Below are 72,089 nucleotides of genomic sequence, written 5' to 3'. Positions count from 1 at the left end.
TAGAAGTAGGATAATTCTCTTAAACCATAAAATAATATTTCAGTTTCTGAGGAAAATCAATAATCGCCCAATTTTGAGTAAGTAGATTCTCACTGGCCAGCAAAACCTAAATAATTTCAGCAGCAAACTGCTCTTTCCACCACTCAATAATATTCCCAGTCCAGGTCTTGCTACAGGGAAAAAAAATAAGCTGTCACTGCTTCTAATAACACAGGGGTTTCCTAGTAATACAAATATATTTCATCACATCAGAGGTGTGTGTGTGTGTGTGTGTGTCCAGTGTGTTGGCCAGTAGCCAGTTAGATTGACAGGTCTAAGCTGCAGTGATGAAAAAGGTGAAGGTGGTGTATTAAAGAGCACCGACGAGTATCCATAAGCAATCGATAGGGGTAGGAACCGTGTTGCTTTTGGTATCATCACAGGGGATGGTGCTGAGTGTGGGTGTGGGTGTAAGTGGATGCTGCTCTTCAGGGTTTGCACAATGTTTTTAGATGGTTAGCATGTGTCAGATGTTTAAAAAATAATCCCTTTTGGAGAAACCTAAAGGGCTATCAATCCGTCACTTTATTGCAGCCCCAACACTGGTGAGCAGAGATTAATTGTGAATTCCTAACCTTTAAATCAACAAAACTGTCAAGTAGATGGGATGCTGGAAAAATAGTAAATGAGGATGAGTCAGAAAAGACAGAACAAGGGAAGGGTTGTGCATTCGTGTGTGTGTGAATCTGTTCAATGACATCACTGGCGATGCCGGTTCGAATGGAGTGTCGATGTTTAATTATTCTGCAAACAGGATAATAAACAAGAAGAGCAGAGGGATGTCATGCTTAATTCTGTCTGTTGGCTGCTATTCAGACTGACTGACCACATTAACGGACCTTCGTCATTTGATAGATGGTTAGAAAACTCAATGAATTCCCACTAATGAAGACCAGTGCATTAGAACAGTGGTTCTCAACCTTTTTTCAGTGATGTACCCCCTGTGAAAAATGTTTTCAGCCAAGTACCCCCTAACCAGCGCAAATAATTTTTGGTTAAAAAAAGGAAGAACAAATACACAGCGCATCAACACATCAGTGTCTGATTTATTGAACTGTAGAAACTGAAGATTGCATTAAACTGAGTGCTTTTGCACTTACATTTTAGTGAGAAACTTGTGCTTGTGCTTGTCAGTCTTGGTGGCAGGGAGGCGACTGCTGTGATCAAGCTCTTCTCCAGGCACAGTCTGTTGCTTTGCTTCGTTTTGATCAGTCATTGCAGAGGAGGAGGCAAAGGGTAGCAGCTCCATAGCTTTATGTCCCAGGTCAGGGTGCTCCTGCTTCACACGCACACACAAACATGTGTGAGTGTGGATGTGGCAAACGTCATCTGGAGGCCACTTTCAGATGACACATCCAGGAGTTTTTCCTGATAAGTGACAGGAAGCTTGCTTCCACTAGCTTGCTTCCACTTGCTTCGGACAGAATAAATGGGTTCCTCACACAATCCAGCTCTGCAGATTCATCCTCCACGTCAGGAAAGTACAAATGAAAATCTTGAATCAAGTCGGTCAAATGTCCCACTATGACCGACTTGACTGGAGCTTTGTCCACATCCTCACTAGAGAGAAAATCCTCCACCTGAGGAAAGCAGGTGAACTCCCCCTGTGCAGAGGACCTTCTCCACAGCTCGGCATTCTTCAGGAAGCCACCCTCCTTGTCATACGAGACACATTTAGACACATTTATTTCCTTCAGTTTGCTGAATATATTTGCCAGATAGCGCCAGCTTTGCAAGCCAGTCTGTGTCCTGGAACAAGGTGGCATGGGGAGATCTGTGCTTGATCAAAATGGCGTGTACTTCAGTTAAAAAAGTCATGTAACACAGGGTTCATTTTCTTGCACGTCATTGCCTCCCTTTGTATAACACAGTGAGTCCACTTCACGTCGGGGTTTTCGGTTTTATGAGTCCTTTCGCGCTCCCCGTTATTGATGCGGCTGCATCTGTGCAAATGCTGATGCAGGATTTCCAGCTCATGCCGTTTTCACAGAAGGTGTTGACAACATAAAAAATGTCCTCTCTTGTTTTTCCCTCCAACTGTTTGCAAAAAAGCATGTGCTCATAAATGTCGGCAAAATCGATAAATCTCACAAAAGCAAGATGTTGTGCATTTCCCCTGACATCTGTGGATTCATCCAGCTGGAGTGAAAAACACAACATGCTTGACAATGTCTGGTCCCATTGCATCTACTCTGCAGCACACAGAGTCCTTCCACGAAGGCGCAGTCTTAAATTTCTCCGCTGTGTTTTTGTCCAGCATGGTCTCCGCCAGCACAACAGCGGCTGGAAGGAGCAGGTCTTTGGCTACAGTGAAGGTTTTTTTGGCTTTAGCTATGAGCAATGACACAGCATAAGAGGCCTCCAGTGCTTTTACTGATGTCGTGGAGACTTTACGCATCGTGTCTTGAGATGACGAGTGATTTGCAGGTGATGACAGGTGGCGTGTGCCAGGTTGGGTCAAACCATTCTGATATGGGAGGGACGCAGAGTTTTTAGGATAATTACTTTAAATAGCCTACTTAATATCCAATTAGGTTTATGAACTTACACTTGTGTTTTATTGATTATTACTTAAAATACTATTTTCTAAGGATTTTTGAATGGATGCTAATTTAAAATATAGATATTTTTAAAACTCACGTACCCCCCATTTGAGAACCACTGCATTAGAACAACGGGTCTGTTTTGTGTCGGACTCTCATTTTGAAGATAATGTATGTGTGTTGTTCAAACAATAAATAGCATCAGAGAGCTTCCAAACATGGGTGTGTAAGCATGAGCATTTTCACTTAGAAACTGGTGATTTATTATCAGCAAAAGGACATTTATTGGCAACAAAAAGAGAATAGTGCTGCGAGGATATAAAGAAATCTGCTGCCTTATTAGTAATGTTGATAGAAGTTGTTTCAAGTTGAATAAGAGATCTTGAACTCACTGTGGATACGATAAGGGGGAACCTCCTCAGTCTGGTCTGTGTCAAGGAAAAAGTCCAATCTGTCAATCACAGCCCGTAAAACAGTGCCTCACCTCTGAAAACAGATATTTATGTCTACGTTGAACCTCAATGTTGGAATTATTGTACATGATGCTCTACAGTATGTGTGTGTATATATATACATATATATATATATATATATTTATGCGTGTGTATGCACGTGAACTGGTATCGAGGAACGTGACATTTCTATTAGTTGTGACTCACTAATATGTTTTGTTTCCTGTGGGGTGAGCTTCTAAAAACAAACTCTGGGTCAAAAAAGAAGACAAAAAATACAGCTGTATGAGACATAACATGAACCTTGTTGACTATGAGTGAATGGAAGACATGCTTTTGGAATTGACCTTTTTTTGCTTTTCCTTACTATTTGACAGCAAAAGATGGTCACACATTGGACCATGTGTGGTTGAAATAAACACTGGCATGAATGAATGCACCACTGCTTGCACACATAGACAGAGAGAAAGCAGGGAGGCGTGTGATACTTTATACGGGCTCAACTGTTAATTTACATTTAAAACAAATATCTTATCATGAGATTACAAAGGTTTGGTTGATTGAAAAGTTGTGTGAATCCACACTAACTGAAAATACTAAAAGAAACATTCAAAAGAAGACTTAAAAAACTGCATTGGTTTCTGTTTCTGTAGTGTGGGAGGTTGTGTCTACTGTCTGGAAAACAATTTGAGAATGAATACATTGATATCTGTTTTATGTGATGTATTGGGTCTGTGGTTACAGTACTCGGAGGAAGGAGTTGAGACTCTTTTTGAGTGCGAGACAGTTATTTGGCTGTAGTTTGGGGCTGGAAAGTTTAAAGGCATTGTACTGGTGTCCAGGTTATGATACTACGACATTGGGGATGGGAGGAACAGGCCTGAGTGTGGCCTCTGGGGATAATTACAGCTTTAAGTGATCCTGAGTGGGATTTTAAGGTGGGCGAGTACAGAGGATAAAGGTAGTGTAGTATATGTTTCTCAGACTGGCTCTGTGTTAAACTACTCAGCAGTTTCATCTGTCTGGTATTGGGAAAGAGTCTTTGCTGGAACATTATAATAACAAAACGTCTACATGCTGGCAGCATTGTGAGGCTATGATTTGAGCTAAATGCTAACATTAGCATGCAAACATTCCCATAAAGACAGAGCTAAGAGGCAAGTATTATTATCAGCAGGTATAATGCTTATACCACAATCACCAGCTTAGTTTATTATGATAGCATGCTAACATTAATTACATTAATGACAGGACAGCTGAAGCTGATGGGAATGTGATTACAGTTTTTTTTAAGTATTTGGTATAAACCAAAGTATTGATTGCCATTTTGACCAGGTAGTGGTGCTAGATGAAAAGTTAGGGGTTATTAACAAAGTGACCCAAAGTGCCACTGTTGTGTAATGAAATTCATCCTGACGGGCGCTTGAATGTGTGTAGCAAATTTATTGACAGACAGTCTCAGTTATTGAGATATTTCACTCAAAACCACAAATATCAACCTCATGGGGGCTTCTTTAAATGTATTTTAGTCATATTAACTCTCCAGCTGAGCCAAGTACCTTCGTCATTACTTACATGAGTTGACATATGTTGATAAACAATAAGTTTATTTAACTTTTAAAAACACCACAATGTAAGATAGCCCCATGCTTTGCTGCCTAGTGTGGGGTAGTTAGTGGTGGTGGTTTTGGTGTGTGTGTGTGTGGTGATGTCATGAGTTGATTTCTCCCCTGCTTACACAACGCTGTGACCTTAACCCTTTCCCTGTGTATGGATATTTACAAACGACTCTCCAGTATAGAGAGCCAAAGGAAGTTACGGATATCTTTGAACCAGGTGTGACTGAACTATTCAATGCTCTGCACGAGGTCCTCCTACCTAAACACACAGGCCTGTTTCATGCAAAAAGCATTTCACTATAACTTTGGATTTTGTAAACTGACCTGAGCCTCTCTGGTGCCTTCTTTCTCATACACAACATATATGATATTTTTCCGGTTAATGGGTTATAGAGATTCCCATGACACAAAGTCTTAAGGGTTGTTTGGACTGTTTCCAAAATGGTTGTTTATGGAGCTATGAATGTGTCTCTCTGTGTATGCTACATGCAGTAAACAAAATACAATCAGTCTTTCTTCAGACTGGAAGCACAGGGAATGGATATCAGGTATCCTTTTGTATGCCCTCTCACATACTCTGTGTTGAACTCTGAACCATTCAGAGTTTGTTATGTCATACGAAAAACATCCAGAGAGCTTATGCAGCACATTCAAATCCCATAAATAGAATATTGGCATATGGTTTGAGGCATAAGGACAGCTTCACAATGATCCCTATCCTCAAGCACAGGGAAAAAATAGCAGAATGCACAGCAATCAGTGGTGCAACAATCCATGTGGCTTACTGTTGTGTAATGCAACGTTTAGGGTTTGATCTCATCTGACAGCTGGAGAGCTGCAGAGTTTCAAATTTGGCCATCGGTATTTTCTAAAAGTTAAGTGATCAAAGTGTTTCAACAAAGTGGAAATTTACCACAAAGAGAAAAAGTTTTCCCATGTGGAATGACTCAGGGCGGACATGCCCTTTCCTCTTCATGTGTTGCTCTTTGCTTGTGTTGGTCCAAAATAACAACATGCAGAGATTCCTTTTCTTTGAATGGGCTTGTGAGGGCCGTTTGTCGGATCAACTTTCAAGTTTTTGGTACTTTACAATAAACTTGTTGTTTGCTAAGACTGAAGCTTTAACTCCAGCCACACCTGGAGACATACTTTTTTGCATAAGGGACTTTAGGACTGCTCCTTAACAAAGACGTTAATCCACCTTTAAAGATTTACTATTTTGTGCCGTTGTCTTATCAGCAATATATTTAAATAAGTGATGTATTTGTGTCTGCTAAGTAGGGAAAATGCAGGATATGTGAAAACCAGTGAAAACCAGTATGTGTTGATTTTATACTGTGAGGTCCATCCAGCCACCATACACGTAAATGATTGTTTTATCAAATGTGGTTACTCTTATGAACACTATTCTTCCAGTGTTGCCTCTTAACACTCTCTCTCAAGTAAGAGATCTGGACTCCACCAGTAAAAAGTTATTGACCCAAAGAACTACCGTCCAACTATCTTCCTAGAAAAGAGCCCCGTTGGATTACAAGAATCCAATATCGGAAATTGTAATGAATAATGACCAATCCTCCCAATCATCATTACTGTGTGTATGTGTGTCACATGTACGTGTGCATTTGAATGCACACGTCAGGTCGACAGTTACGTTCTCCATGTCCAGAATGGAAGACAGGTTGAGTTTTAAGGGGGAAAAATAAACACAGCGTTCACACGTGTGTGAAACTTTGCGTCTGTGAGCACACGTGCAGAGGCCGGCAAGGGGTCGCTCGCTGACTCATGTCGTGGAGATGGTGAAATAGAATGAAATCATGAACCGTGAGGAGTTTTTGATCTCTCCCAGATGACTGAACTGACATGGTGCAGACAATAAAGGCGAGCATTGTTAAAAGCTGCTACACTTGGGACCTTGATGAGAATGTTATGCATTTGCAGACAGCGTTATCTGCAAATGCATAACATTCTCAACAATAGCTGCTGCTTTTACATTCAGGTGTTTATTTATCTTTTTATTGATTCATATTTCTATGGATTTCTGCAATTAAAACACATTTAAGACTCATCAGTCAAATGTGCTGTATGTCTGAGGCAGTATTCAGCGATACAGAAGCAACACAGTTAAATTAAACTATAGCTAGTTGTGAATTTTTGAATTGTTCAGGCATGAAATGAAACAAATGATCAATTAAAAGATGCAATTGATGCTACTCTATTTATAGTGAATGTTGCATATCACAAGCAAAGGTATGATCTTCTACAGAACAAATGTGCAATTGTTATTTGACTTGAAATGGCAACAAAGTATTGCATATTAAAGAGCATTAAAGAGCAAGTCTTTGCTACGCGCCTCATTGTAAAACTTTTTTAAACTTTCTAAATTGTTTGTTTATGCATCCAGTGAGAGGTGCCATTAAATCCCTGTGGTGAGCTGGGATGATGCTATGTTACTTCATCATAAAACAGGCTTGTGTTATCTATAAAGTTAGCATGCAAGGTATAATTGAAATAAGTACCTCAAAGAAAGAGGTCAAATCAAAGGCAATTGTAAGACGAGGCCTGTAATCAGCTATATATTTTGAATCTGTCCTCTAATTCAAGATGTGTAGAGGAAGCTAGAAAAATGAAAGGTCAGTTTGCTTGTGTGTGTATTTGTATGACGAACAAACTAAGTGATCCACGCGTAACCAAACCAAGGTTAGTCTCTACTTCTGAAGAGATGTGTTGCTCACAAAGTACAAATAATTTGATATTTTTTTCTGAGACTGTATCCATCACTGAAACATCATAGCACTACTCTACGTTTCTTCCTCGAGCAGGTTGGCACATGAAAGAGAAACTTCATCGGTGTATCTTGCAGTTGTGTTTTTTTGAAGGCTTTCATCTGTCAGCTGCAGGATTCTGCTAAAACGCGAGATCATTATCATCATCATCTCCACCCCAGGGAAACTTGAACAGCTCTATTTTAAACAAACACACACACACACACACACACAAACACACACACACGCACACACACACACACACACACACACACTCAATGTCACCATAACGATAGAGTGATTTGGCAAGTGTATACCTGCTCTCTCTCGCTCTGAAAATGGAAAAAGCAAACAGGGGAATGTGTGTCTGTTGAACAGAGGTAACATTGGGTTCCACTTCGTTTGAAGTGTTAATATTGAGCACTTTAAACAGACACCGCATGGTTTTCCAATGGAATTCCCTGAAAGATATTTCCCCACTCATGATAACCGTGACGATTCATGTTGTATAGTACATTTACTTTAGTTTGTGGTCTTTAAAAGACAAAACCTTGACACTGTTGAGACTGAGTTCACCATGTTTTATGACACCATCTGTGCGCTTTGTTTCAGCCACATTCCTGAGGACATAGAAGACACACACAATCGTAATAAACAAACCTAAAGAGACTTTTACTTGATATGCTAATCTTAGTATTAGTAACCCCTGTATTGTGTGTATATATATATATAAACATTTGTTAGTTAAGTTCATGATAGCCAACTCTGTTTACAAGTTCTTTAGTTTCCTGCCATATAAACTGGATTTCATTTACTGCACGTTTTCCCTCCACAGCATAAGGTGTTAACTATTTTCATCTTTTTCGCATGAATACAGTTTGATCAAAAACAGACATGAGTCTATATCACTGATGTTTGAGTCTTGAGTAATGTTACAAAACCCTTTTAAGTCCAACATGCAGACCAGGCACCGGGGTGGAAATGACTGAGGAGGCTGTTAAAAAGTCTGAGGGGGGGAATTGTTTTCATGCCATCAAATTTATTGATCCAAACATGCAATAGCAACAGCAACATTATGCCACTGCTTAATATTTTATTAATCAGAGCATTCACATGTAAAATTAATATATTTGATCTGATCAACTTATGAATGATTCTCTGTCAAAGTCAACAGAGGGAGGCATGTCGAAACAGCTATTTGCACAAACTGGGTCACTCTCTCTCTCTCTTTCTCTCTTTCTATCTCCCTCTCTCACTCTCACTCTCTCTCTCTCTCTCTCTCTCTCTCTCTCTCTTTACAACCATGGATCAATTCAAATCTCCTATGCTCCTTTTCAAGGTCAAGGTACTGACATAAGAGCACATGCCTCGGATCAACTGAGTTCAGTTCTGAGACCTGCAACCTACATTCAACTGGCAGCCGCATTTGGCACAAATTGTACAAAACAAACCTCAATAACTTGCAGGTAATAACTACATGACTAACTGATTAAAGCACAATAGCTCATACATGAATCCAGGAAACCATTTAATATTTGTTTGTCGATATGCATGTAACTCATGTGGATAAATATTACACAAGTCACTCTAACGCTCTTATGAATGAGGTCACAGGTTCTTCTGATGCAAGTTTGCATGAAGAGGAGAAAAGCTAAACCAGACTTTACGAGACACTACCAGCAGTTCAACAACTTTATTCAAAGAAGTAATGATGCTATGATGACAAAACAAAGAAGAAACCATCACTTTGCATGTAATCTGCAGAATACGCATGGTCATTGCTTCACATGGACACATGCCACATTCCAGTAAGTAACTCATTTACCTATGAGGACCGAACATCTCTGAGACTGGAGTTTGACCTCAAATATATAAGGAATCCCTCCGATGAATTGTCAAACTGTCTGCAGGCAAGTAGCATTACTGTTCCCACTCTTGAACATGGGTAAGTGGATTTCAGGAACATTATCAAGTTATGGTTTGTACTATGTCTAAAAAAATAAAATAAATGTAGATTCTCAATCTGTTACACCAGAATAAACTGTATCTTTTTTTTTTTTAAATTACCTGATGCAATTCCATATTGTTTAGCACAATTCCTCGCTTGCTGAAACTAAAGAGGTTTCTCATGTTGATCCCTTTCTTACTTTTTAGGAGCGATGCCATTGCATTGTGTGTGTGGTATAGTTGTATTCCTCAGTGCATGTCTGATTTCCTTCACACCACCTTGTGATGGAGGGAACATTCTGGTGTTCCCTGTGGACGGCAGCCACTGGATCAATATGAAGATCCTGCTGGAAGAGCTTCATGCCAGGGGACACAGCATCACTGTGATGAGGGCATCCACCAGCTGGTACATCCCAGAAAAGTCTCCTCTCTATACATCCATTACCATGGAAATGAACGAAGGTTTAGAGGACTTTTTTGAAGTATACCTAAAGGAGAATATGAGGGTATGTCATTATGGCTTATGTATTTTGCCCCCCAAGTGCCATCTTGTCATTGAAGGATTAAGATGATCACTTTTTCATCATTTAAAAAAACAAAAATCCTTTTTCAGGCGCAGAGAGAAGGGGCTTCAGCACTTACGTTCTTCAAACTCACCAAGGACTTCCTCTCTATGATTTCTCTGGCTCATTCATTGTGGGCTGATGCCCTCGCTCAAATCTTTGAAGATGAACATCTGGTCAAAAGCTTAAAGGATGCCCAATATGATCTTGTTCTCACTGACCCAGCTATAGCGCCAGGGGTCCTACTGGCCAAGTTTCTTAAACTGCCCATGGTGCTCAATGTTCGCTGGATAACCAGTGGAGAGGGCCACTTTGCGATAGCCCCCTCACCAGTCTCTTATATCCCAGTGCCAGGTTCAGGCTTAACGGACAAAATGAATTTCATCCAGAGGGTCAAGAACATGTTTTTCTATGGCATTATAGTGTTCCAGCAGAGATTCATGGTGGGGCCGTACTATGATGCCATCTGCAATAAATACATAGAGGGTGGATGTGACGTCATCTCGCTTCTTCAAGAAGCAGACATTTGGCTATTCAGGTCAGATTTTATGTTTGATTTCCCTCGGCCCACAATGCCAAATGTCATCTACATAGGAGGGTTCCAGTGCAAACCTGCTCAACCTCTGCCAGCAGACCTGGAGGAGTTTGTTCAGAGTGCTGGGGAGCACGGAGTCATCATCATGACTCTGGGAACTTTGGTGAACGCTTTGCCCAAAGAGGTTGCAGATGGAATCGCCAGCGTCTTTGCCAAGATGCCTCAGAAGGTAACACATGCTCATTTATTGACATTTGCAATGTTAAAAAGACTGAAATGTGCATTTTAAAATGCTACTTGTTTGATCCAGAGAGTCTTACAGATATGTATGCAGTAATATATCCATCATTAAATCCATTACATTAAAAGCAATATTAATTATGAAACAGACCGAGGCATTAATAAAAGATTTGTCTGCAAGAAATATGTCAAAAAAGGAATTTAGAGCCTCTAACAGACAGGCCCATGGAGTCTAATCAGGTGTTCTGGAAAATTAGATGGATTGACTAAAATAATATAACTTTACACTGCACTATGCAATGTTCAAGAAGTTACTCACCTTTTAAAACCTTTATGTCCTACACTACTTTGAATTTGCATTGTTACACAGTTCTTTTATTCAAAGTGTATTTGAGTGTATTGACAAGTGCTCCTAATATAACATGTATTAATAATAATAATAATAATAATAATAATAATAATACATACCAACATTCTCATATTGCATATCAGCTGGTGTACAGGTATGCAGTAAATTCATAATGATTACATTTTCTTTTTAGGTGATATGGAGGCACAAAGGGGAGCTCCCCTCTACCTTGGGCAACAACACCTTGATCGTGGACTGGATGCCACAGAAGGACCTCCTGGGCCACCCGCAGACTAAAGTGTTTGTCGCTCACGGAGGAACAAACGGAGTCCAGGAAGCCATTTACCACGGGGTCCCTGTGCTTGGTATACCCTTGTTCTTTGACCAGTATGACAACCTTCTACGTCTGCAGGAGCGACGGGCTGGGAAGATCATTCAGCTGGCTGATGTTAATGGCCACAGTTTTGAGGAAGGTATTCATGAAGTGCTCCATCATGACAGCTACAGACAGAACATGCAACGATTGTCCCGTTTGCACAGAGATCAGCCGATGGCACCCATGGATGAGGCCATCTTCTGGTTGGAATATGTGATGCGCCATAAAGGGGCTCCTCATCTGCGAACAGAGGCCTATAAGATGCCCTGGTACTCATACTATTGTTTGGATGTACTGCTACTATTGATGACTGCTGTGACGGTACTGCTGCTCTCTACTTTGGCTATTTTCAGGTTCCTGTGCTGCAGAGCTAGAAGGACGACCAAAACCAAAGAACACTGATTAAGGTCAAATTGGTTAAAGAATATGCTACAATGTGTTCACTCAAGTGTTTTTTTTAATCTAGAAAACATATATCTGTCTAATTTGTTCTATTCATTATTTATGGAGTCAAATTAGAATTAGTCAAATGATTTAGCCATAACACATATAGATTAAGTTTAGTAACAATTGTCTACTGTTTCAGAATGAACTGTCAAATATATATTTAAAGACAGATTCTCATTCTCATTTGTGATAGTCTGATCTTTGGAGAGTCATTTTACAAGTATATACCTGCTCTCTCTTATTCTGAAAATGAAAAAAAGAAAACAGAGGAATATGTGTCTGTTGAACAAAGGTGACATTGACGGAGGTTCCACTTATCTGATGTGTTTATATTGGGCGGCTATGTGGTTTTCCAATGGAGTTCCCCCAAAGGTCTTTCCCCACTCAGTCCATCCTGTGATGATTAATTTTGTTAAAATTTTTTTTGGTGTTAGTGATCTTTCCGACAGATAATAAAAACATGTGTTTGGCAATTTAATCAATATTTAACCACATTTTATTCTGTTGTTCTTCAACTTTTGTCTTCTTTAGGTCATATATGATATAGTATATAAAGGTTTCATCCTCCAGACTTACAAGCCTTCACTTTTAGTAAGCTGTATGGTGAAATAGATTGTCTAATGGTGTGACAAGCCCAATGTAACTGGAATGAAGCAATTGCATTTGCCAACATCTGTATGGGTGATCAAAGGCAGGACATAATTATTTCCATTTGACAGATGTTGCTTCTTTATGAATGTGTTATGTCCTGTTATGCACGTGGCATAGCCATTTCTCACTATTCCCATCCCAACCCTTGAAACTGCACTTTCACCACAGAACGGATCGATGTTTAGATGGACAATATCGAGAAAAAAACGTCTTTGCCGCCAATACAATAAATCCAATAATCATTAGGTCCCATCAACATGCTAGGAAATGTTTATTGGTGGAGCACCAGACTGCCAGATGAACTCCTACTGCACCTCATGAGGAGATTCATTGTGAAAATGTGGTTTCCACCAACTGAACATGCACATGCTGCTCCAATGGCTTCATATAGAGATTGATGACACTTTTAGATATCTTAAACTTTGAGAAACTTTTTTGTGGTGGAGGTTACTTTGCTCGTGCTATGAGAGAAACTAGAAAAAGAGGCAGGCTAAAGGACCACTCAGCCTCCTCAACGTGACCGTGAAGATACTAACTCAACCTACCAGAAATACTATCAGAGGAAAACCCTGATTTTCCATACATTTTAATCACCTTCCTACTTACCTTCTTATTTAACATTTAAGCTAGATATACCTCTGCAATCCGAGGACAGAAAGACGTTACACATAATTTATATTTAAAGAATAATCAATTGCCTAAATACACGTAATTCGGCAATGCTGTATCAAGACAGAGAGCAAAACTAAAACATGAGCTCTGAACTGAAAGTGGAGGCGACCAAGTCCAGGTGTGAAACTTCTGCTCGTTCATTTGTCTATCTGCTCTTGAATTCCGAGTGCTTTCTGGTTTGAGCCATTTTCTCATTCACCATGTGGAATGCTGCCGAGATCCCTCACTGATGCATGAGTCAGACATCATGGGTTTCCACATGATCATTATTCTGTCCAGAGACCTGCTGAAAAATGGAAATGGTTTGTGCAGACTGTAACACAAATAACCATTCTGATACAGTAATGGCAACTTTTATTTATTTACACTGAAGCTGTCACATAACATAATATGACAAGTCAGACTTTTGTAGCTAGGTTTGTGCTTAAATGCTACTTTGATTGTTTACATTTCGCTGTTAATTATTTTTTAAGTAGTTACTTCATGTGCATTATTTGACAACTGATGATTAATAAAGTCTGTGAAACTTACTCTGGAGCAGGTTGCGTCAGGTCGGGTCTACAGGGTGTATTTTCCTTCCTAGATACATCTGGGGAGAGAATAAACGACCAAAATAAAGGAAACATCTGGTAAATTAAGGAACACAAACTATATCCGCTGATGGGGAGCAGTATCCTGAAATGTCTGCTCAATGCCCTCGGGGTGCAAGTTAAACACGAGGTTACACAAAGTGATTCTGAGCATTCATTTAATTCTCATAGAGCATGCCATTTGTAATGTCGAGATTTGTTAATGGCATCTATCATGTAGTAATGTATGTGTCTCTGAAAACAATAATACATCCGTCAATCAGTTCAAGCAAAAATAAATGAATGAATGGTATCATGAGTGTTTCCTCTATCAACAATGGCACACTGCTTACAATCAGTGTTTCCTCTATCAACAAACCATTAGATGATGGAATTTGTCATTTTCTTAGTGGGTTTAACAAAGACTTGATGCCAATTTCTGTATGTGGGATCGAGGGTGGGAGTAATTCCATAATGTTCGATGTTACTTGTTTAGATCGTTGTGAGACAGGTTAGTTTCACCCTGCTGATGAAGTGTGGTTGCAATAGTCCATCCATCCATTATCATCCGCTTATCCGGGGTCGGGTCGAGGTGGCAGCAGGTTCAGCAGGCCGACCCAGGCTGGTTGCAATAGTAATTCTGTAATCCAGTAATCCATCACACACACCAGTGTGGCCTGAGATTGGGGTTCGGTACTGAACTCTGTACTTTTAATATAGTACTGACTCAATTATGTGGGCAATACTTAGTACAGATTTACGTTAAATGAATTGGTTCCAAATGTTGGTAGCCTACCTGAGAGCACATCTGGGCCAGGAAGTATAGAGAGAAAGAAAGATAGTGAGACTATGTCACCTTTGCAGCTTGTCCAAGTCACAGTGAGTGTGGTTACACAAAACTTGACATTTGCTGCAATATTTGTAATTTGAAATGCAAAGCTGGACAGGGTTAGACGTCTCACATGTGCTTCCTCTGAGACATGACAGCACTCTCATGTACGCACTGTAACAGGCGGCAGGCCGTAGGGGCGGTTCTGAGAGGGGAGGAGGAGGTACGGAGGGGCTTTATTTTGTGTGATGGGTAAAATGTTCAAGATAAATAATAACATGTTCTAAATAAGTAACAATGTTGAAATATAGACGTTTGGACTGCAGTGAAATACCATTTGAAATACCATTTGTTATTACCTAGAGCAGCGGTCCCCAATCCCCGGTTGGTACCAGATCGCACAGAATGATTGACTGAAAAAAAGTTTTTATCAAAGTCCTAAAAAAATTTTATTTTGAAAAAGGACCGGATACCGTCTGTGCATCTGAGCCTCTCACAAGGTCACGAAAAACGTTGCACATCTCAAGAGGTCACGTATTACGTATAAGTAACCTCTTGAGAAAAGCTAGCGAGTGAAAGCAAACCCACAAGCGAGAGAAAATGAGTAAAACAAAACATCTTTGGAGAGCTTCTTTGTGAAGTTTTATATGAGAGGGTTTAACACTATTGAAAAATGTAACAATGCGGCATTCACAAGGACAGCTTGTGTTCTCATCCTATCCTTTTAATAGCTGCCATAACTACGTCGCCAGTTAACACGGTTGCTTGTTAAACCGTAACACCGGCTCGTTGCAGATAAACAAGCTCAGGGCTCCCACTAATTCGGCGTCATGGTGAGTTGTATTTTTATGCACTTTATGCCGGTCGTATAATTTTATTACGTCATATTTATCGCCCACACTGTGAAGGCCGGTCCGTGAAAATATTATCTGACACGAAACAGGTCTGTGGCTCAAAAAAGGTTGGGGACCGCTTACCTAGAGAGTAAAGTACAGTACAAAAAAGTACCGGTACTAAATTCCAGATGCTGAAGGGTACTGATACTTATACCACAGTTCAATTAAGAGTTATTACCCCATTCCCCTATGCCCGATATTAGTCTTAAAATGCCTAAACATCTCTTTGAGGTTCTACCTCTGAAATGTTGACCACTACACCCATCTTGGTATCCAATAAAAAAGAGGAGTGGCGAGAGATGTATTGGTTTCCAGCACTTCTCCAGTTGATTCACAGCCAACCGTGGCCCCTGTCGGTCAGGGCAGATCTCCACTTCAAGGCAGGTGGTCAGATTTGAAACCCAAAACTAGCACCTCTCTAGCTGTGGGTGAGGCCGCTTCATAGCACCTTTTGATAATCTGATTGGGTCAAATATAAGCATGGAGCCAGTGACTCACTTCCCCGACACTGATTACGTATACGATCCTTAAAGTTGTTGCCATCCACTTTCAATGTAACAAAACCCTTCGAGAGTTCTTACCTGAAACCAATTCAGATGTGACAAAACTAAGAAATCTCAAACTTGTAAAACAAATGCACACTATATTCTAGACATCAGCTGCAAAGGCTATGAGGCATATTTAACCAGCTGGTAAATCAGACTGTAGTTCATCATCTATTAAGAAAGATGTGATAATGTAAAGAAACTCATGTGCTTGTTTAAAGAGATTGTATAAAGAACATAATCTGTTTTGTGTTACAACAGACAATGCAGTCTGTTCTTTGAGATGCCCGTGGTATATGATTGTCTGAGCTATAGCAAAATACATCTCAATATCAAGAACACATGTATTTATCGCTACGGTGCCAGAAGCTAACGTTTGTATGCAAAACTTGGCAATCAATTTGATCTTGCTTGTTATTCTTTGTATTTATATCATTCCATAAAAATGACATCATCTTCTAAGTAAAATTAAAGTAAAATCAATGCCAGTGAGAAAATAAACCAAGAAATGACTTCTCATCGGGCGAAACACTGCTTAAGACTCCTGAGTTTACAGACGACGGAAGCAAAGCTGTGGTAATGATCCAAGGTGTGAAGGTTTTACCAACATTCAGAAGAAATACAGACACAGAAAGAAACAGGGGATTGTGTGTGTGTGTGCGTGTAGGTGTGTGTGCGCGCGCACGTGTGTGTGTATAATGAATGTGTGTATGAACTTTTGTGATCAAATGAACAAATGGACCCTCTGCAATTTGCTTACTAGCCTCGTGTGGGAGTGGACGACGCCATCATCTACCTGCTGCAACAAGCTCAGTCCACCTGGATGGAACCGGTGGCTCTGTGAGAATCACTTTCTTTGACTTCTCCAGTGCATTCAACACCATCCAACCACTGCTGCTGAGTGAGAAGCTGTGGGTGGTGGGGGTCTCCTGGATCACTGACTACCTCACAGTATGTCCGACTGGGCCGTGTGCTGTCTGGGACAGTGGTCAGCGATATTGGAGCTCCACAGGGAACTGTTCTGTCTCCCTTCCTGTTCACCCTGTACACCACTGACTTCCAGTACAACTCGGGGTCATGTCATCTGCAGATGTTCTCTGATGACTCTGCAGTGGTCGGGTGTATTAAGGATGGACAGGAGGAGGAGTACAGGGCAGTAACGGATGACTTTGTGGTGTGAGCCGGTAGAAATCACCTGCTTCTGAATGTGGCCAAGACCAGAGAGATGGTGGTGGACTTCAAGAGGAAGACGACGGCTCCACAATCGCTGAGAGTTCTGGCAGAGGATGTGGACATGGTGGAGGAGTACAGGTTCCTGGGTGTCTCCATCGACAACAGACTGAACTGGAAGGCCAACATCAACGCTGTGTACAAGAAGGGGATGAGTCGACTCTTTTTCTTGAGGAAACTTGGATCCTTCGATGTGTGCAGAACACATTCCTGTCAACTGCAATAAGACTTTACAATAAATCACCTCTGGCCAGATCCTCTTCAAATTGAACAACATCAATAACCCTTGCACCGCTTCACTTTATATACTTTATATACACTTAGATACACTGTATACACGTTGCATTTTTTAAAATTATATTTAATTTTCATTTCCTTCATTATTTAAATTCTTAAATGTATAATGCCCTGCTATTTTATTTTATTGTATTGCATATATTGTAAACATGCCTGCTGCTGCTACAATACAGTGAATACAGTATATCTAATCTAATCTAATCTAACAAGGGTCATAATCTAACAAAGGTCATATACATTTTATTTTATACTTATGGTTTAAATCCATCGTTTCTCATTTTTAGATTTTTTTTTTTTTTAATTAAAGAATATTATGGCTTCAGTTAATGCCTTTGGCCAGTAGGAGATAGTTTGGAAGTTGTCAATGATTATGTTGTTGCTTGCGACAGAGTCCATGCATTGGCACACACTTTATTAAGTTGTAATAGATATTGAGTTATTAATAGTCATTTTAAGCTTACGTTTTTAGATTATTTATGAATGGATCATCATATTTCTACTGTAACTTAACACCATTGCAACCCATTGTAACCAACATGAATTCAAGCTGACCGCAGTTGCTGTTCTCTGCCAAGGAGGAAATTAGAAACTTTAATGGTCACATTTCAACCCTAAAGGAGATTGAGTAATCGATAGTCATAGGATTTTGTGTTGCACATTTCTTTTGCATAAAAGGTTTAAAGAGTTATAATTAAAACTAAATGGAGAAATACATGGAAGAATTGATGCAATTGTTTCTAGAGTATAAATCACATTTTAATGACATTGTAAAACAAGCTAAACAGATGAATGTAAATCATTCTGTCTTTATTTAAACAAGACTAATCTGAATCAGTCCAACAATATAATCAAGTAGAGCTAAACAGGCTTATGTTGTAATGCAATTGCCGAATGTCTTTAATGTGTCGAGGAAACATTCCAATTGTGTCTTTTAAAGTCAGATACAACTTCCAAACTTACATACCTCCATTGTTTTGCAAAAATGTGTCCGGGCAAATTAACTTTATTCAATTCAATTCAGTTTATTTTGTATAGCCCAGAATCACAAATTTAAAATTTGCTTTACAATCTGTACACATACGACATCCCTGTCCCAGGATCTCTCATCGGATCAGGAAAACCGTATGAATAATGAATAGTATGCATGGGCCACGAACCAGATAACCACAATCTATGTAAAGAGAAGGAGGTAGAGAGGAGGGGCATCAGCAGGGCCAATGAGGCAGGAGGCCAAGCCCATGATGTAGGGGGCAGGAGGCCAAGCCCATGAGGCAGGGGGCACGGCCAAGGAGGCAGGGCCTATCGTCTCAGGGGCCTTATTGTCTCAGAATAAATGTAATCATGGTCAAGGACAAAGCTGAAACTCAACATTTACTGCAATCCTACAAAATAAAATAGCTTTGAGTTGCTGCTCACTGTAAAACTTGTACGTGGAGTTCTCCACATAGTTTTTGCCCTGAGGGATGCCTCTAGTCCAGACAAAAGGAACATCTGCTGTAGTACACAGCCTAAAAAAACATAAAACTGGACAGAGACAGACAAAGACTGCGCATGTCTCGGTCTTGTCACTGTTATCAGCAACTGTTTGCTCCCTCCATCGTTCTGTCTCTTTTCCCGTCCTTCTCTCTCTCTCTCTCTCGCTGAGAAGGATTTTCCTTCTTGTGATCATGGCTGTTAATGGATGATGTCACTATGCATGTTCTGTGTTAGATACCAGGCAAAGATGGAGTGTGAATGCAGGCAAAGAAGATCTCTTCACATTATTAAATGCTGAACTCTGAATATGACTGTACATTGGGAAAATAAAAACTAGACAACCGCCTAATCATAAAGAAATTGCACAAAATATCCTCCTCATATTACTTTTTTTTTTAGAGAGAAAGTATTGCTTCTGCACTTTTTTTAATTTACTGGGGATGCATTGGATACTGTGAAACTGGAAACAAGGAATAATAGATGGTATTGGCCTTAGTTTTCCTGGATTCTGGGCTGCATCAAACCTCTGATTTGACTTTAACTGAAGCATTTATTTACCTCGCTGTAATGATCTGTACTGAAAATCATTCATGATGTCAAAGGGTATCATTATTCGACTTGGCAGCCTGTGTCGAGATCTCTTTCACTCTTAATTCCCTAAAAGACATAAAACACAAATAAGAATAATTTCACGCAAACACTACTCTTCTGCTGGAATACGGTTACATCCAGTTCGCGTTTTCGTCTCTTAGGTTTGTGTGACTAAATGTTGTTTGTACAAAGTCACACACACACACACAATCACACACACGCACACACAGACACAGTCTCTTTGGCTTGTGACCCAAAGTGCATCTGCAAGGTGTGACATCATTCTCTCCACAGACACTCAGATCACATCACATGAATTGCTTTCTCGTTGAACTACTAGCCAGAAGCGGAAATGGATCCACTGATCTGACCAAATCCTGTTCTGCTCCGGCTGGGCGTTCACAAGTGTTGCTGTCTGTTAAGTCTTGAAAATCATAGCTACGTGAAATTATCCCAGATAGAGCACGTCATCTATTCCATTTGTAACAGAGAAACATGATTGTTAAAAACTTCTTGTATCATCATGACATTCATTGCAGAGGAAATACTGACACAAGAGGTAAAGGCAAACATAGGCTCAAAAATATAAATAAGGTACTGTGTGTGGACATCAAACGTTACGCGTGTGGACATTAAACATTACGCATGTAATAATGAGGATTATTTTTATTTTAAGATCACTTCGGCCAGAGGTTGCCAAAGTCTGACGTCTAACTTTTTTCCATAATTTGCAATAGAATCCAAACACATTGTCTGAGATCAGTGACAGTGGCGTATTTAGAGTGGTTTGGGAATGTTTTTATGTCATAGTACAGTGATTATTAAGAACATCCTGCATGGCACTTTTCCCTCAATCTCCAGACATTTCAGATCCATAGCTGTGTTCAGCTGGTTTTAATTTAGAGTTGGTGCACACACAACAGTGCTGTCTGGCACTGAGCATGGGAGGGAAGAGTGTGCTAAGATGTTGGGTCAAGTCCTGGAAGAGGATACAGTAAAGTAAAATGTGTCCAAAATGTGTGATCATCGGGGCAATTAGTGGCAGTAGAGGAACCACTTGTCCGTAAATATATACTGTATGTCATAAGGTCATGGAAGGTCACTAAGAGGAATAATCATATTTGTATATTCAATAAGCACTGTTCAAAAACTAATTTCTTAGAAACATTTAGTTTGCATGATCAACAACAAAGGTTTTGGTTTTCATTGGGAAGTGTATTATAGAGGAATATAAACAATCCGTGTCACATGCAGTTTAATTTTCAAAAAAATATGCGCACAATTATTTTGAAAGGTTAGACATATTCTCACTTTATTAATTAGGTTGATTTCCATTTTTATTTTTTAATATGTAATTCCACCATTTGTCCATTATATCGAAGCACTCTTAGAGCCTTTGGTTGTCTGAATATTTAGTTGCGCTGAGCAGTTGCACCAGCAAAGACTAACAATGGTCAGATTGTTGCAGCAAATTACAAATTACATGTTGATTAGTGACACTAGGCAATGTTTGTTACTCTTGAACAGTGGCATGCTAGCTGGTTCCCATCGTTTCCAGTCTTTTGGCTAAGCTAAGCTAACTGTCTGTAACCTTAAGAGATACATCCGAGTGGTGTCAAGCTTCTCATCAAACTCTCCACCAGAAAGCATTTAAAACTGTTTTCCTGTCCTGACTGAGTTTTATGACTAAATAAAGGCAAAAGAGAGCATGTTTACATGAATCTCAAGTAAGTCTAGGTATCAAAACTACATGTTCTTAACCAAAAGGTATACAACTAGCATAATGTCTTATATGTGTGAGGCATCTTTATTCTTTTTAAACTATCAACCTTGGATTTTGCTCCCACATGCATTGTCTGTGGGGCCTTATATAGACAGGTGTGAATCATGTCCAATCAACTGAATCACTGACGTCCTATCATGACCTCTGTTCGTCCCCTTTTAATCAGCTCTCTACGTTAAGCCAGCAGTCCTTGTGCAAACTTCTACTCCCCTCTAGTTAACTGCCATGCATAATTTTAAGCTACACATACAGTACTATTTCATATTTGTTTACGCAAAGTCACATGTACGGTATGATAAACTGCAGAGAAATATGAATCACATATGAGATGGGACGCTTGTGTAGAATTACTGGTAAATAGAGCATTGTGTAACTGTTATGTTATACTTCAATTTTGACCTGTTGTTGTGTTCAATGTTTATGAACATATATTCTCACCATGCAGATGCCTTTTGTTCAGGAGATGGAAAAAGACAAATCTGTATGAAATAACTTTTCAGGAAATCCTTTAAACACATTTTTTTCGGATGAAGATGTATGTGGTAGACGAGCCATGTAAACAGAAGTGGTCCAAAGCCAATGACAGATTTGCAAGTGTAGACATAACTACTGCCTTGGCTAAGCTACTGTCAGCTAGACATACCCTAAAGTTGTACATTTATGGTAATATTCTGGAAGTTGTGTTTCTGTAAAGTCTTGTCTCCTAAAAATGATGATCTTATATAACAAAACTGCATTATGTCGCTCTCTATTTTTTAACATATATTTATGGTATAGGTTTTAACTTTGTTTGGTTCCATTGCACTTTCAGCTTAAACAATAGAAATATAAGATTAATGGAACACATTAGTATTAGTATTAGTATTAGTATAAGTAACTAAAATCATTTTATTTAACATTTTTTCCTTGAGATAAAAACTAAAATAGGATTGGGTAGTATTGCCAAATTTCATCATATAATGCTTTGTATGATATCTACAATATTTCTTGATTTCTTTGTTCATTTTCCGACACATATCCATCAACTAACTAATTGGTGAGTTAAGGAAAAGGCTGTGGTTTGGGTTAAAATAATTCCAGAAGTAGAGTTACTTAAGTACGAAAGTTATGTTAACAACGGCTTCCCTGGTGAAAGATAAAACGTGTTTTCAGACCCTCCCATCAACCCCAAACTCCTCCCTACACATTATTGCTCCTTGTCGTACCTGTCCTAGCTCACGCTTAAGTGTATTACATAAAAAATGATTATGTGGGCTATGACACAATTGTAGTGCATAACTTTTTGTAGGTATAGCTACGAACAGTGTATGAGAACAACCTGAGCCTGGTTGTACAGGGACACACTGAGGTCAGGCTCACATTCAACAGCATAAAACATATTGATTTTGTGGAGTAAAAACAGACATAGAAACTTGAAAGAATTACTGAAAAGTGTATAAAATGTAATTGTATTTTTCTAATCATGTGCCCACGTTTGTGATAATTTACAGAGGTTCAGAAAAGCTTCTAATGGTAGCACTGTTGTATTTGTCATTCAAATGCATTCATTGTACATAATACAAACACCATAAAAAGCATACAAAATCTTCCCAAGCCATCCGTATTCAAAGTGAAATGATACACATAAAGAAAACTTTAACCACAATCTCTCAGTGGTAGGAAATATCTCACCTTACACACCATCTACCCCACGGAAAAAGGCCATATTTCCCTTGCACACTTACATGACTTATTGCATTGCATGGCTATTACACATCATGCCTATCACACACAGGAGGGTCCAGGCGGAATAGTAAACAATCATTCTCACTGGTGGTTTGGACAAAGAAATAGCGAGATTGATTAGATCTCTCCCTATTGGTCCACAGTTGTTCTAAACCAGGAGCACTGGAGATGTATTCAGTCTCTGTGGTGAGCCCGAAGGTGTTCCTCTCTGTTGGATTCACTCCCTTGGCTTGTGGTGACGCCTGACTAGCTTTGTTCTCCTCCTTCTCATTCCAGCTGTAAAAGAGGAGTTAAGAGTTAATGGAGGGGATTGGAGGTATGAATGAATGACAAAATAAACATGTCAAGGTGGAAAGCTAAGTGTTGAATAGGTGAAAGGACTCAAAGGCAGATAATGGAAAGTAAAAAAGTGACAGGAGTGAAAGTAAAATCCAACAATATTTTCCAGCAGTGATTATGTGGTTTTTGGCACACTTGTTTTCGTCCAATCCAACGTTGGTGTTGATGAATTTGTCATCAACAAAGTATGCTCTCACCTGGAGCTTTCCTGGCAGCAGCAAATCCACCTTTCCCTGTGACTCAAAGAAACAATACAGTCAATCACAGCTTTCAGGCCAACACAGACATGCAAGTGTTATTCAAAATCTGAGCAGATCCAATAAAGTTATGATTCTTCACCTTGAATGAGCTTGGTAATTCTGTCCGATTCCTGATCAATCAGCTGTGGGTTGCCGTGGATGGTGGTGATCTTAGAGAAGTCTGGGCCTGACGTTCATAACAAAACCATTAGACCACAAATACTGAACAATTGAACAGATACAATCATGAATGGAGTTACATCAATTCAAAAGAATGTATCTCGTTCTTTTTTCCACCTTGAAGCAACCACATATCCTGACTGAATGCAGATATATAATATGATTACTTCAAGGAGGAAAGGACAAACATTTGAAAGAAAGCTGTTTGGTATGAAGAGTTTGTGTAAGGAGATTCTACCCTTAATGATAAAAGGCTCATTCGCTGTGGTGTATCTTGCTCCACCTTCGGACCGGCAGCGGAGAAGGGTGTTGAAAGTCATTAAACGACTTAGTAACGACAGACTGACAGGTATATAGACTCCGCAAAAACACTTCCTCCGCCACCGTCAACACAAAGTCAAGCATATTTGTGCAGTATTTATGAACACATACACACATTCTTAGCCCACAAACTAAGCTGCAAGACCCTTGTGAAGCCATTTTAGGTGAAAACAGCTTAAAGCTTACCTGCACACACACCTGCTATTGGCCTAAAGGTCTGAGTTGGGTACCATGAAAGCCATTTCATTCCAAGCATGGATTTTCATTGGAAAAAATGTGCACAGAAATGTATAGAATTGGTTTGATTGGTTCTCATGAATGTTGCACACCCCGTGGAATATTTGTATGAATATATGTTTGACCAGTGAAATCCTTTGTTCAAACTGATGACATAAAAAATATATTCATCATCCATCCATCCATCCATTTTCAATACCGCTTAATCCTCATTAGGGTCGCGGGGGCGCTGGAGCCTATCCCAGCTGACATAGGGCGAAGGCAGGGGACACCCTGGACAGGCCGCCAGTCCATCAAGGGCACATGTAGGGACATACAACCATTCACTCTCACATTCACACCTATGGGCAATTTAGAGATCAATTAACCTGCAGCATGTCTTTGGACTGTGGGAGGAAGCCGGAGAGCCCGGAGAGAACCCACGCTGCCACAGGGAGAACATGCAAACTCCACACAGAAGGACCGCTCCGACCGGGAATTGAACCCGCGGCCCTCTTGCTGTGAGGCGACAGTGCTAGCCACTACACCACCGTGCAGCCCCATATTCATCATTCTACATAATAATTAACCATTCACTGATGTATATGGCGCAATGGATTTTCGGTACGATGAGAGTTAGTTTTCGGGGTAACGAACTGTCGGACAAATGAGCGCTCAGTCTGACGGGACATTTTTCAGACTATTGGTGTTTCGAAATAATGTGCCTTCGGAACAATGGGTCGTCCCCAATAATGTACGACAAACACTACAAAAACTACCTCAACAACCACATTGAGGACACTATATGGCTTGAGATCGCAGAGTTGCTGGGATACGATTTATTTGGTAATGTAGCTGATATGCACATGTAGCGTTATATGTTGGTCACGGTACCGGGCTAGCAACAACAGTTAAGTGTGAGCATAACATTTGGGGTCTGAATAGTTTGTTTATTATGGAGTTTAACACTTAGACATTCTCTGACCGTTTTTTGTTGTGTGTAGTGGACATGGGCAATATTTAGGAAAAAACTAATTGGGACTCATTGACGAAAAAGGGAATACAGCCATGCAGATAATTTTTAACGGAACCGATGTGCATAATTGTCATGTGCAAATCTTTCATATTCCTGCAGGACATTTTCTCATTGCATTGGTGAGAAACCGTTTTAACAGGGTACATTTTAATTTGCACCAATTAAAGACTACTACTTTACTATAAATTACTACATATTTTAGGATTTCATAATTATTTCATCTTTTTAAATATCAAATGCTGTTCACATTATCTTTGTGTATTTTATTCTTAGGCTCGCCCAGGGAGAGCACAACAACTCACTCAGTAGGTCCACATTTTTTAAATGATTATTAATGTATATAAATATACTTCTAGTACTGTTAGATGTCTGCCAGACCACCCTGTTAATACAGGTGAGGCCCTCCCTTTGTGTGCTGTTAAGCGTCCCCAGGGGAGAAATTATTCAGATATTGATTTTGATTGAAGCAGAATGTTGTGTAGTTTTTCTATTTGGACTTCACAACTCTAGAGGTAATGGAACTATTTGGATCACACGTGTCGGAAACATATTGGGAAGGCGGTCAAGGGCTTACATGAAGTCCGTGGTCACAGAGCCTAAAGCAATATTAGGGCACTTGTGCCTATGCCACACATTTCTAGTGGGACAAAAATTATGATTGAGATTACTTTAATATATATCTTTTTTAGGAAAATCCTACTCATTCTGCTTAAAAGGCTAAAATAGTGCACATGATGCAGCTGATGATTTAATTGATCATCAGAAATGAGATTTTGACATTAGATTAGTGATGATGCTCAGTTAACTGTGGTCAACAGGAACACAGATGTATTTGTTAAAAGAGCTGTTAGAAGATGCATGAACTTATTTTTTTACTTTAAGCTCGTCAAAGGAGTAAACATGTTCAGAGAAACTGACCTTTTCCATCTTTATCAAGCTCTCCACCTGTGTCAAATAAATCATGTTAGGTCATCACATCTATGTCAAAACCTTTGTAAATTCCACATTTGATTATCTAACCTATCATTTGCACTCAAAATATAAATGATGTAAACATTCTTAAACATTCAGGAACTTACCCTCGATAACTCTTGTAACCTTTTTAATGGCGGATTTTCCTTCATTGGTCCTGGTTACATGTGTGAAGGAAGGTTCTCCCTCAATGACCCTGGTTACATGTGTCAAGGAAGGTTTTCCCTCAATGACCCTGGTTATATGTGTCAAGGAAGGTTTTCCCTCAATGACCCTGGTTGTATGTGTCAAGGAAGGTTTTCCCTCAATGACCCTGGTTACATGTGTCAAGGAAGGTTTTCCCTCAATGACCCTGGTTGTATGTGTCAAGGAAGGTTCTCCCTCAATGACCCTGGTTACATGTGTCAAGGAAGGTTCTCCCTCAATTACCCTGGTTGTATGTGTGAAGGAAGGTTCTCCCTCAATGACCCTGGTTACATGTGTACGGTCTCCCTCAATGACCCTGGTTACATGTGTCAAGGAAGGTTCTCCCTCAATGAGCCTGGTTATATGTGTCAAGAAAGGCTCTCCCTCAATGACCCTGGTTACATGTGTACGGTCTCCCTCAATGACCCTGGTTACATGTGTCAAGGAAGGTTCTCCCTCAATGACCCTGGTTACATGTGTACGGTCTCCCTCAATGACCCTGGTTACATGTGTCAAGGAAGGTTCTCCCTCAATGACCCTGGTTACATGTGTCAAGGAAGGTTCTCCCTCAATGACCCTGGTTACATGTGTCAAGGAAGGCTCTCCCTCAATGACCCTGGTTACATGTGTCAAGGAAGGCTCTCCCTCAATGACCCTGGTTACATGTGTCAAGGAAGGCTTTCCCTCAATGACCCTGGTTACTTTGGTGATCTCCGGCTCCCCCTTGACGACCACCTCAGTGATTACTGGTTCTGATTCAATGACTCTTGTAACCTTGGTAACGGTTGGCTCTCCTTCAATGACTCTTGTAACCTTGGTAAAGGTTGGCTCTCCTTCAATGACTCTGGTGATCTTGGTGATAGTTGGCTCTCCCTGAATGACTCTGGTCACCTTTGTTACGCCAGGGACTGTAGAGAGAGAGCGGTAACATGAGAATACTTGAGAATGATAGGAAGAAATGTTATCCTTCGAACACACTCATCAAACACAAGTCATCAAAGCATGCAGAACAAATAGAGGCTGGTGGGTGTAGGTTATTAGATTGCATTGTGATAACCGGTGCTGTTACACTACATGGTCCAGTGAGCTAATGCAGATTTACCTTTAGACCAAAATGTGTCATTTTAATTCCAACATTTTAAATACAGCGTAATATTATGAGGAATAGTTTGCTTGCTTTACAAAGATGAATCACTTTTCTCTCAATTTAAGCATAACGGTTTAGCATGAAACGCCCTTGAGGTCCAGACCGTCAGCTCTATGGTCCATGTCGTGCCTAATTACCGTTGAAAATTGGACTTCATCTCTACTATGTTACACAATATATAAAGTATCCCATCTGTATTTAAAAAAAATAAAAATGTATAGCCTTTATTTAACCAGGTCGGCCCCGTTGAGATACAATGACCTCTTTTTTTATGAAAGTGCACTGGACTATGCCCAACTTAAAGATCATCATCCAAGAGTCCTCTAAGGTCTCTGACTGTTATGCTTTGACAGCCTAATTACATCATCCCTAAAGGAGCTCATTAAATATGCCAAGAGGTCCAAGAGGATTAGCGCAAGAGCAAGAGTGGATAATCAGCGGAACAACTATGGACGATGCCTGAATGGACCGATGACATGCAGGCAATATGCTCCAGATTGGATTTCAACTCAAGAACAGATGCACATTGTTGAACAAAGGACATGAATTGGTTTCGACTATTGAATGATCAATAGCCTAAACTTTTAATCATGTAGCTGGTAGTTGGGGTCTTACCTGTTTCAACGTGTGTAGTTGTGATGATCTTTCCTGTGAAGTAACACAAGTAGTTTTAAGTCGTTGCAAATGCAATTATATTCACACGTCATGAGTGCTAAAGACACTTACTGATGAACGTGAGTGGGATCTCTTCATAAGAAAATCCAGAAATAAACTGAAGAACAAAAAGCATAGAATGAAATGCAGAAGACTCACAAAATAATAGCGATTCACATTGACCGATGCATATCCAGACTGTGTATTCTGTCTTCTATCTACCTTTATCTGGATGTACTTAATCAGCTTCCTCAGGAGGACCAGGAGGTCCTGGCGGCCCACAGGAAGATCTGTAAGTAATATACATTATCAAAATAGCATACCATAACCCATTCCAGCACATGTGCACACTACATGATTGTATAATAATGTCTGGTGTTCTCACCTGCAGGATAGAGAACATTCTTCACCACATGGATCACACCATTTGTTGCCATCAGGTCACTCTCGGCCACGTCCACAGAATTGACATTAATAGAGTTGTTCACCTATCGAAAACAGAAAAAAACACTATATGTACATCTATTTTCAAGGGTATCAATAAACACATTCTTATTTTGTGAGCTACCCCAGCTACTACCATAAAATAATTACTGGATTTAAAGACATACAATTTTATGAAATTATTTCATATGAGAGGTTTTGATATCAGGTCCTAGGCAGTGTGCTGCTCTGTCGGAAGTGAGCTTCCGAATTTTCTGAAATTCAAGGTGTAGGTGACTGAAGGTGGACATGCTGAGTCAGCAAGGTGTGTTTGCCTCTGGCTCTCTCTCACCCACCAACTTGAGCCAGATCATGCCTGTCCCGATGGAGAATTATTTCAAATAAGCTTTCCTGTGTCCATTATTAAGAAAGTCCTTGGCCTGATCAGCGCGATAGGAGAAAGAGGGAAAGCAAAATTGAGCTAATGGGTGAAATTATAATAAAACTGAGGTGAAGACTGAAGAGCAGTCAAGGCAGACAGAGAAAAATGGCAGGTGGAGGACATCAGAGTGATAGGTGGGGAGTGGTGGATGAATACTGAGGGTGGGCGTTGATGGAAACGACAGGAAGCCAGAGTTTATTACTTCTGGCCTTTCTCCAGAGATATTTAGCTTTGAAGTAATAGATTAGCAGTGGCTCTTTGATGCTATTGCTTACATGAGAATGTGGGGAAAGATTAGATTTGAGTTTTACAATGGAGTCTTTGAGAAAACCCCCGAAATGTGTGGTAATTTAAAACTTAATTTCATAATACAAAATATGCTCTTAAATGAGAAATATGCTTCTTCATCAATTGCATCTTCCTACATTTCCCAGAGTTCTTATTTATTTATTCAAACGTGGGCAGGAATTGAAAGCTAGCGATAGTTTGTGGGTTATAATCATTGTTCCAAATCTTACTCAAAACACACTTCATTGTGCTGATGCAACCTACAAATGATTTATCCCTGTACGATGATTGTTGAATGACAGATTCAGGAAACCAGTCCTGTCTCTTTGATTCTGAGGACACAAATACACACTCAAGTGATGGATTTCACATACAGATATAACTTGCAGGTTATTGCCCTGGAGGGTTTTGAGCAGATTGGTTACTCCTCCCTCTAATCCTCCATTGATGAATATGCCATTGCTGAAGTGGTACAGCAGAATGATCCTCAGCGCATTCAGATCACCTGTCAATGACAGCAAAAGGCAAACAAGATTTACATATTGAGAGAGAGCATTGATTATGTTTTTCTCCTCTCATCCTTGCAATGCAACTTTAAATCAGTAAAAGCTTGACAGCGATCCCCAATCTTACAAAGGGAGATACATGAAAGCGTGTGGATGTGTTAGTTTCAGAGTTCTCACTTTTGAGCAGAGCAAAGTCCTCTCTACTGAGATTAGCAAAGGCATCGTCAGTTGGTGCAAAGATGGTGTAGGAGCCTTCCTGCTTCAGCAGATCAGTCAGACCTGCTGTCTCCATCAGTGACAGAAAAATCCTATATTTGTAAAAAAAAAAAAAGAGACAAAAATAGAAAGAAGAAAGTCAATTAACACAAGTATACATTCCAGTACTGTGGGAATGAAATTAAGCCTACATTTAAGAGCATCTGCAGGTGGCCTTTTTACTCTTTTGGATTCATGGAAATGATAATGACATTCATGTTTTAAAATCCACAAGGCAGCATAAAAACAATAAAAGTAGACATTTTGTACCAGTTTTGTTCTCAATTTCAGTTTTACATCACGGTGAACTACTGTGTTTCATTCAGACTGAACAAACCAGTCAGGACATTCACTTTCTCGGCAAGGAAAAGAACAGCTCTGGCTGTAATGGAATAATGGGTCCTGAGCACGGAAGAGACCAGATTTTATGTTGCGTTTGAGCCCAAAACTGGAAGGGTGTTTCTCTTTTTGGACAGGAGGCTCATGCTTATTGGAATGTGATTGAGTTCGGTTTTGGATTTGAGTGAGGGATTGCAACTTACGAATGCAAATTGTAATGTCATGAATTCATAAATATTTATATACAACAACAACAATAAAAAAAAAATGATTACATCCAAAACAAGTACATCAAAAACATCTGTTAAAATAAGGTGTAGTTCTTACTTAAACCGTCTATCATCAACCAGGAGCTCGTAGATTGTTTTTTTGGACGGTTTGATGAGAGACCTCACAACATGGAGGGCACTTTTGCTTCCCTCTTTACTGCCACGCACCATACAGGCGTTTTCTATGCACACAGCCTAACAAAGAAGAAGAACATTCAGAGAGCAGAATAACTGGCCTAAAAGTCACTGTACAAATGTGGTAACTATTTAGCTTCTGTGATGGAGGCGGTCCTGTTTGATTGCAATCAATCAAAAAGAAAAATACAAAAATGACATTAAACCAAGCTGTTCCTAATATCTGAATCACCAGAGCAGAAAAGCACTTCATCTTGCAAGGCCAGGACTAATTAAATGTTTTATTGCATTTGCTTTCAATTGATTGAAAAAAAGATTGCCAAATCATGTTAACACTTAATAAGTGCCTGGTAATGACTTTCAAATTTCCAATATGGAAGCCAACCCTCTTCATTGTCTTTCCATAACTTCTTTTTTTATCTTATTTTCCTGTTCCTTTCCAACTCTGTTTGACTTTCCACACACACACACACACACACACACACACACACACACACACACACACACACACACACACACACACACACACACACACACACACACAGACACAGTTCTCACAGTGCGGTAAATGAAGACTCTGAGCAGTTTGCCAGCAAGTGTTTCCAACAGCTGTCCATTGTAGAGTTCACTCAGTTTAACTTTCAGCTTCAAAATGTGGTTTTCCAAAATGAATTTCAGCAGGCTCTGCTCTGTTGACATCACCTCAGCTGATAAAGAGAGAAGAGTGACAGATTTAAAATGACGGGTAATGTTACATGTAACTCCTTATTACATATTTCTACTTCTGGATGCCTTAACAAGTTTAAGTGAAACGTATATAATGAGTATATGAGTTTGAATCTGTGAAAAACAACATTTGACTTTTCCTTCACATTCTTGCTCAAGGTCAATCCTCTCAATCACTGTGCCACCCACAATAACTTGTTTGGAGATCAACTCACTTGTGAAGGCATCGTTGACAGGGGCAAGGAGAGTATACTCTGTCTTTGGACCAATGGCAGCCGCTAAGCCCAATTCAGACACCATGTCGTTAAAAGTGCTCTGGCCGTCTCCCATCAGCTCGACCCCTTCCTTGGCTGATATGAATCACATAAACATAACATGTTTGTGACCACAGAGAGACAATTTAGCCAAATGATCTGAACATATATTAATATTTGCTGAGAGAGATTATTCAGGATGTGTTTTACCTGAGTCAGGGATGAGCACCTGGTCGATGAGGTGGATGACGCCATTAGTGGTGACTATGTCCTTCTTCAGCACCATCTTGATTCCATTGACTGTCAAACTGTCGCCATCACAGCCGATCTCTATGGTGCTGCCCTCCGCGGTCTCATACACTGACCCTGCCATGATTGCTTCTGAACACTGGACACTGTTCAACAGGTGGTAGTTAACTAAGGCTGGTGGGTCGAAGTGTGAGAGAGAAAGAGTGTTAAACAGAAACAGACACTTTGGGGGTTGCCTGTAGTTATTTTTGTAATCAGGTTGTGTAACGTGAGCTTTCCACTTGTGATTCTTACATGCACACGGACAGACTCTTTTAGAAATAGTTAGCCACTTTTGTTAACATTTAGATATGGGATTACACCTCCGACTGTTAAAATCAACAATGCCTGGGCTGTGAAAGCAAAGCAATTCCAACAGGAAACACCCTTCCAAATCTCATGCATTCTCTCTCTTCACTTCCCTTTTAGACCAAGACACAAGGCTCCATATCATCTTTATTTTGAAGGCTGTTCTTCCACGGTTGGTCAGTGAAGCCTGTTTGCCAAGTGTCTGTGAATTTATCTGAGGTCATATTGTGTCCCCTGAGGGAGCCACTTAATGAGGACACTGCAAACTGGCTTCATGCTAAAAGACGATCCTGGCACGCCAGTGACTGAGCAAATAAGCAGATAAGCTGCAACTGTGGAGACGTGAATTTCCTGCTTTCATTGTGTGGTTTGTTTTTTTGTGAGTCTGGTCTTTACTCCTGAGAACTAAGTTGTGTATGCTTTTGGGAGAAATTTGCAGAAATTGATTGGAGAATGGTTTCAGTAGTTTAGACATTACGTGTCAGCATGTATTACGCATCCATCCCGAGGAGAACATAAATGTCTGCACCAAATGTCATGGCATTTCATCCAATATTTGTTAAGATATTTCACTAAAAGCAAAACCTCTCATTGGCACTAGGGTATGAATGGGAATGAATGTACATAATTGTGTGCCAATCATCTCTGGTTCATGTGGAGATACTTTAGTCTGGACAAAAGTGGTGAACTGACTATCTGGCCAGCCAGCATAATCTACAGCAGAAATATTTAAGTGCTCCAAACTGTTGCACATCAAAATCAACCAAAGCATGGTATGTTAGCAATTTATGTCATCATTAGTGTGTGCCATGTACAATGTACCTGCAATTACAGCCTTGTCTCCCATGATACGCTCCAGGTAGCCTGGGCTCAATTTGTCAAAAGCTTCATCAGTGGGAGCAAACAGGGTGTAGTGGCCAGGCTGGTCCAGCTTGTCCATCATATCAGAAGCCAATACTGCATCCTGGGTAACAAGAAGACAGCGTGTCTCACGTTTTGTTATTCAGAGATATACAAAACTAATAATTCATCAGAGTTTCTGATGAATTATTATTTTTTACACACATTCCACTTTCTGAACATTCATTCACATGTGACATTGGTTTTGTGGCCCATTTTCAGCTGAGAGTGCTTTTTATATTACATACTCTGAAGGTGGCGAGCTCATCGGTGACATCCAGGACTTCCTTGATGTTGTTGCCAACACCGCTGATGACCCGATCAATGACATGGACCACACCATTTGTGGCCACCTGATTACCATGGATGATCCTGGCACAGTTCACTGTCACAATCTTTACAGAGAGGAAACGTTATATTAAACCAAGACCATCATCAGGGTAAGAAGTCTTTTCTGTACAGAATTCAATGATGTGTTCTTGCAATCTTGTACATGTCAACAAACTGACCCCATTTGAGTAGTGGTTGATATAGAGCCCCAGGTCATTGTACATGGAAGTGAAAGTCATGTCGTTCTTCAGGTCTTTGGTCAAAATCCGGTGGTTCACCATGTGGAAGTGAAGAGCGTTGTACAGCTCGATGTTCACGTTGCTCACCAGTGCAGCCCGTACAGTCTAGGTAAATCACAACAGCAGAAAAGTGTGAGTAATTATTGCATTTATTGTATTCTTTAGAAAGGTTTGAACCCTCTAGTCCACTTACAGATTCTACAAGATTCCAGGCATCATTGCTAGGTGCAAACATGGTAAAGGAGCCTTTGCCTTCAATTTCCTCTCTCAGCTTGGACATGTCGGAGTATTGCTGTGTTGTCGTCGCCTTTACAAGCCCCAGCGTACCATAGACATGGTCAATTGGAGCCACTGAGGGGAAGCAAAGAAATTGTTCCTATTCAGAAACAGACTATTCTATAGTACGAGTGAATACAAATTCAGAATTTACCAGTAGAGAATAGCAAAAAGAAGCTGTAGTGAGAGCCACTTACCTGCAGGGCATCCTCTCATACCCTGCAGCTTGATGTACCCAGGACAGCATTCATATAGGACCATGCTTCCAAAAAAAAGCACAAATATGTTAGATACAATAGATTAACTGATCTTGATAAACATAATGTTATGATATTCATGCATAAACTGTGAACATGAATGAAAGTAAGAAAAAAAACCTCTGGACCTGTACAAAGAGATAATGGCACGTGGACTAAGAACAGTGAGGACATTTAAGACAGAAGAGAAAGGCTGCACAAATACAGGATCTTACTCACCAAATACAACATCCATAATTGGGCAAAGCACATTTTAAAGTCAAAGCAGAAAAAAAGTGAGGGCTTAAGAAAAAAAAAGGATCACATCGGATCAGGAAAAACTCCCCAAAAATAACACAGGGAAAAAAGGGAAGAAACCTTCAGGTGAGCAACAGAGGAGGATCCCTCTCCCCAGATGGACAGAAGCAATAGATGTCATGTGTACAGAATGAACAGCATTTACAAAGTTACATAAACACATTACATGAATATGACAATGTATGAATGGACCTCCATTCCATGAAACAGAAGGATGTAGAGAGGAGGGGGGGCGGGACAATCAGCAGGGGCTATCAGCCGGGCCGAGTCAGGAGGCCGGCTCACCAGGCATCAAACACCTCCAGGTCCAATGGACTCTCTGAGATGTGAAGTCACAAAGACTCCGGGAAGGAAGCATGCATAAGTAGAGAGAGAAGAGGAGATAGGTGCTCAGTGTATCCTAAAACATCCCCCAGCAGCCTATAAGCCTATAGCAGCATATCTAGGGGCTCGACCAGGGCACACCTGATTCAGCCCTAACTATAAGCACTATTAAACAGGAAAGTCTTAAGTCTATTCTTAAATGAGGTGACTGTGTCTGCCTCTCAGACTGAAAGTGGAAGCTGGTTCCATAAAAGAGGAGCTTGATAACTGAAGGCTCTTGCTCCCATCCTAACTTTTTGGACTCTAGGAATCACAAGTAGCCCCACATTTAGTGAGTGCAGCACTCTAGTGGGGCAATATGGTACTACAAGCTCCTTAAGATATGATGGTGCATCACCAATCAAGGCTTTGTAGGTGAGGAGAAGAATTTTAAATGTGATTCTTGATTTTACAGGGAGCCAGTGCAGAGCAGCTAATACAGGAGTAATGTGATCTCTTTTCTTAGTTTTTGTGAGTACACGAGCTGCAGCATTCTGGATCAACTGGAGGGATTTAAGAGACTTATTAGAGCAGCCTGATAATAAGGAGTTGCAGTAATCTAGTCTAGAAGTAACAAACGCATGAACCAGCTTTTCTGCATCTTTTTGAGACAAGATGTGCCTGATTTTCTGAAATGTTACGTAGATGAAAAAATGCAGTCCTTGAGATTTGCTTAACGTGGGAGTTAAAGGACAAGTCCTGATCAAAGATAACACCGAGATTCTTTACAGTGGTGTTGGATGCCAGGGCAATGCCATCTACAGAAACCACATCACCAGATAATTGATCTCTGAGGTGTTCAGGGCCGAGTAAAATAACTTCAGTTTTGTCTGAGTTTAACATCAGGAAGTTGCAGGTCATCCATGTTTTTATGTCTTTAAGACATTCTTGAATTTTAGCGAGCTGGTTGGTCTCCTCTGGTTTGATCGATAGATATAATTGAGTATCATCTGCATAACAATGAAAGTTTATGGAGTGTTTCCTGATAATGTTGCACAAAGGAAGTATATATAAGGTAAATAAAATTGGTCCAAGCACAGAACCTTGTGGAACTCCGTGATTAACGTTGGTGGTCATTGAGGCTTTATCATTTACAAATACAAAATGAGATCGATCTGATAAATAGGATTTGAGTATTCATGTAAAAATCATGTTTAATGGAGGAATAGATTATGTGTTTCAAGTCGAGTTTTACTTAAAATGAACCGTGGACGATAATCAAACATTTAGACATTTCATTTGGAGTGATCCCAGGATAACACACATCTTCCAAGATGCAAACGAACTGGCAGTGAGTCACTACTGGACGATGATCCACCAGAGAAACAGCCATAGAGTTCCTAAATGCTGGAGTAAGTTTAATTGGGGTTTAACCCAAAGGACTTTATGCGTTCCAGTTGGAGCTTGTTTTGTGTTTGCTAAAGAGGTTTGGGGCAGAGTTTAAAGGTTTCCTGCTTTCTGTTTTCCCATGGAAACACTTTCAATATGAACTCTCGGCCCTCTCTGTGGGGTTCAAAACAAGAAACTGTTTGCTTTCCTTTCAGAAATTGAACAGAAGTGATATATTATGCAAGAGAAAAATACTCCCTTCATAGCCACTTCAAACACACACGCACGCACACACACACACACACGCACACACACACACTTGCTCCCTTCAACTCCAACTCCCTTTAAAGAACTTGCATGCTTTGGCAAACCTCTCCAACCCACTTTAATCAGCATGTGGGTCTTTATGCTGTGTGCAATGATAAAGAATGGTGAATTGTTTATTTTTGGTCAAACAGCCATGTCACTTTTATTGCAGCCATTCTCTGCATTGACACTAATTGTTTGAATGCAAAATACATCAATATAAATGTACAGCTGGCTGTCAGGAAGCTATGATATCATTGCTCTCCCACTGTGGTCTGACCGGATAATGGATGCAGTATGCCAGCAAACCAGGCTTTTGGCAGTGTCACGGCATGAACTAGTTCGATGTGGCTTCCAGATGAGCAGTTGTGGAAACACAGGTCATGAATACACATACTTTGACAGAGACACATACTGTACACATGCAGAAACACTAGGTGGGGTTGTTGGCATCAGATAAAATCATTACAGTTGTTTTTCCTGTTATGTAATTAACAATCAACAGTGTCTCTTGTGTTTTCATCAAGGGACAGTGCCAGTGACTTCCTGAATACTTGACAACATGTTCTCTTTTTATACATGGGAATGGACTTTACCACTTCTCAGACACTATTATGGTTTAACCACAAATTAAGCCCTTTTTTAAATACTCCCTGCATGTTGTGTTGCTACCTACAGAACAATAATTTGAAGAAAATTGCTACCACCTGACCCTCCAGCAACGCACTTCAGGAGTTCTTTGTGGAAATTAAGGCATTAAGAAATCCTTATGGCATAAATTAACATGTATCAGAAATTGTAAAAAAACCAAGGACATGTTAAATTCACACCAGTGTAATTTGTTCTTTGTGGTAGCGGTTTCTAAGAGAATCAATCAGGCCTCAACTGCTGCACCCTCAAGACTTGTTTAAACTGGAGCTTATGAGCACACCAGCTTGCAATGTACACTGGAACATCCAAATAGCCATGCAATAGACTTAAACAATCTTTCATAATCTCCCCTCAACACCAAATCCAGCTCAGACATCACAGCTGCTTGGATTTCCTCCACTGCTCCTGAACAATGTCCTCACTGTGACCACAGACAGCGAGAGAAGGAGAGGAGACATTTTGCTGGCTTCTTCATTGTTTGTTTTTAATAATCTATATATTTGCTTGCTGATGCAATATTTGACATCCTTTTTATACCAAACCGTTGTCAGTTTTATTTGTACTTAAACTTGTTTAAAGCACTGTATATAAAGGCAATCATTATTATCTCAGCATAGAGTCCATCGCTGTACCATGGTGGGAGAAAATGACTCAATCCCTCTTTTATCCATTGTCTCTCTCTCTCGTCTCCTTATTGTCAGGCTCATCCTTAAACAGCAGCAGATAGTACGGCTGACTAAAAGAAGGTGTGTGTATGTGTGTGTACAGCTCCAGCCGAGCCTTACACTCCATCAACACATCGGCGGCTATATTTCCTATTTTCATATATTTGTTGCTGTAATATCGACTCATTCAGCACGTCATGGCACGGAAAATATGACACTGACATAAATCCATCAACAGGCCCTCTGATCTTATACATCCTGCAGAAGCTCAAATATCTAAAGCCATTCATGCACTCTACTCTTTTGCCCGTAATCCCAAATGTTTACATATTACTATCTTTATATTTGGCTTATTTAATCCAAGAAACATATTTTTTTTTGCAGTTTATTATTCTGAAGCAGCTATCACCTTTACAGTAGTACAGAACACTAGCAATATAAAAGAAATATGGCTAATTTGCCATGATAAAGAGTTTCATAACTCTGTATGAGACACATTCACACACTCTTGTTGCATGCACATATTATATACAGCACACATCAAGTATACACTACCCATACCAAGAATCCAAAACTAGTGAAACAAGAGCTACAATATATCCTCCGTTTTGCCAGATTGTACACACTCACACTCACACACACACTCACACACACACACACACACACACACACACACACACACACACACACACACACACACTAAAAGCATATGGGCAACATTTTTCTTGAGCACCTGAGACGTGTCAGAAGGGATGTGGGGATTACTGTCAAGCAGAGTTTACCCCATCAACGGGCTCACAATAGAGCGACTCCCGGCCCGCAGGCTACACGGCATGTCCAGACTCGAGAGTTGGGGAGGGCTTGATGAAGTCAAAAATAAATGATGTATAAATAGAAAGAATCTTTAAAAAGTGAGCCATGGATTAAGGTGACTTGAAGGAGACGGTCAGGACTATTATCTGGTTAGAACAGATTGAAAATATTCCTGTATATGTGAAGGACGTGTGGAAGCTGGGAGTGGTTAACATTTTGGGTTAGGTCAATTGAGTTCAGTGCAAATAATAATCATCAAAAAAGAAAAGTAAATCCAAACAAATCTCATAGCAATTAGATCCATTCACTCTTTTGGTCAAGACTTACGTCTTCTTGCCACAGATGGAGCCTTTGTACCAGTTCCTACATGTGCTGAAGTACTTCTTTTTAGAGCCCTGGACCTGTTGCAGGGCGCACACATTAGGTCTGTAAGAGAGAGGGGGGAGGGGGGGGGGGGGGGGGGGGGTGGGGGGGGAAAGAAAGTGAGAACCGGGGGTTGTAAAGGCAAGTTGAGGCAGGATGTGGGGAGAGGGGAGAAGATTGACATCATTTGGTAAAGTTTAAAATCTTGTTTTGTCTAATCTTCTTAATATAAGTCAATTTCAGAAAGCAATGAAAGATAATTCCCTTAATTTAGAATCAAATTCAATGGGTAAATTGGGTATATTATTTACAGCTGAAGAGTGAATAATAAATGTGCCAGACGATATTGAATTTTCCATTATGGCTTAAATCGATAATTTTATCAATATGTCTGACCTGTGCTCTTTGTGAGCACGTATATTAAACCCTTACAACTTACAGCTCTTCATATGGCTACATATCGGCTGTCAGCTTACTACTGCTACGATTATTACTGTGCAAATATTTATTCTGCATACAAATGCAAGCAAGTGGACCAGGGTGGTTACCTGCTGAATTACAAACGTAAAAATCTGCTGCACTGGTGTTTAAGTTTGGCATTTGTCACCTCTCTCTCGCCTTAAAACAGTCTTCCAATCCCACCCTCCATCACCCTTGTCCCATCTCCTTACCCTTCTTTCCGGGCCCGAATGCGACTGTGGGTGACTATCTTGTCATAGGCGGAAGTATCCACACTCCCTAGAGAACAGAGTGCCACCAGCACTGAGGTCACCACGAGCAGCTGATGCATCCTGGGGAGGAATCAGTCCTCAAGGGCACAAACACACAAGCTCCGGTTGTCTTATAAACACACACACACACGGACACCCCAAAAAAAAGAGATATGTGAGTCTGAGTCAGAGAGGGAGCCTTTATACCAACTCTCTAACACACACCCATACCCACCCACTCTCTTTTTACTCCCTCAGTCTTTTCCATATCATTACATCCTGCTCTCACCCACACACTCTTCCAAAATCCTTCCTCCTGCTTTGACTCAAGCTTATTGTCTCCCCCTCCCTCACGTTGCTGCACATGGATTTCTCATGAATTTCATTACCACCATCACATCCCAGAGCACCGAGGACTCGCTGGTGTTTGAGTACCTCAAACTTTACGTCGATCTACACTCTATAAGGACAGTTTCATACTCCATCTGTGGATTGACGGTTTTTTAAAGAGTATATTATGTTTTGACCTATGATTGACAGAGCATTTTTGACACACTTGGAGTCCACATCAGAGTAAAATTAAAGTAAGAGAGTGACTTATTAAAACTATAGAAAGCACACCTCTGAAATTTGGCAATGAAATATGTGAATTAAATTGTTTGTAATAGGTTATGAAATAAGGCTGTAAATCAAACTCAAAGACCCGTGGTGATTTATCTGAGTAGATGATGGGTTTACACTTTGCTTGACAGAAGCCTTACTATATTTTTACCATCCATCCCCTGGGATGGCACTCTCCTCATTACCTTCCCGATGTGGATATATAACTTCCACCAGCCTTGAACTTGAACTCCCATTTGCGCTCCGGCTCCTCTTTTATCCCCTCCATCCTCCCTGCTGTCATGTTCATCGTTCATCAGCTTCTTTCCCGGTCCGAACTTTTACAGCTGTCTCCTGTGTTGAAGCCAGATCTGATACTGTTTCAAAGGGGAAATCCTTGATGGAAAAGGCTCCCGGACATCGTCATGCACGGACTGGACGTGCGCATCTGAACAAGTATGCATCTAAACTGGGGAACAATATTCATTGATTTGAGAGCTGCATCATATGGTTTACACCACAAATGTGACCACACACGGAAGGCCCCAATGTAAAGGTGCAAGTTGAGTTTCTTATATTAAATGCATATAATGCAGTAAAGCAAAGATAAGAACGTTTTCACTGAGGTGTCCTTGGCCAAAAATAATGAGGGAAGAAATGAAGATTGCCTTGTTTTGAATAATTAACTAAAATCACATACAGCACATCACAGCTTTACTCACTCTTTCTGAACTGGCATGACCCCTCTGGTCCCAGGGAGGACAGCAGCCTGCAGGAGGCTGAGCTGTCTCCATCAGGGCACCATCCCTTTGGAGACAACTTCCTGTCTATGATGCTATCTTAGCATGTGAGACAAACTTCTCAGTCTGGGAAAACACATGTTCAGCCCAGCCAGGAATTTACAGTAATTTAAACCTTATTGACTTCCTTTCCCTTTTGCCTCTTAGATCCCTACCTACATACACATACACAGACACACACATAGTACATAAACGATTGTCACTTAGATTAAAGTTAATTTTAAATTGAATGCTTCTCTTTCCTTTGTCTCTGTTCTGTCAGCTTATAAACATTTAAGAGGAATTTAAATTCTGTTGAGCGTTTGCTTCCCAGAGTACTGCACCTCAGTCCTCTTCAGGTTGCAGGTGGTTATTTGACAGAGATATTGGCAGAGGAAGCAGTGAGCAGGAACCCCAACCCTATAATAACACTTCCCCCTAGTGGAGAGGACTTGTCAGTGCAGCCATGCGTGAGTCTGCTATTTGATCAATTATGTAGAATTAGACAATACCTAAATTACTGAATAAGATGTATGCGTGGTGAGTGTGAGCATGTGTATATGCAAGTTCAAGCCCTTTCCAATTATGTGTTTCTGCATCTGTGACCGTCTGGTTCAAAGTTGGCAGATCCATCACAAACCCGGGGGCATTTCTGCGCATCCTTTTGATCACACATGGAGCCCCGTTTCATCAACTGTTGAATATTTCATTCTTTTTCAATCGCCTGGTCACTTATTTGCCAATTGAACTCATTGAACTACAAATAGGAAAGTGAAAGAAAGCAGACAATAAATCAGTTCAGAGAAAACACAAATGTGTGGCCAGTGGAAGAACACAAAGGGAAGTTGTACATTTGTTGAAATCTGAGGTTTCAGATGAGCTTTCTTTCGTATTCTTATAACTTGAAGAAACTTACCACCTTGTCCTACATTTTTATCCATTTACAGAAAGTCATTAAGCCTGGTTCGGCTTCCTGAATAGGACGGCCCATTCCCACGCCCATACATCATTTACAAAGGAGAAAGAGTCTGTTTCAAGAAGATCTTTGTTACGACTGAAACTGCCTGTGCTACTAACATAAGATGTAACATCCATTACACACTTGATTTTCAGAAAGTAAAAAAAGAAACGCATGAGATACTCACAAAGTCCTGACTGTTTCTAAAATTGAAAGGGTTTGAACAAACGAGACCTGAAAGATTAACACACAAACACACACACACACACACAGGAACACACAGGAACACAATAGCTACTGCATCGTACATGGATTGATGGTCACATTTTTTTTTAAAGAATATAAATATGTAAGTATACAGTATGTCCTTCACATCAGATTGAATCCACAACAGGAAAATGAATCAAACCAAGTATTTTTGTATATATTTCTTTTGAATACCTCAGAATCGAACAGCCTTGATGAGTGATAATAAATGACTTAGAAAACATAATTATTGATAAACAAACTGTGAACACGTGCTAAGCAGCTCCCTAAAATCAATTATTGTCTGCAAAAGTAAAATTCTAATAACATAAGCGAGCATGTCTGCATCTGTCTGTATTCTGCATTGAAGAAAAGAAAAAGGCCAAATAAAGAGTATATTTGATCTATGTTTTAATTTCTATAATATCATTCATTCAAACTAACATGACATATCTATGAGTTAAAAACAAGCAAATCTCTCAAAATAACAAGTTTATTTTCTGTGGGAGTAATAAAACATCAATAATATTTTGCTTTAAATGGTTGATAGTTTGTGTTCATATTGTGTATTTCCCATTATTATATATCGGCCAGATTCAACTTTACGTACGAGAATACTTGTCACTGTCAAGCCGTCCTCTTCCGAAAGATGAAAATCACAATCCCAGGTTTTGCATAGAAAAACATTGACAGAATTGTTGTTGCATCATCAGAGCTCGACACACCTCTGAGATACCGTATGCCAGTGTAAAGTGCAGAAACAGACAGAGTAAGGCAGAGCGTCGGGTCTAAAACACATCACATCTATTGCTCTAGTGAGAAGGATGGGCAGAGTTAAGCGGTGTAGAGGTCAAGGGGGAAGGAAAAGAGGTAGAGAGAGACTGATGAAGGAACTTGGAAAGAAGGGCACATGTTGGGTAAGTGACAGGGAGAGAGAGAGAGAATGTTTACATTTAATAAGTTTAATGATCAGTTTCAGGAAATAATTACTTTCCAACCAGTGGATATGCAATAAAAAAGACTTTATCCTAAAATACTAAATCCTTGCTGTGCTCACACCAAGCTCAGTTTACCGTTGCTGCATCTCCACTAATATAACTGCATTTAAAACACTGAAACCAAAAGCTTTCCTGAGTCTCCAAAGATCAAATCTGATCATTAGTTTGGTAATAACTGGAAAAGTTAAGACTCAACCTCACTTGAAACTCACATTGATTGTCTCTCTCTCTTTCTTCAGTGCAGCATTACTTGGCCTCACGTTAAATATCCACGTTTATGCTTCTTCTCTGGACGACACTGACAAACATCCACCAGCTGCTGAGTCACTGCAGGATAAACTCTCTTTATCCTTTTCCTCGGTTTCTTTTTTCCTTCCTTCATCCGAGCTATTGTTGCTCTTTGATACATCATTATTTTCATCCTTCTTTTCTGTCTGCAGGAGCTCTTGTTCATCCTTACCTCTTGCCTGATGCTCTTTGTCCTGCTGCTCTGCGTCTGTTTCCCCTGCCTCCTCTGACAAAGAGTACATGTCTCTGGAAATCTCTCCTGCACCTAATGTGGCTTCATTTCCACTCCAGTGGCGTTTCTGGAACAAGCCAACGTCAGCGTTATCTTTGGGGGAATTTACCCTCTGGCTTTTGCTGGAGCTCTCGTCAGAGACCCCGAGTCCGATAAGTAGACCGTTGGAGCTTTCAGGCGGCCTGGGTGAAGCTGTCGAACTACCCTGCTTGAGGATGGATGCAATGAGCTTGAAACGGTTGAGTTTGCTTTTGGCCTGGCTGCTCTGGGGGGAGGGAGAAACCTTCAGCGAGGAGTTGGGGTACGCCAGACTGGACTCCACTGAGCTCCCACTGGCCTTTGCCCCCTGAAGAGCGGGCTTGCCTGTCTTCACCATGCCCATCACCTCATAACGAAAACTGGAGATATCTTGTTTCAGCTCCTGGGAGAGCAAAGCAAAAACAATGACCTAGTTAATTCATGCTTTTTTCATTCGACTATATTTGCAACCGTTGTTGGTATTTTCGGAGCACTCTGTAGAGTATTGATTCAATTTGAACTCAGTCAATACTAAGTGTGTAAAGAGTAATTATTAAAATAATGAGACAGGAATTTCGTTTTCTCACAAAGGATATAAGAACATAGTAATGGCATTTTCAGAGATAAAGAGCAGGACTGTCTGTGCTGACGTTGCCATGATGTCCGTGGACTCCCCCCCCCCCCCCCCCTTGTGTCTTCACTGAACTTTCCCTCATGTCTTTGCTGACTTATTGTGTGGAGTATTTTCTTGGATTATTTTCTGTTCAACCTTCCAGTGGATTACCTTTTTTCCCTTCCCCTGGAGAAGAAGAGTTTTTGGTTTTGTTGGGTTTGATGTTCGATCACCCGTGGACTAAGGGGACACTTTGAGTTTTTTTGTGTTTCTTTTCCCAGCGACTTGTTGTGCTCTAATAAACTACGCCGTGTGTTCGGCTAAAACTAAACCTTCATGTTGTCGTGCGCTTGGGGTCAGAGACAAACCATAACAAATAACAGGGCCTTCTCAGCTGCTGCACCCCCCCCTCTTTCCTTGTGTTTGGAAAATGCCATTTTATTTTATTGCTGACTAGAAATACCATTTTGTAATTCAATCACCTTTAAACCTGAAGTTACTGATTTGTTAGGCTACTCGAGGGTAGCGAACACTGACTCAATCTTTAGTTGATCTGGAAAAATTGTTAGCACACGGTGGCCTATTTACCCACTCAGCAGTTACAAAGCAACTTTAGAATATATGTAAGAAACACTTGATAAATGTGTCCACGAATCATTCTCCTTTAAAAAAAAAAAAAAAGCATAGACCTGAACTCTAACTTCGGAGTCGGGTAATAAATAACTCTCTGTGGGTCGTCACTATGAACAACCCCTGTCACTTAGTCATGTGATCGATTGTTAATACAGCACGAGTATAGACGCCTGTGCTCTGCTCTGTAGGCGCTGTGCCTACCTTGAAGTTCTCCTCGGTCAGGCCTTCTTCTGTCTTAGCATCTCGAATCATGGCGGCCACATAACGTTTCACCAAGTTCCTCAGCACCTCCTACATCGGTGAAACAAAAGGCCTTTGAACACAGTAACATCCTCCGATATTGAATGAAAGTGTTGCTTCAATACGAAACTCACAGTCAGTCATTTAAAAAATGACAAATATATACGCACAAAAGGAAACACATTTCAAGCTGCATCTCAAATAGAAATGCTACAATAACCTCCTGCGGATATGGACAAAACGGAAGTCATCTACAGAGAATGGTGATGAACATCCCACTGGGTGTAAATGTTAGGCCTATTGTGTGAGACATTGCAAACGCATTCTATTGACAGATGGTAAGTGAAAGTGCAGAAAGGCGTTGAGGAGCGCTGTGATCTCTCTCACACACACACACTAGCAGAGAACAGTAATCGTTTTCAGTTTGCTTTGAAAAAGATGACATTTACCTGGTACTGATGGTTTATCCTCAGGTTCTCTGCTGCTCGCCTCTGTACATAAAGCAGATGCCAGAGAGGATGAGTTAGCAAAAGAGTGGCAGGTGAGAGAAAGGGCATATTTACTTTTTCGACACGGTATCACACATTTGTATTACACTTTGCTATCTGTAGGTCTCACTGCATATGGACTCTGACTTTTTGCAGCATGAGACAAGAGAGACTTGTGCTCGGAAATTATATTTATGGTTTCTACTTTGAATTGATAGCATTTAGAGGGCTCACAGGCTCAAAGGGATAACACCCGACTTACTCCGAGACTTCCAAAGGTCTCAGGGCGCTTGGCTCTTGTCCTCTTGCACACTTGTCTCTTGATCCAGCATATGAGGTACCAGAATGATTTGGGGCTGGGGATGATGTTGAACGGGGCTGGCAGAGTGGCCCCTTCTTCAAAGTAACTCATCCACAGCTTTGTCCTGGCAAACTTCCACTCAATGTCTGCATGATCCTGAAACCGAGATTAAGAGCGCGTGAAAAGCGCAACACACACACACACACACATGATCTATTCCACACACTCATGCAGCTCTTTGTTCACAGGGTGTTTCATTTGCGCTCACAGCAATGTGCTGGTAGGAGTTGTTCATCATGGCTATGAGCATGTTCAGGAGCACCACCAGTGAGATGATGTTGTAGGTGCCGAACATGGTGGCGCCGACAAACTCAGTGAACTGATGGTCAGCATCCACGTTGGTCACATAGAGGCTGATCAGACCAAAGATTGACCAGAAGAGAGACTGCAGTGTCTCAAATAACCTGCAAGGGAAACATATGTGCTACTCAAAGTCTGCAAAAACATCGCTTTCTTTGCCACTAAACTCAACAGCATCACACATCAAGACTACGCACACAAGCAAGTTTAGATTCACGTGAACTCACGTGGAGAAAGCGTTATTCTGCTCCACACAGCGGATGCCTTTGCATTTCCCCTTCTCATCTGAAGCCTTGGTCTCGTAGTAAAAGTACAGCTGGTTCAGCCCGTTAGCAAATGCAAGTAGGACCTTGAGAAAGAGAGAAGAGAATGTGTGTGCCAAGTGGATGCAATTATTTAAGCCAATCCATGTGCTCTCTGCAAGACTATATTCCCGTCTGTGTGCAAACATTTGTGTGTTTACCAGACAGTAGATGAAGAGGAACTTCAGGATGTCCAGCAGCATTCGCCCCAGTGAGATCTGCAGTGGCCCCAGATGAGAGTTGGCTGTGAACAGCGAGATGAGGCGCAGGGAACTGAAAATGTTTGCTATGGCGAACACTGCCTCTGCCACTAGTGTTGGGTGCCACATCTCCCACTGGTTCCTCGGTTTACTACCACTGTACTGAACAGGACAGAGGATGGAAACATATAAAGGGAGAACACAGTAAAGTTACACTGCACTCGTCTATTTGACTTCCATTCATAGTTAATTGGTTACCTTTGTGTAGGCTACAATCTTTAGGGAGATGGTGGCCAGGTAAAGAGAGTTCATGACAAAGTCCATCAGGTTCCACCAGTCATGGACGTAGTCTTGGAAACCACCATCCCACATTTGTTTGATCTCTGCCCAGATAAATCCTGTCAATACAGAGATTGTTCTGTTCAATAAATATCCTCATACCATGGACACGGCGAGCAGGTAATATTCTAAAAGTAATTGTTGCATCCGAGGTTGTGAAGTCACGTTTATTTCCTGCATAGACATCTTCATGGGAGTGGGGGTTCACCATCTCAGTTTGGCATGTTTGCATGCTGACGTTAGACCGGCCCTAATCAGTACAGCCAATGTATTGTTCATAAACCAAATACAAATTGTGACTTGATGCTGGAGCTAGATAAACAGTCCAGCGATCAAAAAGGTGATGACAATTCATTCTGCGAGACAATTTTATTGCAATACAATCAATAGTCGTAGAGAGACTGGGGATCACTAAAGTCAATAGGATACATGAGACTCATTTCACTCACCCAGCACCCAGGGGAGGATCATCCACTCCACAGTGGTTGGTGCAGGGCCCTGTCTGTCCTGCCTGTCCTGCTCTGTGGTGACAATGTGCTGGGAGGCGAGGAGCAGCAGGAACAGGAAGGTCAGGTAGGATGCAGTGTGGCAGATGAACTTGATGAAGGGCTTGCGGATGAAGAGGCCGTGGCGACTCTTAGGAGCGATGAGGTACCAGAGAGCAAACACAGGGTAGAGGAGGCCGATGAAGACGCAGGTGAAAAACTTCCCGGCCCAGTGGCGTCGCCTCCAGCCGGGGAACTCATCGTACCACCGGGACGCCAAAAGCTGCTGGCAGTTTGGCTGAGCTACAAACTGAAAGAAATAAGGAGAGAGAGCTATACGTTTCTGTTTGATCCATGGAGATAAAAATAACTCCCCGCACTCTAATCTAAAAAGGTAGGATTCAGCATCCTCAGCCTGAGGCTATTAAGTGGTTTTACACAGAACGTAATGCCCTAGTGACTTTGTGACGGAATTAGCAACTGCAGCAAGTTCCTGTTCAGAGCATAGAAACGTAGGAGTGGGATGTGTTGGTGGTGTCAAAATGTAAAGAGTAATCATAGACACAAATGTATATTTTAGAGGGAAATCAAGGAAAGGCTGTTTTTAAAGAAAGATAACTTTATACAGACTGTGAGGTCAGTAAAAAACACTCTTAAAGGAACTATGAGTCTTGTTTAGATGACTGCATTGCATTTCTCAATGATTTTCCTGAGATAAAAACACAGTACTTCTTCCCGAGATGTCTGAATAACGCAACAAGATTATTGAAAAATGTTTGCAACATGATTCAACATGTGGGAAATAGATTGTATTCTTTTCTTTTGTGTGGCTTGTTTGAAGTGTTGTGATGTTGTGGGATCAATACCAGATGTGACTGCTGGAATGAAAAGAAGAAAGGAAAATATTGTGGAGGTTATTGCAGTGTTGTGAAATATTACGTTGAGCCTTTATATTAGAGTCAAAGTGTGGACCAGCACCGTTGGGTGCCAATTCACCAACTCTGCAGCCTTGTTACCATGGGAACCAGAGATCCGTAACGGTGTTGGGGTCTGGAGTAGAACTGCTCATATTTCCATACTTCAACTACAGTGTTGCCACAAAACTTGAGAGGAAATGCAGAAGAGAGAGAATATAGGAGGAGATGTATTTCATGGATGGGTGGAGAAGAAGAGAGAGAGAGAGATAATATGATCAATGATACAGCTTCAACTCTTTGTATCGACATAAACTGACAATGGAAGAATAAAGAGTGAAGGAAAAAAGCTCCCTTAATGATTCTTTCTTTTCATAATCCTTTGAAATTGAACCTTATTATAGACAAGATGGCTAACCTCGTTAAGTTGCAACCAAAGTCTGAAGTAGACCCATGGGTGCAGGCTGAGTCTTGTAATGAAGTACTTTATCCCAGTAAATAATACAATAAAAAAGAGACATTGTTTTAAATTCTGCAGCCACTATAGCTTTGATAGTTTATGACACAACCATTCATCAATAAAACATGTTCCTTTTTAGCCATTATTCCTTGTCAGTTCATTATTCCTACTTGATACTATGATAGTTAACAAAAGGCACTTGAGATGCCTGATGTCTTGCATGAAACATTAAACGCTGACAGCGATGCTAATGAGGTCAGAAAGTAAGCTAATTAGCACTATAATTAATAAAATGTAGCAATGCTGTGTGAGCACATGAGCTGTAATAATAATGTAATCTTCACATTGAGATTATGTACCTTTACAAGATCAATATGTGGTTTGTATAATATTTTCCTTTTGTTTATAGAACGCAAACGTGATCTGTCATCATACAGATACATGTTATTATTCTTCCCTTTATTTACACTGCTGTAACATTTTAATGACTTACATTCATTAAGAACAGCTTCTTTCCAATACAAACCTCTCTTTCTACTGTCTTTTCTTACCAGAAAGAAATCCAAACATGTCTGTTATTTCACCCTTCCTTTGTCTGTAAAATCACTGCCAAAACTCAGCTTTAATAAAGTGTCATGTTTGCCTGAGGTGGCTTGTTCACACAACTCAACCAGAGTCCCTCCTGGTCTTACGTCCCATTGAGAGAGTGCACCTCTCCAAGCTTTCCTGCCTCTCTCCACTGTCAACAATCCAAAAGGGCGAGGACAGGATGAAACTATCAATCTGAGGATGTTTTCTAGCCCTGCAGCATCACCAACATGAAAGCTCTGCTGAAACTCTTCTGCTCCGCTTTCACAGACAATCGCTGCCAGGCATACAACTTTCAGCGGCCTCCTTTTTGTTGTGTGATTGGCTTTGATGATAGTGGAAATACAAATGTCAAATATACCAAGATAATCTACCCAATCTGATCACCTTTGCTTGCATGGTGTTATGTTACGAGTTTCCCTGTAGGATATAGTTATCGTCCATCCATTCATCATTTGTTACAAGTTACCTCACCATGATGTACACTAACAAAAAAGATTTCTGAATCAACCCACACACTGACGGTCACACGGTCTCAAGCTTACAAACAACTGGGTGTTATAGCACAAAAGCTGGTTCACCTAGAAAAAGGTGTCCCTGCATGTGTACCTTTATATCATGAACTAAGATGTGCAGTAACAATCACATGACATAAAGCACAACAAACTCAGAGTGAAGAAACTGGCTACAGTATGGGAGAGATTATTCTAAATAAAAAAATAACAATTTGCATTGCATTAGGATCAAGTGGAGTTACCTCTTTTAAACTGAAGGCTCAGCATTGCTCAACACTGAAGACTGAACTGGGAAGACAGATCTTTCTGTTGCAGTGAATACGTGCAGAGTGTTAATGGTCCTTTACTGCATAAGACTTATTCGTCTTAGTGCAATGCTATCTCCATGTGATGGAGGCAATAAAAACATATTGAATTACCGCATTGCAGTATGTGTGATACATCACAAGGGGGCAACGTCAAACTACAGCATGTTACTTCTCACAATTTCAAACACGAAAGAGGCAATCTGCCTCCGCTCACACTGTGAATCCTAAATGTACTCACCTACATTTTTACAAATGAGAGTAATCCACTGCTGAAACCCTCAGGGAGTTAGATGGGATAATCTGCACTTTATTGTGATACTGATCATATTTGTCTGATTTGGCCTCCCGCTGCATCAAAGCGTAGACCGCTCTGTTTGAGCTGCTCTTTAGACCGGAGGCCTGTGGAGATTTCTTTTTAGACCATTATAAATTGCATTTCTAAACCCTGGGTACATAGGGGAAGAAAAAACGACAAACACGCACAGATAAGGATAAATACCCCAAAAACGTAAGCGAGCGTTCATGCACACAACACACATAAGAGGGATAAGAGTTGAAATGTTGTCAGCTTTTTTCAGCTGAGGGTCAAAAACATGCTCCCTGTGACTCACGTTCCCACTCATCTACAGCCAGTATTATTTAAAAAAAAAAAAGTAAAATCATACATTCGGGTTGAGTGTCATGCCAATTATAAGAGCCTGAGTGTTTGGGAAATTGCTGAAAGAGATTTCTTTTTTTAATCACACCACAGACAAAATACCCTGAACACACTGCTCTCTGCAGAAACAAGCCTTTCCAGTCTAACTAAGGGGGGCTTAAAGATCATATGTCACAGGCACAAAGCAATCACTTTAAATCCCTCTGAGTGTGAGTTTGTACAGTTACTCCATACACATTTGCTTCTCAGGGGATTGCAGCAGAAAACATTTTGATATTGAGATTTCCACTGCAAATTCTCATTTAGGTGGCAATTCTTTGGTCAAAATCCTATAAGCCACGTAAGACTTCACACAATTTACACACTTTAAACTATAAACTATTTAGTGAAGAAATATCCCACAACATACTACACCTTCTAGCACAGCGCTGCCAAGACAACTGGTATTACTGTTAATAAAATATTTGCTTGTGAATTTATACAGTTTCACCCAGCCTCCATTCCAGTATCTTCACTCCATATACTACAAAGGTAAAACCAGGAGCTCCATTACTATATATTCTGCGAGAAATCTGTAAATCAAGTGATCAAAGATTATATTTTGGGAATTAGTTAGAAATTAACTTGGAAACAGGCTGTAATGTGTTTAAATGCTTTCGCTGCAATTTCGGATTTTCACTTGTTAACTTTACAAAGAAAAGATAACTTTGGATCGTTCTATATTTAATACACTACAGCACTCTATAACAGTTTCTAGCAACACTTGCACGAGGCCCAATGAGTATCTCTAACAGAACATCTTTACCTTGAAATGACTGCTAAACAATCTGAGGAGCTCGGTCATTTATCATTTAAAAAGGACAGCTGGGTGGATTGTTTGCCATATCATGAGACACGGTCCTCAGTCAAAGTCCCAGTGCAATCAAAGGGTGTTATAGATAGGATGCAGGAAAAGGGCATATTGGGACATCTTCTGAATAATGAAAGAAACCGGGGAGAAGGGATGTGTTGAGACAGTTGAGGCAGCGGCAGCAAGAGGGGATGATTGCTTACACTTTTGTGAAATGAGGGACAACAGAGAGGTCAGGGTAAGAGGACAGGGGACTGTCCATCATCATGTACACCTGTTGCTCTACTTCCAATTGTCCTTTTGAGACTCAACATGCTCACTCGCCCACCTGTGTCTGATGCGCAACAACTAGATGGATGAGGGAGGGAAGAGCAGAGTCATAAATCGAGACGCCTCCAAAAGTGCATCTGCTCTGAGCGAAGACAGATGAATGAATTATGAAAACGCTCCTGGGAGTAATGTGTTGGCTCCCTCATCATTTTGCTTCACCTTTTTATTCAGTGGAACTCTTATTTGACCCCTTTCTTGTTGCCTGAGGAAACCATCAGCCATCCCATGACTAAGCAATGCTATAATCGGGCTCATTACATCCCATTAAACCTAGAAGAACAGCTAATGCATCAGTTAGATGATTTTTTGGTAACACTTTTATATTCACCCAGAGCACTCTTTAAACAGGTGCTGTACAAGTACTTCATTGTAAAGTGATTACAGCCATAACTAAATAATTACAAAAGAATCAGTATGCAGATGAATGGTCTTGTCTTACTCATCAATAACAATTATAACATTGATGGGGTGTGAACAGTTTACTACCTAAATCTGAAAAAGGGAAAAATCCAGCCAGAACAAATTGTATCCATACTGAATGTTCATATACTTATCACATATTAGGAATTAAAATGCACCTTTTAATTAGCTTTTTGTACCAATTATTCTCTATACCTGACAAACATGTACCACACAACGGAAACAGTGGACTGTTCAGGAAAAATTTGCTTTGGAGTTATCAGGTTTGAACCATTTCCCTCATATTTATTCATAAGTGTGTTTGAAATGCAATTGAGGTCCTCCAGAGTTGCTGAATCAAATGGTCCAATTTATTGGCTAGCTTCGTGAAACTGAAATGATCACTTAATTCATGCCTGTTTGCCTGCACATTAAACCCAAATGTACTGTACATGTTGTGCATCAAATATCACAGACTATTATAGAGCATGTATGTTTAACTGGAACTAGAAATTCAGCAACAGGCTTTTGCCTTTTCAGCGACATAATGCCTGACTTGATTTGAATGAATAAACAACATTTTGTGTCGCTATCTACGTGTTATTTTAACGAAGAAGACATCCTGAATCAGCAGCTACAGTTTCAAGTTTAACATGAAATCAAGTGTTACCTTGCAATTGTAATGCTTTGGTAATGCAATTCAAGCTTTGCATCTCTTAAGCCGCCAAAGCCAAAACAGATACAATCGGTAAGACTCTCCGGCATCTACAAGCTGTACAGTAGATAGCGTAGTAAACAATACTCAACAGAAGATATGAATACGAGAAATGAATACGAGAAGTCTGGGGGGGAAAATAAGAAGATTTCTTATATCTTTCCATAAAATAAAGACGTAACTTTTTCTGTGTCATTGATGTTTACCATTCCGTTCCATTATCCAAACCGCTTATTCTATTTAGGGTCGCGGGTCGCTGGAGCCGATCCCAGCCGTCATTGGGCGAAGGCAGGGTGCACCCTGGACTGGTCGCCAGTCCATCTCAAGGCACATAGAGACAGACAACCAGTCACGCTCACATTCACACCTACGGGCAATTTAGAGCCTCCAATTAACCTGAGCTGCATGTCTTTGGACTGTGGGAGGAAGCCGGAGAACCCACAGGGAACCCACGCTGACACGGGGAGAACATGCTAACTCCACACAGAACTGCCCGTACCGGGAACCCTTCTTGCTGTGAGGCGACCAAATATTATGTTTCACGCATGTTTTACCTCTTTTTGGTAGTACTTGATAGCTAGTTTGAGTCTTGCCAGGTCATTGTTGCCCTCTTCATCCAATAAGTTGATGTCATCTTTGTAGTTGAGGACCATCTCCAGCTCTCTGGAGCTTCTGGTCTGGTCCAACAGGTCCTTGGCAAACTGTTTACATTGCTGAGACAGCTCCTCATACTCGGATTTGAACTCATTCTCCACCTTAAAAACAGTGTACAAGAAAATATAGCGCTAAACACCAAGAGTCCTGGCAGCTGAACTTTAAGTCAATATATTGAACAAATGTTGAGTTCTGGTCTAAAAAGTGCTGTTTCTAAATTGAATCTTAGTTCTAGGAATTGGATCTGGAAAATTAACTTTGGGTTCATAATATTTCATCTAGAAATATAATAAACTATAAGCGATAAGAAGCCAGTATTCAATATTTCCATTATTTCTGTGAACTGTCATCGCTGACCCGTTTCATTATTTTTTATCAGATGCTATATCCCCAAGAGCAATTTATATTAATGCTGGGCTAATAAATGGAAAAGGCCATTGAATGTTACATCATGGTATCATGAGAGGGCACAGGCAGGTTGATTAATGCAACGTAATCAAATCCTAGGAAAGGACGTTCCTCACCTTGCTCAGCTCCTGCAGCTCCCAGCTGAGCCTGAACGCAGTGAGGAAGGGGTCCTCGCTGGAGAGCGCAATTAGCGAGGGACTTGACAGCGCTTTGTAGATATTGAGGCGGGAACGCGAGTGCCGCAGGCTGTCCACGTCTGAACTGGACACGCACTCCACACAGTTACAGCGCACCTGCAGCGTCAAACAACGCATGGACAGATATTAATGAGGCTTCCCAGTATTTCCTAATAAATCAGGTTTCGGTCGTGCAATGCAAGCGCTGTATCCATTATGTCAATACTCTAGTGTATACTATGTAACTACCTTACTCAAGATACAAATTGCTGCTGTTGAGTAAAAATCTAGTAGTGTATCATCTGAATCTATGATATTTATTGACTCATAAAACACCTTCATAACCCCACTGGACGTAGTGTCAAAACTGCTCTTTAATCCTTCTGCACATAAGACTTTTGTTTGCTCCCAGAACATTTGTTGATATTTTGGCGATACACTGATAATAAAAAAATAAAAATGGTATACCCACCTCATGAGGCTGCGGCATAGATACACCTTTCTGCACCAGAAGCTTGATAATTTCATAGTTGTTGGTGTGCGCAGCGAGGATGACGGGAGTGATGTCAGGGGTGAAGTCAGAGAACTGCTTGTCCAATAAGATAGGAGGAACCTTTCAGAGAGAGCAGAGCAGAACAACTTTAACACAAATATTGAATGAAGCTTTCAAAGCTGTATATTTGGCATTGGCCATTATGTGATCTATTACCAATTTAAAGACCTCAGATTTTTCCTTCTGCCAGGTTTAACTGACATGCTCAGCGCACAGTGGAAGTGCAGTAATTGGTTTGGTTAAACACAGCTGAAAAGATCTCCTGTTTGCCTCAGAGAACAGTTCAAAGGTCTTTACAGTAAAGTTAAAGGAAACTTTGTGAAAAAACATTCAAGCGGCAGTGAAAACAGTTCAAATGGCGGCATAGAGTGGTGCCCTCGGTCAAAGTCACAGACACAATGCCTTCCATATCAAGAGAGCTGTAAAGGGTGTAGGCCAAATCATAATAAAAAAGCATCAGTATTTTTCACACATTTCACAGGGAATCATTATGTTCAGAAAGAAACCCATTCCACCTATTCATCTAATCACCCACTCCAGCTAAGCCCTTTTCGCTATTCCCATGTCATTCAGCGGGTATGTACGGCTGCGGGCTGCCGAGTAAGCCGGCCCTTTTCACTTCTTTTAATTGAAGTACTATTATCTGATTCTGCGGTGAGAGAAAAAAGAAAGAGAGAGACAGAATCGTCAGAGGATTGTTGGAGGATAACCGTGTGAAAGGTTAGGACCTATTTAGAAACTTGATATAAGACAGAGGAAAGATATAAGGGGATAGTGGAGTGAGAGAGTGAGAAAGACATGAAAGTCTAGCACCATAAAATAAGGTCCTCTTTAAACTGTAACGCAACCATGGAAGTGTAACAGCTGTGTTGCTGTGTAACAATTTGATACGTTGTAATGTCAAATGTCAAAACTTTGTCAAGCCGTTTACTCATACATTACATTAACTCACATATTCCAATGTCCTTATTAATACTCAGTGTTTGTGTTGACATAAACCCTTGAAAACTGACAATTAGTGTATTTCAAGGGACAGTCAAAGGGTTTGACAAACTAAAAAAACTGGCAATATGCTGATATTGGTATCTCAGAGGCAACCGGAGGCCTTCTACTGGCAGCTTTCTACACAAGAAGCCATACGTGGCAGTAAAACACTGTTTGGTGACAAGGGAAAAGTGGAAAAAAGACCTGTGAGAGCTTTTATGAGAGTCTTACTGTGAGTGGATCCACTTAATAGGAAAGTTGAGTAGGAAACAGTGATGTAAATCGATATGCAGCACTGTTTCCTGTATTGATTGATTTAATAGGGACATACACTGTAGCTACTCTTGCCATCATGGGGGGCAGCACGACAAAGCATGAAATAACTAGACTTAGATTGTACAGCCATGTTCTCTGTGACACAGCAGTGCTTTGAGCTAATAGTAACATAAGCATGCTAACAAGCTCACAGACGCATGACAAAAAAGAAATACAATGCGAGGCTCGTGGTGGTTTTAGAGAGAAAGTCAGTGTATCACCAAAGTCATTCACATTCATCCTCTGGACGCCACAGATATCTGTCGACTTTGTCCCAATCCATTTGGTAGATATTGATAAATGTCCTTGAATAAGTGAACACTTTGTCCTGCTGGTGGCACTAGATGAAATGTCAGGCAAGGGATCACCAACATCTTTAGAATTAATCCTCTGGACCATGCAGGATGTCATATACATCCATCAAACGGTTGTTGAGATAAGTCTGAACCAAAGTGGAAAACTAACTGACCAACCTCCAATAGAGCCATTCATAGAATATAGATTTCATTTGAATAAAAGACTGAGGTTAACTGTACCACAGTCTGTTTGAGAAATGTTTCACTTTAAAGTATATCATGAATAGAAACATGAGTAGTTTCAGTGAAACTCTTTGAGAAACAACCTATGAATAATTGTTAAGCAGGGGATTTGTTCGTTTTCTCAAAAAGGTTTCATCATCCGTATTGCACCCAAAAGTCATTTTAAATGTGGGACTTGTGTCATTTAATCTTAGAGCAGCAGCAACTACAGAGAGTACCACAGAGACACGTCTGAAAGTCGTCATATTTCGCAGAGGAGGGTGATCTAATAAGCTATATACTCTGTTCTGAGGTGGAGGAGGAGGGACATCAAATAATCTACATCAAACAGCCTTGGCCTATGCCCGAGCACGGAGCAGGCTAGATGTGAAGTTATGATAATAATGGAGAAAAGAAATTTAATTATAACCCACTTGTCCGTGTAATGCATACAGTATGTGTTACTCATATTAGGATGAGGCATGCACCGTCACATTAATTAGGATACACAGTGTTTCCTTTCTTTACACTGTGCTCCTTTTCCAGCCTCCCCACCTGTCGTCTTCCAGAATCAAAGATGCTGTTTAGATCAAAATGGAATAAAATGGGACACTGAGCAGTCCTGTTTTTGAGTGACAATGCAGAAAACAAACTTTCTGGATTCAAGCAAGCATGATTATGCTTATTATGTTATATGAAAGAAGGAGAGGGATTTCCTTACATAACTATCTTCATGCACACATCTAGTTTGCAGAGTAACCCATGAAACAATGAGCAAAATATGAAAAGAATGAAGAAAAAAAAAAGAACGAAAAAAAACAACCTACAACACAGAAGCACCCTAAGGCCTTCAACTTGAGCTCCAGTGTCTGTGCCTCTGACAGATGCATATCTGTGCTCAGAGGATAATACATGAAGCTGTTTAAAATGCTGATATCCAGTGCACTCCTCAGTGGAAAACAAATAAGCCACGACACTTGAGAGATTATTACACGCATAATTCAGACAGCCTGCGAAATAAGAAGACAAACACACTCAAATCCAACAAGGCATATATTCATCTTCTTATTAATAAATCTCAGAGAAGACAATGGCAACAGATTTAATGTATTTTTCCCAGACAGCCTTTTTAATATAATCGATGAGCTTCTCTTGAGGAAATTTTCACAACCTACTCATGTGATGGGAAGAAGCATAAGTAGGTTGAGCAATGGAGCATGTGGAGCAAATGCATCCCCACAATTCAATTAGGGGGAGCAAAGTTATAGTTTTGCTTCGCCACATTTGTGAGTAAATGTTTGCCAGCGAAGCCCAGCAAATGTGAGCCCTCTGAGAGGACACGATTCTTCTGTGGGGATAGGACATTCACAAAACAGCTCAGTCGGCTCCTTTAAGGCTATCTTGCACGGGCTATTTTGTTGATTATATTTTTGGGGATTATTTGGGACGTAGTGTGTAAACACATATGAACACAGTTTCCTTTTTCAAATGCAACATCTTTTTATGAGTTTACCTTCACTTAAAGCTAGAGTTGGTCATTTCTTCAAAAACAAGCAATCATTAAATCAAATGCATTGAAAAAAGAAAAAGAAATTCGGGTATCGGTGGCAGTCGGAGTATTACTAAGGCTGCTGAATCATTTCTTCCTCCTTTTCTGGGCGACGGCTCCCAGAACCTCGACAATTTTGTATTTTTCCAGGTGTTCTCCCCCCTTTAAAAGCATAACCAGGCGCTCATGAGTAGAAGCACTATTTTACAAAGACATTAAGCGAAAAGCGGCGGCTGATAGATGTCACAGCTGAGGGGTTTGGGACGGATATTTTTGGCCTCTGTATCTCATTCTCTCTCCATCTCTCTCCATTTAACAAACAAGCCTGAGCTATCTCTCGTGCTCTTTTGTTCCCTAATATATGCTTCCGTTCCCTTTCCTTTCATTTTCCCTTTTCCCCTCCTATTTCACTACATATTATCAAACACAAACGCACAGGAATAACATCCTCCCCCTTCAGTTGATCGATGACGCCAAAAACATCTGCTCCTTTGTGGTTTATGGTTTGTTGCTGCTGAGAACTGAGGAAAAGAGCAAGTGCATGGTCCAGTGTGTACAGTATGTGCATCTGTGGCATGGACAAGAACAAGAAAAGGCTCCTTAGGTTGAGAAAGGAGCACCAATCTCAAATTAATTACACTGTATTTGGTTTTTGATGATAGCAATTAAAGCTCTAAACGAGAGGAAGGCTTTGTTTAAGAGCAGCAGCAATCCCAAGATAAAATTCTTCTTACACTGTATCTTTGTATAAAATGTTCGACAACTTATTTTTTCTCAGTGAACATACTCATTAAATGTCTTTCTGTAAGACCGGTTTATTTTACAAAAGACAGTACAAGTCTTATTTAGGCAGCCTTTTGAAGTGGCAGCTTTGGTTGTTTCCAACTATACCGGATCAATTATTTGAGACGGTATAAAAAGGTTCAGGAAACTGCATTCAGCTTGTGAGCTGCATTGTTCTATAGGATTTGAGTTATTCATTTACTTTTATAAATAACTGATCATACATGTTATGATAAACAGAACATGTGCTATGAGTCTGTCCAATGTCATATTCTCTTGGATAAAAGGTTATTATACCTTTAAACCCAAATAGGATCACACACAGTGTATCAACGACCAAAAATATAAATTAATTGGTGCTAAACTGAAAAAAAGGAATGGACTTATTTTTTTTATTTTATTTGGAGAAAGTAAATGTCAACAATCCTCGTTCCTCTCCCAGTGCCTTGCCAGCAGCTCACTGCCTGTGCACTGACACGGTCCTTCCTCATGAATAAAGCACTCTTAATTTAAAACTTCTTCCATCCCCTCCTCACCTGCATGCCACCACTAGGCTTCTTGTGATTTAGCAGCAGCTCCACAGCTCCCACCACTTCCTTTCGGATCGCGTGCAGCAGGGCATCGCCGACGTAGACGCTAAAGCTCAGCAGGAGTTCGATAATTTCCAGGTTCTCGTTCTCAATGGCAATAAGCAGAGCCGTGCGGCCGAGGGGGTCGATGCAGTTGATGTTGATTTTGAAATAGATCTCGGCCTCCTGGCAAAATAGGGTTATGATTGAAAGTCAGGGTTTGATTAAAACGTTACTCTGGGACTTTGTTAAACAGAATCAGTGATTAGAAGGGGAATTAGTAATTGAGAGCAAATACACATTGTTTTTTTTAAATGTTAACACCTCACACCTTTCAGATCTGACAGAGCACCTCGTGTCTCCAGAGTTGTGCTCTGAGAGAGCAAACAGGCACCCACAGGTACTGTAGGACTACCAAACAGCTGGTGTCTAGCAATATTATGCGTCTACTCAAAGTCTGACACCTGGAATAATTGAGGATAATCATGGCTGCACATTTTACCCATACATCATCTAATATTTTCTAAATCAATCCAATTAGATTAAGGTTTTAATTCCCATTCAACCATTCATAATTTAGAGGTTCAGTGGCTGTATGTATCACATTATCCATTCTTCAATGGACTTATACACACACACACACACACACACACAAACCTCCAGAGCCTGTTTGACACTAGCATAGTCTCCCTTCTCCACAGCTCCAAGGTAGGCTTTCTCCAAAGGTGACAGCTCCGACTCAGACCTCACAATCCTCAGCGGGATGCGGTCCCGGTACGAGGAGCTGTCAGTCCGCCGGTAGTACAGCTGGGACATCTCCCTGGGCTTCAGCTTACCAGCACTCTGCAAACACTGCAGCTGCTGCCAATCTGGGGGATTTCACACTAGAGGGGACAGGAACCAAAGTGTGAAAGGAAGAAGACATGTTGTTGGTATTGATTTTCACAAGAAAGAAAAGATGAGAAGACGACAGGAGCAGAGGTGAGTGGATCATATAGACAGAGTGAGGAAGCTGAAATGGATTCTTGAATGAATGACTTAATGTCATTAATGATGCTTGCTAATTGATTGACATCAACCGACTTAGTGGTTGCCTGGTGACAGCAACATGATGCTTTCAGCACTGCAGTTTCACAGAAAGAAGCCGTCAAGGTGACTGTCTCCTAACAAGGCAACGGTCAAGATCTCTGTCATCTGGCAGTGGTGAGATCTGTTATAATGAAATAGTGAACGTGAAGAGAAGATGGGGAAATTGTGTTCACGATTACATAAATAAGTAGCATTCGTAAACTGTTTCTGCGAAGTGAATCCTAAAAATTAAGCAACGGTTTGGATGTCCTCAGACTATGCAATGAGCTCATTCTAAAACAAGTGAGTTGACTATATCCCCTGAGCAGGTGTGCAAAAACAATAATACAAACACAAGAGATTGGCCATTTTCTATTTTTCTTTGAAACCACAGTGGACGGAGAGGACAAGAAAGCAGGGGGTGCAGGAGATGCAAACATTAAACAAGATAAAGTGTAAAAGGTTACATATTACTAAATATAAAAAAGGAGTTCAAGTAACTTGCGTAATGCCACCTGTCTCTTCACTGTCTCATTACTGCTCTCCACACTGCTCGTGTGTCTCTAACAAGAAGAAAACAGAAGGAAAAATATCACATTTTAAGGAAAGGTTTTTGAAAAAAAACTCTATTTTGCTGTCTTGCTGAGAGTTAGCTTGGCACAAAGATTGGAAACAGAGAAGAACGCCTCACCAAACTCAGCCATCAGGTGAGAAATTACGCGAAATAACGGCAACTCTAAAGATCACTAATTAGGAGGTTATATATTTTTTGTATAATCTGCACAAATCGACATTACGGAGGTGACTTGCTTCACTATTTCTTGGCTATCGCAGTAACTTGCTGGAGTCTCTGCTGGTTGCCTGGCAACCTCACAGTGATGACAAGACTTCAGGATGTTACTCCCATCCAACGTAACGTCCTGTCAAGACATTCAGGTTTTGTACTAGCGACCCTAATGTGGCCACATTCTGATGTGCTGAAAGAGCAGGAATTTAAGATGCCTCAAATGCAACGAATATATTGCAGCAAAGTCCTAAAGATCAAAGGAGCATCATGCAGTTCCCTGTCGGCTGGTGTTCCTAAGCAACATTTTTTCCTAACTAATTTCCTTCGTTTCAAGAAAGGAACTGCATCATGAAAAGAAAGATTTGAGAGAAAAAAGAAAGAGCTGAGATCCTGGTCATTAGTTTGATATTGCTTTGTGAAACATTGCCACTTTGAATATAAAATAACCTCTGAACTGGCCAGACGGGGGACCCTGCAGTGACCAACACTGAATATCTATTTTGAGAGGGTAAAGTATAAATCATGCACTATGCAGAAAACATGCATGCACTGCAGTGCTGTTGATTATAAACATGTTTTGTTATTTGAGTATTCAACTCTACTTGTCTCTTAAAGTTTCACACTATACGAGTCATGGTCCCGATAGTCTATTGCACTTTGTTGTGTCTTTGTTGTGAAAAACTATGTTTTAGTGTTTAGTGTAGTATAATATGTTTGCTGCGCTTAACGCTGTTGTGTCTAATTGTTTCCCCCAAAGAAACCCACCTTGATTGTAAACTTGGGACAGAAATTGCCACAAAATACAGCAGCTATAAAGTGAGGCTGCCCACTGAGCGAAACACCAATGGATTTGTGGAAGTTCTGCTGATATCAGTGTGAGCTATTATTGAAAACACACACATGCTCAGGCTTTTATGCAGATGGCCCTTTTCTAGTCTAATCTCACTTTCCATGGAATCGATACATGATTTAAATAGAAAATCTGAGCGGTGTTGCAGAGTGCAGGACCACTCAAGTGTAGAAGCAGGAAACATGTAAAACAATGTGTTTTGTTCTGAAAGTTGCATTGACTGGACAGCACACAATGCATAGTTGAGCTTTCCAGCAGTCCAAGATGCCTATTTACAGAAGCCTGTCCAGTGTTTACATGAGAAGTAAAACAACTATAAAATTGTCGAGCATTCATTTATCAACAACAGCAGGTCAATTGGCAGACTGCCTGTGCCATTTCCAGGGAATGGCGCCATGCTTGCACTGCAGGTGAGATTTTGACATTTTTATTTCTGTTTGTGCATGAGAAAGCTTACAGGAAATAGCATGGATGGAAATATGAGAACGGACTCTTCTTCTTACCTGTAGTGGCCCTTCGTCAAGTTACAAGCTCACAGACCCTAAAGGCAACAAGTTACATCTGATATCTTTGTAGTCGAGTCCCGTCTGCCGTGAAAAGCCTTTAGAAGGGAAAAAAAAAAAATGCGAATTTTCAAGTAGCCTACATTGGCGCAAATAACTAACCTTTGGGATGTTGAGCAAAAAACTTCCCTCACCGAGATCAACCTTCTCCCTTTTGAAAATATCACGACGCCACGTGAGGACTAATAAAACAGAGGTTTCAAGCTTAAAAAAAAAAAACATAATTCGCCTCAACTTCTTGACGGCTTACCCCCAAATGTGAAAACTGCAGTGTGGATCTGCATGAAGGACCGTTCACGTGTGAGTGAGTGCCTTGTGATGCCAGTCCGTCTTTCTCTTGGTTTTCAGTCTAGTCTGTCTTCTTCTTCTGCCATCTCATTTTTGGAGACTTGAAAGTATCCCCACTGTGCATCCAGATTCGGCCAGCCTTCATCACGACTTCCATTCGGTTTATTTCGGGGGGGGGGGGCAGACCGGCGCACTCCGCATTCAGCTCACCGCGCAGAGGTTTCCTCGGTGGATTACACCTGCTTCAGCAGCGCGTCCAGCTTCCCCCCCGGGGCGGATTTACACAGACGTTCTTTCCCCCTCGATTTATCCACCTGTTGGCGAGGGGGAGGAGGGGGGGTTGAGCGAAATGCAGCGCCTCCAGGAGTAAACGTGGAGCAGCCAGATGTCTGGCGAGCGGTGTGCAGAGCACTGCTGCAGACTGGTCGTGCACACTTGGAGACGCATTGAGCTCTGAGGCGCTGCACGACGGGGGGAAGTCATCTGAACACGCAGCTCAGCCAGAGACGCGCAGCCTCTCCTACAAACACTATGGCAATCAAGGGCGTAGGTTTGCAGATGGTCCATAGGGACTAGTCAGGCACCAAAGTTTTGGGAAATACACAATTGTCCCCACCAATATGTTGTTAATTTGAAAAAAAAAATTATTGTGCACAATATATTTGCAAACTCATTCGTATTGTCTATAGGGGAGAGCAAGGTAATGTGAGACATTTTTTACATTTTCTCCCCTCTAGGCGAGCTGAAATGATATATCAGTAAAATGTACACATTTCCCATTAATTCAGGATGTTTCCTAGCAATGTAAATGATTATAATGTCTTCAGGACAAAGGACATTGAAAATATGATTGTTTTTAAAAAAAGTGGTCTTGTGTCTCACTTTACCCCATCTTGGGGGTAAAGTGAGACACAAGACACAGACACAGACCAGAGAAATCAAGGGGGTAAAGTGAACCAGCTGGGGGTAAACTGATCCACTTACTTTTTCCACTTTAAAACTACCATAACAACACATGTTGTAACAGTTAGAATCCTGACAGCTAGATTGACAACCACACATTCCAAAACTAATATCGGACTAGTAACAGAATCATGGGGATTCGTCAAGTAAGCACATTTTTTTTAAAACTTGAAAGTAACAAAATCATATACAACATAATATAATTCAAAATGTTTTTATTAGCATTCAAATGACAGATAGAACCAGTTAGATTAGAACACAGTCATGGGACCATAATCAGAACCAGCTAACAGCCTGGGACTCAGAACACAAGACTAGACCCACCTGGATTAGAACATCAGCCTCATACTCTATAACAAGGCCTACTCTACATTCCAGCCCTGAAGGTTACAGGGAAAGGTGAAGAGTTGCTCTCTCCGTGTGGTTCCTCCAGGCCTATTAGGTTGAGGCAGCTTCTTCACCACATCACCTTTAGGAACATGTGCCACATCATTTCCTTTAATGCAAACGTGGGTCTCTCCCACTCTTTTTTGTTTCCCTGGATTCTTCTGAGGAATTGTGTAAGAACTTCGTCATCCTCAACTTTCTCAACCATACCAATGTAACGGAGACTCCTGTGTCAGATATGACATCCAGACACAGCAGATTATTGTCAGAGCATAACCTTTGATATTACTTAATCTATTATGGTATGAGGGCTAGGTAGTGACACACAATGCTGCATTCAACTGTATATAAATCATAGTATTTTACTTTTATTTGATGGTCAACTAGTGAAAAAGAACAGTATAATAATGCCAAATATTAAAGCTAAATACACGGACAACTACGGCTAATACTTATTTCCTGAATATTTAAAGTTTTACAACCTGAAACAACAAGGTTACATCTCAGAAATGGTATGTGTTTAATACTTAACGAGGCTTGAATCAAGTTCCATCCAGTTATTATTTATCAGTGGACTGGACTCTCTCTCTCTCTCTTTAATATGCCTTTTGGTGCTGTATTTCTTCCTAATAGTGTATAAAGCTGTTGAATGTCCCCTGACATGTTACAGAGTCTCTAGGCCAGACTCATTCCTAATAACTGTCTGTATGTTTGTGTGCGAGTTTATGTTGGCAAGTCTTGCACTTACACTGCAGGTTCCAGTCACAGTGAAATGCCACAGTGTTTTGCAAAAGATGGATCTATGGGCTTATCCACCCGTGTTCTGTGCTGTCAACTTAGTAATGCACATGGTCAACATGTTGTATAATGCTCATATACCAATTTAGTTATAAGAAAACAAATTAAAACAACTAGTGTTATTTGCACCTCTGGCTGCCTCTTGAGGCATTACTTAATTTACCCAAAAATAAGAGGTGCCAAGAGGACTTCCGGTAAGCGCTACAACAAGATAGACGTGTGGTGCTGAGCTCCTCAGAGTCGGTTATTCAATATACCTCCTATTAATATAAAGCCGCACATATATTATACTAAGTTGAATATAAGAGCAGGAAGATTGCAAAGGAAGTGTAAGTCTAACAAGAAAATGAATAAAAAACAAGAAAACACGGTTGTTACCGAAGTCGGTAATCAGGAAGACAGCGGCAGAGACGACGCAGAATCAGCTGCAGGTGAAGAAGCCACCGTAGTTCACCGAAACGTGCTGCTGGAGGGCCTCGCACAACTGTCTAAGGAACTGAGAGGATTCAAACACGATGTGAAACGGGACCGTGGTGAATTTAGAACCGATGTCAAAAAAACTATAAAGGAAGATTTTAATGAGTTTAAAGTTGAAGTCATACGCGAGCCGCAGTCAACACTCAAGCATCGCCGAGGCACAAACCTGTATAGCAGACCTGGAATCAGCTTGCCTGGAGATGAAAGACACGCTGCTAACTGTTGTGAAACAAAACTTCCATGTTGGAGGAAATCTGGGGCAGTAAATGTAGACCATTCCCATATATTTTGGCTATGCCAATAAATTGTACAGTTTTGGGGAAATGTCCATATGGTTATTGTCAAAATGATGGGCTATGACACACCTAAGTCCTGTCTGTTTCTCTACTTTGGTAATATGACATCAGATACCATGTTAAGGGAAGACAGGTATCTGCTGAAAATTCTGCTAGCAGCTAGTAAAAAGGCTATTACGAAGAGACACGATTGAACCACCATCACAAGATATTGTTATTTTTACTTGTTTTTCATTTCTGTATATATGTGTTCTATCTGTGGTGAAAAGACAAAAGTGTAAAAAAAATAAATAAGAGGTGCACGTCCCTGTGCGGCTTATTTCTTTGATGCTCTATAGACTAATTAAATGGCTGTGCCCGTGGGATAACAGGGTTTCCTGAAACTCGGCCTGAATCCCACATGGAGACTTCACTTGGGTACCGCTGTCTTTTTTATCAGCTTCATTCAGACTTATGACCATTCATCATGATAACAAAGAACACCCCACATTTAAATAATCTCCTTTACACTGCAGAACAGAGTCTGTTTGGCGGACAGGCCAGAAATCAGAAAATAGTATTGATTCTAAAAATAGTCCTGCAGCTAATTCTTCTCCCATAAAAGGAGATTAATTGGAGTGGACATTTAAACATCCACGATGTGGAGAGGGAAAGCAAAACAGTAGATTTACTTGCCTCACAATAAAATTCAAAAGCTGTCTCATTACAGCACAGAACCTTTGTCATAATGAAGGTAGTCTTGCACTGGTTGGTAACATTCTGCCTCGAGGGGAAAACAAAACGACTTCTGCAAGCAGGGAGGATTCAGACACAAGGGCCTCCTATTTTCTATTTAACAGTTGCAGGATGATGGTGAATTCCACTGATCAGACATACTGTGTAGTTTTCACAAATTTTGCAGAGGGGGTACAAACTCCCTGTTTTTGCTTGTTGTTATACGACTTTACATCGCAGTCTATTCGGCTGCTGCAGCACATTGTTTAGCTTTTGGGCTTGTCGCTTCAGTACTCTCAGTTCTGAATTGCAGCGCAGTAACTTTTCACACCAACACGTGTTTTTGCAGATGTCTATTTGTAAACAACTGGCCTTGTAAGTATAGTATAGTCAGATGGTGTTCTTATCAAGGTAAGAGGAGACCTAAGAGAATGTGCAGCAGGCTGTCTCTGCAGCTACAAAGCATGGCACACCTCTCCGTCTGTGAAATGGAACCAGCCCGCTCTGCTGATATGAACATCCAGTTGGCAGTGATCTCCCTTTGCACCCTCCCCTCTGACCAGCTGTCTTTCCCCCTTTTTCGTGCTCTTATCGCTGCCTCACTCCCTCAAACAGCCACAGGTTAAACTAGTTGAACGCTTAACAAAGAGTTGGTCATCTCTCTCTTATAGAGGTATGTGTGTGCCTGCTCCCTGAAATCTAAACTTGTGCTCAAACCCAGAGTTTCTCTTTTATCTCCATGGAAACACAGGGTCGTTCCTCATCTTGTCCTACGCTTCTGAGAATAATCAGTCACCCGTCACGAAGTTACACCACGCCATGTATAGAATCCGTTTTTGAAAAGGCAGAGCCCCAAGATGTCAACATCTCCATTATGTGAGTCACAGGTTTTCATAATCCCTCTTTTTTTCTGCTGGGTGCATCTGTGGGAGTTGTGCTATATTTTGTGTCTGTGGCTCATGGGGTTCCCTGAGCTGTTTAATTCCCCATTACTCTCATGCTCTCTGAGACGCTACTTAGTAATTAAAATTGATCTGTCTTTGTCCTCCCTGGAGATGCACTGAGGCTGTGACGGCCACCCTGGTTTACCAAAACTCAGTTCACATTTACAGTGAGCAAATATGAGCAAAAAGACGAAGAACATTTCCTCAGCAGTGCACAATGAAGGGCAAGCATTTACTTATTGCTGATACCTGCACTGTATATCATTTCCTATCACTATTCTTTTGCGAAATGCAAAATAAACCGCTTTAATTGTTTTGTGTGTAAATTTCCTTACTAATATGCTTTGCCAAATATATTTTGTTGGGAATGTAATTCTAATGCAGTGTCACGAAGAATCCTACAAAATCAATGAAGACCCCTGTCAGTAATAAAGAGTTATTGGAAAGAGCCAATAAAGAGGTGTAGAGGGAAGATGACTAGACATATATACGAAGGCAGGACCAAAACAACAACTGCAACATTGCAATGAACCGGGTGACAGAAGACAAAAAGAAGAGACAGACCATCACTGAGGCATACAGCTGAAAAAGGCCTGATAGGCCATGAGACACCAAAAAGATTTGCATCGGGTAACATGAACAAAGCCAGTTGTATTGAAATGTAATTAAGGATGTATTATTTTTAACACATGCCATGGTATGTCTTAGAAATACCGGTGCCACAATTACAGCACTAAGAAGTAATTACTAATTAATAGGCTTGTGGGTATATTTTTGTGGAGGTTAAGTTTGGAGGTTAGTGTCCATTTTCTGGTAAAATTCTGATAATTTTTTTAGGTTAAGACTTCTTTATTTTAAAACGAAAACAAACCTTGGATATATTAAATATCCCCTGAGTGAGTAACAGCCATTTATTGTTAAACATAAATGCAGTACAGTGAATATAAATTCCAGTGACCTTTACAAGCCGCTTCCTGCGTAATGCTAGTACACTTTTCATTCTCCATTTTCACAGGAGTTATGTGAATGATGTCAAGGACGAGTAAACACAGCTCTTAAGAAACCCCGGGTTGCTGCAGCAGGAATGGCCAACTCTTCTCGGCTGTCACTCTCCAGACCCCGAGTGAATGAACAGATTTGAGTTCACACGTGTCCTCTGTAAGCACACCCTGAAGCTCTGAGCTACTGCGCAAGGACAGAGCTGCTATCTTGGGCTTACATAATGTCAAATGCAAAACTGCATTTCTTTCCCCTTTCTTGTATGCAGGTGCAACATGTTTCTAAAGTTTCCAGAGCACTGTGTGATCTCCTTTTGATGTTTTTACTACAGCACCACTGGAGACTTTTATTCAGGTGATTAAACTAGGGTCATTAATGTCGCCTATTCAACAGAACATTTTATGTCTGAATCTTTTAAAGGGAATGGCAGATTGTCTTTTCATCTCAACTGGCTGCTCTTCTGGTTTACAGTAACCATGCTTTTATCATGAGGACTCTGACATCTCAATAGTTTTCAAAACAACATAATACATATGGCCACTTTTCCCTTTATCTGTCACCCTCAGCTGCACCTTTGAGAGAGCAAAATGGACTGCTAAATTGAATGTCTACTACTTTAAAAGTAGCCACTTTGCGAAAGACAAGGGGCTGCATTTGAACATTATTCAGTGAACAATAATCGATTTGCCATCCTTTCGCCTTTACTCTGCAGAAATGTTCTGCATGGCATACCTTCACACCCTGAAGTCCAACAGAGTGCATCACTTTACATCTTCAAGAGAGGGATTTGACTGCTTTATTCCCATATGATGAAGGGCTAGTGGAGTGTCAATAGCCTTCATTCTTACCAGTAGTTTTATCAGGGCTAGAGCACTTTACTTAAAGCCGTAGACCGTATTTATAGATGGACGACGCAGCTCCACGTCCTCCCACTGTACAATTTCCAGAGAAACATAAAAACTCCTCTGATGATACTGTGAGAGACACTCCTCCCGAGAAATTCTGATCCTGCGCGCATGTGTTCATGGATCATTTTAAAATGAGGGCAGAAGCAACTGGCACAGCTCCTGTTGCTAAGGCTCCTGTTGTCGCTCGAGATGTGGTTTAGTGCTTTTAGCATCAGTGTGTGTGCATTACATTTGGTGACAGATCCTCTCACTTCAGTACATTAATGTGTGAGCCTCTGTGCCCCAAGGGAACTGGTGGAGAGCCAGGTGTTGCTCACTGTCTGACCCCCTATATCAAGGGATGGGGGAGTCTAAAGGGCCTTTTTTGGGAGCAATGCTACTGAACGATGTCCTCCAGCAACACAAACACCTACACAGAGATGACAATGAGGGAGGGTGTTGACATGTCTGAAGTGAAGGAAAGAAAGAGGCATTTTATGTATATATATATCCTCTGGGGTGTGATGCTTTTTGCAACTTGTCCCATTTCTCCAACTAACACAAAAATAATTGAACACAAAAATAATTGATTTTTGTGATTGCCCTCTTCCCACCTTCCTTTCCTCTTGTCGACTTTTAACTTAATATATCATTCTATTTTTTAACATTCTTCATTTTCCAGTCACTGGGCACTGATTCACTCCAACCACAGCCCTGAAGCCTAAACAAAGCATCAATTGACCCCACAAAGCAATCGATTTAAGAAGAACTCTTTTGATTTGGCTTGGTGGGCTGTCTATCACAAGGTTTCTAGTTTTTGTCTGGAAATAGAATAGTGTGGAATAAAATAAAGAGCAGAAAAGAGTAATGTAGTGTAGTCTAGTGTCAAGTGGAGTTGAGTGGATTCTAGTTGCGACTCCAAATAACATTAGAGCATTCTCAACTGATTATTCTCACAATATACTACAAAACAGTTAAGATCTGGCAACTACAATACTAAAAAGAGAGCATCAGGTGGGATGTGATTTGGAGGATGACTCGTAACAAGCTCATAATAAATTGTTTTGCTCACATCAGTTCCCCCAAAGCATTGCTTTTGCAGCTGCTTTCCTTGTTCTGCTCATAAACTATGCTTGACATATAGTTTGTTCAAATTACACAGAATGCTGTCGCTGCCCTTGCCTGAAGATGTCTGACTGGCTTACAACATAAACATTCAGTCTGGCTTTAGTTGATGTTGATAGGGGAGGGGAGAGATTATGAACAGGCTGAACAAATCTTAGGTTGCAGTGACTCTTTGCTTTTGTTTTTGCATTAGTGTTCATGCAGTCGCTGCCAAAATATTCAATATTGCAGAGAGCTCCTGCTGCACATGGATAATAAGAAGAACCTTATGAAAGCTCTGTTCAAAAAGTAAAAGCAGTGCACTCGATGCAAGCATACAGAGGCATTGCTTTGAGATCTGGTCCTTCTGATAATAGGCTCTCAACTTTACCAGACTTTTTCAGCAGGTCGGGAGATAATTGGAGAAAAGTGAAATATTCATGTCTGACATGTTCAAAGTTGAAAGGTGACTTGTTACT

General features: G+C 40.6%; 3 protein-coding genes across 4 annotated transcripts; 1 reads left to right on the top strand and 2 right to left on the bottom strand.

The window, feature by feature from the left end:
• Positions 1-9,330: 9,330 nt before the first annotated feature.
• On the top strand, positions 9,331-11,827 carry ugt5d1 (UDP glucuronosyltransferase 5 family, polypeptide D1). Its single transcript, XM_034550278.1, has 4 exons — positions 9,331-9,360; positions 9,570-9,868; positions 9,976-10,689; positions 11,243-11,827. Exons 1-4 carry the CDS (start codon positions 9,357-9,359, stop codon positions 11,825-11,827), a joined length of 1,602 nt encoding a protein of 533 aa, XP_034406169.1. The 5' UTR covers positions 9,331-9,356.
• A 9,113-nt stretch (positions 11,828-20,940) lies between these two features.
• LOC117743102 (periostin-like) lies at positions 20,941-40,305 on the bottom strand. Of its 2 annotated transcripts, XM_034550862.1 has the most exons (23): positions 40,121-40,305; positions 39,414-39,512; positions 34,603-34,667; positions 34,323-34,480; positions 34,070-34,234; positions 33,809-33,955; positions 33,483-33,624; positions 32,274-32,486; positions 32,025-32,159; positions 31,642-31,790; positions 31,007-31,143; positions 30,263-30,393; positions 29,954-30,084; positions 28,812-28,914; positions 28,649-28,716; positions 28,499-28,544; positions 28,388-28,420; positions 27,133-27,533; positions 26,547-27,099; positions 26,386-26,412; positions 23,815-23,901; positions 23,673-23,708; positions 20,941-23,412 (listed from the first exon to the last, which is right to left on the bottom strand). In XM_034550862.1, exons 1-23 carry the CDS (start codon positions 40,237-40,239, stop codon positions 23,354-23,356), a joined length of 3,204 nt encoding a protein of 1,067 aa, XP_034406753.1. In that variant the 5' UTR covers positions 40,240-40,305; the 3' UTR covers positions 20,941-23,353. The 2 variants fall into 2 exon arrangements, with proteins under 2 accessions (XP_034406753.1, XP_034406752.1); XM_034550861.1 differs by having other exon boundaries at positions 26,547-27,533.
• Positions 40,306-44,015: 3,710 nt separating this feature from the next.
• Positions 44,016-61,301, bottom strand: trpc4a (transient receptor potential cation channel, subfamily C, member 4a). Its single transcript, XM_034550129.1, has 14 exons — positions 61,143-61,301; positions 60,453-60,671; positions 55,687-55,827; positions 55,155-55,331; positions 54,531-54,731; positions 48,204-48,549; positions 47,674-47,813; positions 47,377-47,577; positions 47,141-47,262; positions 46,822-47,017; positions 46,515-46,709; positions 46,214-46,255; positions 45,726-45,815; positions 44,016-44,681 (listed from the first exon to the last, which is right to left on the bottom strand). The coding sequence occupies exons 1-14, from the start codon at positions 61,299-61,301 to the stop codon at positions 44,016-44,018; spliced, it is 2,895 nt and encodes a 964-aa protein (XP_034406020.1).
• Positions 61,302-72,089: the final 10,788 nt, after the last annotated feature.

The sequence above is a fragment of the Cyclopterus lumpus genome, chromosome 14 (genome assembly GCF_009769545.1).
Source record: "Cyclopterus lumpus isolate fCycLum1 chromosome 14, fCycLum1.pri, whole genome shotgun sequence".
In the NCBI taxonomy this organism is placed as follows: Eukaryota; Metazoa; Chordata; class Actinopteri; order Perciformes; family Cyclopteridae; genus Cyclopterus; species Cyclopterus lumpus.
Note: the sequence above shows the minus strand (reverse complement) of the source record. Positions and strands in the feature narration are given on the sequence as shown.

What these genes read in the sequence shown, in the direction of transcription:
- trpc4a (XM_034550129.1), bottom strand. Translation starts at nt 61,301, where the DNA reads ATGTCCCAGCTGTACTACCGGCGGACTGACAGCTCCTCGTACCGGGAC. An exon ending in AGCTGCAGGAGCTGAGCAAG is followed by an intron (nt 54,732 to 55,154) that starts GTGAGGAACGTC and finishes ACTGTTTTTAAG; the next exon opens with GTGGAGAATGAGTTCAAATC. An exon ending in TGACCGAGGAGAACTTCAAG is followed by an intron (nt 44,682 to 45,725) that starts GTAGGCACAGCG and finishes TTGCTCTCCCAG; the next exon opens with GAGCTGAAACAAGATATCTC.
- ugt5d1 (XM_034550278.1), top strand. An exon ending in ACCTAAAGGAGAATATGAGG is followed by an intron (nt 9,869 to 9,975) that starts GTATGTCATTAT and finishes ATCCTTTTTCAG; the next exon opens with GCGCAGAGAGAAGGGGCTTC. An exon ending in TTGCCAAGATGCCTCAGAAG is followed by an intron (nt 10,690 to 11,242) that starts GTAACACATGCT and finishes TTTTCTTTTTAG; the next exon opens with GTGATATGGAGGCACAAAGG.
- LOC117743102 (XM_034550861.1), bottom strand. Translation starts at nt 40,239, where the DNA reads ATGCATCAGCTGCTCGTGGTGACCTCAGTGCTGGTGGCACTCTGTTCT. An exon ending in TCCATCTGTGGCAAGAAGAC is followed by an intron (nt 34,668 to 39,413) that starts GTAAGTCTTGAC and finishes TTTTTTTGGAAG; the next exon opens with CATGGTCCTATATGAATGCT. An exon ending in AGACAAGGCTGTAATTGCAG is followed by an intron (nt 32,487 to 33,482) that starts GTACATTGTACA and finishes TCGACCCACCAG; the next exon opens with CCTTAGTTAACTACCACCTG.